This window comes from Azolla caroliniana, unplaced genomic scaffold, assembly GCF_043228905.1.
Source record: "Azolla caroliniana isolate FFs.n. ecotype wild unplaced genomic scaffold, voAzoCaro1.0.p SCAF_7, whole genome shotgun sequence".
Classification (NCBI taxonomy): domain Eukaryota; kingdom Viridiplantae; phylum Streptophyta; class Polypodiopsida; order Salviniales; family Salviniaceae; genus Azolla; species Azolla caroliniana.
This window is the reverse complement of record NW_028230442.1, coordinates 8,765,371-8,837,459: the sequence shown is the minus strand read 5'-3', so window position 1 is coordinate 8,837,459 and position 72,089 is coordinate 8,765,371. Positions and strand designations below refer to the sequence as shown.

General features: G+C 41.4%; 15 non-coding genes across 15 annotated transcripts; all 15 read right to left on the bottom strand.

The window, feature by feature from the left end:
• Positions 1-3,609: 3,609 nt before the first annotated feature.
• Positions 3,610-3,682, bottom strand: TRNAV-UAC (transfer RNA valine (anticodon UAC)). Its single transcript has one exon. It is a non-coding gene; the product is annotated as a tRNA-Val (tRNA).
• Positions 3,683-9,511: 5,829 nt separating this feature from the next.
• TRNAE-UUC (transfer RNA glutamic acid (anticodon UUC)) lies at positions 9,512-9,584 on the bottom strand. The gene has a single exon. It is a non-coding gene; the product is annotated as a tRNA-Glu (tRNA).
• Positions 9,585-29,814: 20,230 nt separating this feature from the next.
• Positions 29,815-29,887, bottom strand: TRNAE-UUC (transfer RNA glutamic acid (anticodon UUC)). The gene has a single exon. It is a non-coding gene; the product is annotated as a tRNA-Glu (tRNA).
• A 2,637-nt stretch (positions 29,888-32,524) lies between these two features.
• On the bottom strand, positions 32,525-32,597 carry TRNAE-UUC (transfer RNA glutamic acid (anticodon UUC)). Its single transcript has one exon. It is a non-coding gene; the product is annotated as a tRNA-Glu (tRNA).
• A 1,301-nt stretch (positions 32,598-33,898) lies between these two features.
• On the bottom strand, positions 33,899-33,971 carry TRNAE-UUC (transfer RNA glutamic acid (anticodon UUC)). The gene has a single exon. It is a non-coding gene; the product is annotated as a tRNA-Glu (tRNA).
• A 542-nt stretch (positions 33,972-34,513) lies between these two features.
• On the bottom strand, positions 34,514-34,586 carry TRNAE-UUC (transfer RNA glutamic acid (anticodon UUC)). The gene has a single exon. It is a non-coding gene; the product is annotated as a tRNA-Glu (tRNA).
• A 1,905-nt stretch (positions 34,587-36,491) lies between these two features.
• TRNAE-UUC (transfer RNA glutamic acid (anticodon UUC)) lies at positions 36,492-36,564 on the bottom strand. Its single transcript has one exon. It is a non-coding gene; the product is annotated as a tRNA-Glu (tRNA).
• Positions 36,565-37,865: 1,301 nt separating this feature from the next.
• Positions 37,866-37,938, bottom strand: TRNAE-UUC (transfer RNA glutamic acid (anticodon UUC)). The gene has a single exon. It is a non-coding gene; the product is annotated as a tRNA-Glu (tRNA).
• A 542-nt stretch (positions 37,939-38,480) lies between these two features.
• Positions 38,481-38,553, bottom strand: TRNAE-UUC (transfer RNA glutamic acid (anticodon UUC)). Its single transcript has one exon. It is a non-coding gene; the product is annotated as a tRNA-Glu (tRNA).
• Positions 38,554-40,458: 1,905 nt separating this feature from the next.
• On the bottom strand, positions 40,459-40,531 carry TRNAE-UUC (transfer RNA glutamic acid (anticodon UUC)). The gene has a single exon. It is a non-coding gene; the product is annotated as a tRNA-Glu (tRNA).
• Positions 40,532-41,122: 591 nt separating this feature from the next.
• Positions 41,123-41,195, bottom strand: TRNAE-UUC (transfer RNA glutamic acid (anticodon UUC)). Its single transcript has one exon. It is a non-coding gene; the product is annotated as a tRNA-Glu (tRNA).
• A 1,291-nt stretch (positions 41,196-42,486) lies between these two features.
• Positions 42,487-42,559, bottom strand: TRNAE-UUC (transfer RNA glutamic acid (anticodon UUC)). Its single transcript has one exon. It is a non-coding gene; the product is annotated as a tRNA-Glu (tRNA).
• A 542-nt stretch (positions 42,560-43,101) lies between these two features.
• TRNAE-UUC (transfer RNA glutamic acid (anticodon UUC)) lies at positions 43,102-43,174 on the bottom strand. The gene has a single exon. It is a non-coding gene; the product is annotated as a tRNA-Glu (tRNA).
• Positions 43,175-44,486: 1,312 nt separating this feature from the next.
• On the bottom strand, positions 44,487-44,559 carry TRNAE-UUC (transfer RNA glutamic acid (anticodon UUC)). Its single transcript has one exon. It is a non-coding gene; the product is annotated as a tRNA-Glu (tRNA).
• An 18,442-nt stretch (positions 44,560-63,001) lies between these two features.
• Positions 63,002-63,074, bottom strand: TRNAE-UUC (transfer RNA glutamic acid (anticodon UUC)). The gene has a single exon. It is a non-coding gene; the product is annotated as a tRNA-Glu (tRNA).
• Between the last annotated feature and the right edge of the window lie 9,015 nt (positions 63,075-72,089).

The window sequence follows — 72,089 nt, the reverse complement described above, 5'->3', positions numbered from 1 at the left end:
AGTCCTTTTACGGGGGAGTTTGTTGGCATAAAAGGCCGACTCCTTCCAAATTGTATCCATCCGAGTGCGAACTCGGTAATAAGTTAGGGCTTAGCATATAAGTGAATACCTAACAGTGTAATGTGTGATGACGAGAAGCATATTGTATCTCTAAGAGAGAACGAAGTAATAAGAAGCTTTCCATTAAAGCTTGATCTACTATCTAAGTCCCAATTCACTGTCGTCCACATACAGCAGGAGGATGAGAAAATCTCCTCCGTCAAACTTCTTCACAAACACGTAGTGATCGGCCTACATTTTTTGGTACCCATTGTCGGTCATGAAGGAGTCGAACTTCCGGTACCATTGTTGGGGAGCTTGCTTCAGTCCGTATAAGCTCTTCTTCAACTGGCATACCAGGTGCTCCTTCCCTTTTCTGAAGAATCCTTCCGGTTGTTGCATGTAGATCCCTTTTTCGAGGTTGCCATGTAGGAATGTCGTCTTCATGTCTAGTTGCTCTACCTCGATGTCCATGCTTGCCACTATGCTCAACACCATTCGAATGGATGTCATCTTCACTACCGGGGCAAAGATCTCATCGAAATCCACTCCTTTGTTCTGCTGGAAGCCCTTCATCAGAATGCGGGCCTTATACCTTGGTGGATCTTCGGAGTTCCCCGGTTTCAACTTGTACACCCACTTGTTCCGAAGTGCCCTCTTTCCTTTCGGCAAATCCGTCAGCTCATATGTATGGTTCTCATGCAAGGAATCCATCTCATCCTGCATGGCACTCAACCACTTGTGGTTGTGGGTGTCTTTAATTGCTTCTTCGAAACTTTCTAGCTCCCCCTCATTGGTCAGCAACACATGCTCTGCATCCGGAAATCTCCGGCGGGCTTTTCTCTCTCTAAGAGGATATCTTCTTCCTTGGTTCTCGGCTACCGGTTCCTCTGTTTGTTATTCATCCGAATCTGTTGAGAATCAAAGTCAACTTCCCATAGAAATAGGTTTCACACTAAGCTCATGGACATACCAGGCTAGTCTTGTAAATAGTAGAAAGGGCCCTTGCCCTAGTTTAGTTGGTATTTAAACCAACCTTTCGTAACTTTGTTAGTGTTGGATGATAATATACAGTCTTCTTGGTTGAGAACTATGTCTTGACTCCAGAACAACTTCTTTTTGACCAAATCCCACACTCGGTATCCAAACTCATCATCACTGTATCCAAGAAATATGAATGGTCAGACTTTGGATCCAATTTCTCTCTCTTGCCCTTTGCTACATGCACGTAGGCGAAACAACCGAACACCTTCAGATGCCGGTAAGACACGTCTTTACCGGTCCATACCTTTTGCGGTAAGTCTCCTTCCAAGGGTGTTGAAGGTGATTTGTTTATCACATAGGTTGTTGTCAGCAGCAACAGCCGAACACCTTTAGATGCCGGTAAGACACGTCTTTACCTATCCATACCTTTTGCGGTGAGTCTACTTCCAAGGGTGTTGAGGGTGATCTGTTTATCACATAGGTTGTTGTCAAGAGTATGCATGTGCTAGCATACTCCGGACTCTCTCAATTACAATACGGTTCATCCTCTTGGCCAATCCCTTTAGCTCCGGTATCTTCGGCACAATAAATTCAAGCCGGATTCCCTTCAACCGGAAGTACTCCTCGAACTACCCCCGGTATTCTTCTTCGTTCTCCACTCAAACCACCTTCAGCTTCCGACCGATTTCCCTTTCAATTCTCGTGTGGAAGTCCTTGAAGATGGACAATACCTGATCCTTCGTCTTCAGTGGTGAGGCCCACAGTTTCCAATTGTGGTCTTCTATGAAAGTCACGAAGTACTGCGATCGAGCATGTGACTTCGTATCCACTTGGCATACATCAGTATGCACAAATTCCAGCGGTGCATTCCGTCTCGACGGTGGTCTTGTCTAGAAAGAGGTTCGGTTTTGCTTGCTGGCCAAGCAATCAGTGCAGTTCTCAGGATGCACGTCTTTCACCTTCGGAATGAGGTTGTCCTCGACAAGCTTCCACATCCCCTTCTGGCTCATATGGCACACATTTGCTTCCCCACAACATAATCGAGCATGCATCACATACAATGTGTTGGTTTTCCATGCCCGAGCCATGATCAGGCTTCGCTTGCAGAACTTCATGACACCATTCTGGATGCTACGCATGTAGCCGTCATCATCCAGCCGACCAGCTGATATCAGGTTCAATCAAACCTCCGGAATGTGTCGAACATCTCTCTCAACACTAGTTTGCACCCGCTCGAAGTTATCAGACACACATCTCCAATGCCGACAATTCGGCATGCTCCTTCATTTCCCATCTTTACAGATCTGAGATCTCCAACCCTGTAGGATGAGAAGCATTTCTGGTCGGGGGTTAGGTGAAACAACGCACCCGAATTGACCACCCATGTCGATTCATCGCCGACAAGGTTTGCTTCATTTTTCTCACTAATGAGTAGCAATTAGGAGAGCTTGAAATATGTTTCCTTTTAAGTGAAATGTGATTTTATCCGCTTGAATAAATAATTGAGAAATGTCGTTACTTTTATTAAACAATATACCTCGTATATTTCATACGAGTGAAATTGACTTCCATCTGCTAATATGTTAAGCTTTATGTTATACAAGACAAATTTTTTATCAAATTAAAAGATTCCTCATTGATTGGGAATAGACTGAATAATTCTAACCCAATATAACATACAAGATTTAATTAGATATTTATGCACTTTAGGTTTTTCAACACGCATTATCCTTTTGAATTTGATATGTATGGATATTTGGAATTGGAGGCAACCATTGTAACCCACTACAGGTAGATTATGTTACCACAAGGTTTTATGTCTTGTATTTGTCAATTATGATACTGTTTTCGTATAAGATGCAATTTGAAATAGACTTCATGTTTCCATTGCCACGACTTGAACCCCGGTCGCTCGGGTGAAAGCTGAGTATCCTTACCAACTACGGAAACACAAGATGAAGGATGTTTCCCTAAAATAAAATAAAATCTCAATTAACCATCAATTGCGGAAACGCAAGATGACACATGATATCAAAGTGTTGGCTTTCTGGTTCTTTGTTTACTAAAGCAGAGCATCAAGTATGTTTCCTTTTAACTAAAATGTGATTTTATCCCCTTGAATGAATAATCGAGAAATGTCGTTACTATAATTAACCAATATACTTTGTACTTTTGATACTAGTGAAATTCAGTTCAATCGGCTAATATGTTAAGCTTTATGTTATACAAGACGATTTTTTTATTAAATTAAAAGATTCATCAATGATTGGGAATAGATTGAATAATTCTAACCCACTATAACATACAAGATTCAATCACATATTGATGGTAAAACCTAGTTTTGAATGCACAAGTCACATGATACGCTTTAGGTTTTGCAACACGTATTACAGTTTCAAATTCAATTGCAATTGGAGGCTAGCTTTAGGTTTAGCAACATGTATTATACTTTCAAATTCAATTGGAATTGGAGGCAACCATTGTAGCGCACTACATGTAGATTATGTTACCACCAGGTTTTATGTCTTGTATTTGTCATTTATTAGATTTTTTCGTATAAGATGCCACCTGAACTAGACTTGATGTTTCCATTGCCGGGACTTGAACCCGGGTCGCTCGGGTGTAAGCCGAGTATCCTAACCAACTAGAGTACAATGGAGTATGGGTTCGAGAAATTTGAAGGATGTTTCTCTAAAATAAAATAAAATCTCAATTAACCATAAACTGCGGAAAGGCAAGATAACACATGATATCCTAGTGTTGCCCTCGTGGTTCTTCATTTACTAAAGTAGGGCATCAAATCTGTTTCCTTTTAAGGGAAATGTGATTTTATCCCCTTGAATGAATTATCAAGAAATGTCGTTACTTTAATTAAGCAATATACCTCGTACTTTTGATACGAGTGAAATTGAGTTCAATCGGCTAATATGTTAAGATTTATGTTATAGAAGATGAATTAAAAGATTCCTAACTGCTTGGGAATACAGTGAATAACTCTAACCCACAAGATTTAATCAGATATTTATGATAAGACCTAATTTTGAATATGTAAGTCACATGATACGCTTTAGGTTTTCAACACGTATTATACTTTCAAATTTGATATTCAAAATTGGAGGGCACCATTGAATCCCCCACCTGAAGATACCACAAGGTTTTATGTCTTGTATTTGTCATTTATTAGATTTTTTCGTATAAGATACCACCTGAACTAGACTTGATGTTTCCATTGCCGAGACTTGAACCCGGGTCGCTCGGGTGAAAGCCGAGTATCCTAACCAGCTAGAGTACAATGGAGTATGGAGTAGAGAGATTTGAAGGATGTTTCTCTAAAATAAAATAAAATCTCAATTAACCATAAATTGCGGAAACGCAAGATAACACATGATATCCTAGTGTTGCCCTCACGGTTCTTCATTTACTAAAGTAGAGCATCAAGTATGTTTCCTTTTAAGGGAAACGTGATTTTATACCCTTGAATGAATTATCCAGAAATGTCGTTACTTTAATTCAACAATATACCTTGCACTTTTGATACGAGTGAAATTGAGTTCAATCGGCTAATATGTTAAGATTTATGTTATACAAGGCGAATTTAAAGATTCCTAACTCTAACCCACAAGATTTAATCAGATATTTATGATAAGACCTAATTTTGAATATGTAAGTCACATGATACGCTTTAGGTTTTCAACACGTATTATACTTTCAAATTTGATATTCAAAATTGGAGGGCACCATTGAATCCCCCAACATGCAGATCATCTCAGCACAAGGTTTTATGTCTTGTATTTGTCAATTATGAGACTTTCTTCGTATAAGATCCAAGTTGAACGAGACTTGATGTTTCCATTGACGATACTTGAACCTGGGTCGCTCGCGTGAAAGCAGAGTATCCTAACCAACTAGACTACAATGGAGTATGGACTTGACAAAGTTTGAGGATATTTCTCTAAAATAAAATAACATCTCAATTAACCATAAATTGTGCAAATGCAAGATGACACATGATATTGTAATGTTGGCTTTGTGGTTCTTCGTTTACTAAAGGAGAGCATAAAGTATGTTTCATTTTTAGTGAAATCTGAAATTATCCCCTTGAATGAATAATCGAGAAATGTCGTTACTATAATTAAACAATGTACCTCGTACTTTTGATACGAGAGAAATTCAGTTGAATCGGCTAAAATGTTAAGCTTTATGTTATAGAAGACGATTTTTTTCTCAAAATTAAAAGATTCGTCAATGATTGGGAATAGACTGAATAATTCTAACCCACTATAACATACAAGATTTAATCACATATTTATGGTAAGACCTAATTTTGAATGCACAAGTCACATGATACGCTTTAGGTTTTGCAACACGTATTATAGTTTAAAATTCAATTGCAATTGGAGGCCAACTTTAGGTTTAACAACATGTATTATACTTTCAAATTCAATTAGAATTGGAGGCCACCATTGTAGCGCATATGAAATCACAAGGTTTTATGTCTTGTATTTGTCATTTATTAGATTTTTTCGTATAAGATACCACCTGAACTAGACTTGATGTTTCCATTGCTGAGACTTGAACCCGGGTCGCTCGGGTGAAAGCCGAGTATCCTAACCAGCTAGAGTACAATGGAGTATGGAGTAGAGAGATTTGAAGGATGTTTCCCTAAAATAAAATAAAATCTCAATTAACCATAAATTGCGGAAACGCAAGATAACACATGATATCCTAGTGTTGCCCTCACCGTTCTTCATTTACTAAAGTAGAGCATTAAGTATGTTTCCTTTTAAGGGAAACGTGATTTTATACCCTTGAATGAATTATCCAGAAATGTCGTTACTTTAATTCGACAATATACCTTGCACTTTTGATACGAGTGAAATTGAGTTCAATCGGCTAATATGTTAAGATTTATGTTATACAAGGCGAATTAAAAGATTCCTAACTGCTTGGGAATACAGTGAATAACTCTAACCCACAAGATTTAATTAGATATTTATCGTAAGACCTAATTTTGAATATGTAAGTCACATGATACGCTTTAGGTTTGTAACACGTATTATACTTTCAAATTCGATACAAATCGATATTCAAAATTGGAGGCCCCCATTGTAACCCACAACATGCAGATTATCTCACCACAAGGTTTTATGTCTTGTATTTGTCAATTATGAGACTTTCTTCGTATAAGATCCAAGTTGAACAAGACTTGATGTTTCCATTGATGGTACTTGAACCCGGGTCGCTCGCGTGGAAGCAGAATATCCTAACCAACTAGACGACAATGGAGTATGGAGTTAGAAAAGTTGAAGGATGTTTCTGTAAAATAAAATAATATCTCAATTAACCATAAATTGCGAGAATGCAAGATGACACATGATATCGTAGTGTTGCGTTCGTTGTTCTTCGTTTACTAAAACAGAGCATCAACTATGTTTCCATGTAAGTGAAATATGATTTGATCCCCTTGAATGAATTATGAAGAAATGTCGTTACTTTAATAAAACAATACACCTCGTACTTTTGATACGAGTGAAATTGAGTTCAATCGGCTAATATGTTAACCTTTATATTATAGAAGACGAATTTTTTATCAAATTAAAAGATTCCTCAATGATTGGGAATAGAGTGAATAATTCTAACCCATTATAACATACAAGATTTAAACAAATATTTATGGTAGGACCTAATTTTGAATATGCATGTCACATGATACGCTCTAAGTTTTTCAACACGTATTATAGTTTCAAATTCGATACGCATAGATATTGCAAATTGGCGGCCACCATTGTAACCCACCACATGTAGATTATGTCACCACAAAGCTTTATGTCTTATATTTGTCAATTATGAGACTTCTTTTGTATAAGATGCAATTTGAAATAGACTTGATTTTTCCATTGCCGGGACTTGAACCTCGGTCGCTCGAGTGAAAGCCGAGTATCCTAACCAACTAGACTACAATGGAGTATGGGTTTGAGAAATTTGAAGGATGTTTCTCTAAAATAAAATAAAATCTCAATTAACTATAAATTGCGGAAACACAAGATAACACATGATATCCTAGTGTTGTCTTCGTGGTTCTTTGTTTACTAAACGAGAGCATCAAGTGTGTTTCCATTTAAGTAAAATATGATTTTATCCCCTTGAATGAATTATGGAGAAATGTTGTTCTTTAATACAACAATTCAGTTCAATCGGCTAATATGTTAAGCTTTATGTTATAGAAGACGATTTTTTTGTCAAATTAAAAGAGTCCTCAATGATTAGGAACAGAGTGAATAATTCTAACCCACTATAACATACAAGATTTAATCAGATATTTATGGTAGGACCTTATTTTGAATGCAGAAGTCACATGATACGCTTTAATTTTTTCAACACGTATTATACTTTCAAATTCAATACGCAAGGATATTTGGAATTGGCGGCCACCATTTTAACCCACTACATTTACATTATCTCACCACAAGGTTTTATGTCATGTATTGGTCAATTACGAGACTTTTTTCGTATAAGATGCATGATGAACTAGACGTTATGTTCCGATTGTCGGGACTTAAACCCAGGTCGCTCAGGTGAAAGTCGAGTATCGTAACCAACTACACTACAATGGAGTATGGAGTAAACAAAATTCAAGGATTTTCATCTAAAATAAAATAAAATCTCAATTAACCATTAATTGTAGGAACGCAAGATGACACATGATATTGTAGTCTTGCCTTCGTGGTTCTTCGTTTCCTAAAGTAGAGTATCAAGTATGTTTCCATTTAAGTAAAATGTGATTTTATCCCCTTGACTGAATAATCAAGAAATGTCGTTACTTTAATTAAAGAATATACCTTGTGCTTTTGATATAAGTGAAATTGAGTTCAATCAGCTAATATGTTCAACATTATGTTATATCAGATGATTTTTTTATCAAATTAAAAGATTCCTCAATGATTGGGAATAGAATGAATAATTCTCTCACACAAGATTTAATAAGATATTTATGGTAAGACCTAATTTTGAATGTGCAAGTCACATTACACGCTTTAGGTTTTTTAACACGTATTATAGTTTCAAATTTGATATGCATGAATATTTAGAATTGGGGGCCACCATTGTAACGAACAACATGTAATTTTTTAATTATAACACTTTTTTCGTATAAGATGCCACTTGAACTAGACTTGATGTTTCCATTGCCGCGACTTGAACCTCGGTCGCTTGGGTGAAACCCGAGTATCCTTACCAACTAGACTACCATGGAGTATGGACTTGACAAAGTTGAGGGATGGTTCTTTAAAAAAAACAAAAATCTCAATTAACCATAAATTACGGAAACGCAAGATCACACATGATATGCTAGTGTTGCCTTCGTGGTTCGTTGTTTCCTACAGCACAACATCAAGTATGTTTCCTTTTAAGTGAATGGTGATTTTATCCCCTTGAATGAATAATCGAGAAATGTCATTACTTTAATTAAACAATAAATCTCGTTTTTTTGATGCGAGTGAAATTGAGTTCAATGGGCTAATATGTCAAGCTTTATGTTATACAAGACGAATTGTTTATCAAATTAAAAGATTCCTCAATGCTTGGGAATAAAGTGAATAATTCTAACCCAAAAGATTTAATCAAATATTTATGGTAACACCTAATTGGAGAAATTTTGCAACACGTATTATACTTTCAAATTCGATACGCATGGATATTTGAAATTGGAGGCCACCATTGTAACCCACAACATTTAGATTATGTCAGCACAAGGTTTTATTTCTTGTATTTGTCAATTATGAGACTTTTTTCGTATAAGATGCAACCTGAACTAGACTTGCTGTTTCCATTGCCGCACCTTGAACCCCGGTCGCTCGGGTGAAAGACGAGTATCCTTACAAACTAGACTACAATGGATTATAGACTTGACAAAGTTGAAGGATGTTTCTCTAAAATAAAATAAAATCTCAATTAACGATTAATTGCGGAAATGCAAGATAACATATGATATCCTAGTGTTGCGATCGTGCTACTTCATTTACGAAAGTAGAGCATCAAGTATGTTTCCTTTTAAGCGAAAGCTGATTTTTTTCCGTTGATTGAATTATCAGGAAATGTCGTTACTTTAATAAAACAATATAGGTCGTACTTTTCATAATAGTGAAATTGAGTTTAATCGGCTAATATCTTAAGCTTTATGTTATAGAAGACGAATTTTTTATCAAATCAAAAGATTCCTCAATGATTGGGAATAGACTAAATAATTCTAACCCACTATAACATACAAGATTTAATCAGCTATTTATGGTAAGACGTAATTTGGAATGCACAAGTGACATGATACACTTTAGGTTTTGCAACACGTATTATACTTTTAAATTCAATTGGAACTGGAGGCCACCATTGTTACGCACTACATGTAGATTATGTCACCACAAGGTTTTATGTCTTGTATTTGTCGATTATTAGATTTCTTCGTGTAAGATGTAACTTGAACTAGACTTAATGTTTCCATTGCCGGGACTTGAACCCGGGTCACTCAGGTGAAAACCGAGCATCCTAACCAACTAGACTACAATGGAGTATGGAGTAGACAAAGGTGAAGGACGTTTCTCGAAAATAAAATAAAATCTCAATTAACCATAGATTGCGGAAACGCAAGATATGGATACGCAATCGGAGTGGTGAGCTGGTTTATGAGCAATCCCGGCAAGGAGCACTGGAACGCGGTCAAATGGATACTCCGGTATTTGAAGGGCACTTCAAATATGCGTCGCCGATTCGGCTCCGGAAAACCTCAACTGGACGGTTTCACCGACTCGGACATGTCGGCTGATGTGGATACCAGCCGGTCTACATCCGGGTATGTAATGACATATGCAGGGGGAGCTGTTTCGTGGTAGTCGAGGCTGCAGAAGACGATTGCATTGTCAACCACAGAGGCGGAGTACATGGCGGCTGTGGAAGCCGGCAAGGAAATTTTATGGATGAAGGACTTCATCGGAGAGCTCGGTATACGGCAAGAGGAATACCGACTCTACTGCGACAGTCAAAGTGCCATCCACGTTGCTAAGAATGCGGCCTACCATTCCCGGACGAAGCATATCCAACGGAGGTATCACTGGATCCGGGAAAGAGTAGATGACCAGGAGTTCGCACTGACGAAGATCCACACGGCCGAGAATGGGTCAGATATGCTGACCAAAGTGCTGATACCCGACAAGCTGGACGCATGCCGGAAGAGGATTAGATTGGTAAGACACCCCATGCCAGAGTGAAGGGGGAGTTTGTTGAGAGACAGGTCCCTCCGGATGGGAAGGGAGAAGAAGAAACCATATGAGGAGTACCCGGCTACGAAGAGCCGGATGGTGCAAGCCTGGTACGAACCGGATGAGGAGTACCCGGCTACGGAGAGCCGGATGGTGTAGGCCCGGTACAAACCGGATGAGGAGTACCCGGCTACGGAGAGCCGGAAAGTGCAGACCCGGTATGAACCGGAGGAAGAGACATATTCGTAAATATGTTTCTGAGAGCCCATCGTGGCTATATTTGTAAATAGCCGAAAAGTCATATTAGTATAAATATGACTTAGGGCAAACTTTTAGTAACTGTTGTTGTTACTTTTCTTGTTGGTGCAAGAAGAAGAGAGAGCACGTAATAGTGTACAGAGAGAGAGAGAGAGAGAGAAAGAGGTCGTTGCCTCTGTTGTAACCGCCGCTTGTGGCGAAGAGCGTGAGTCCGAGGTCGTTGCCTCCGAGAACTCACTGTTTTGTACATTCATACATAGTGACAGTTTGCAGCCTGTGGGCTGCCGTGGTTTTTCCCCTAGTTTGGGGTTTTCCATGTAAACCTCCTGTGTTGTGTGTGTGTATCTTCCTCTCCTTTGGATCGTGTTTTATTTCCCGTTATTCTGTGTATGAAAAGAATCTCGGTTGTGGCCGAGCTTTGTGCATAAGGAGCGTTAAGTTCCCATCATGTTTCAAATTCAAATTCAATTGGAGGCCAGCTTTACGTTTTGCAACACGTGTTATACTTTCAAATTCAATTGGAATAGGAGGCCACCATTGTAGCGCACTACATGTACATTATGTCACCACAAGGTTTTATGTCTTGTATTTGTCAATTATTAGATTTTCTCGTATAAGATGCCAGCTTAACTAGACTTGATGTTTCCATTGCCGGGACTTGAACCCGGGTCGCTCAGGTGAAAGCCGAGTATCCTAACCAACTAGACTATAATGGAGTATGGACTTGACAAAGTTGAAGGATATTTCTCTAAAATAAAATAAAATCTCAATTAACCATAAATTGCGGAAACGCAAGATGACAGATGATATCGTAGTGTTGCCTTCGTGGTTCTTCGTTTACTAAAGGAGAGCATCAACTATGTTTCGTTTTAAGTGAAATGTGTTTTGATTCCCTTGAATGAATAATCGAGAAATGTTGTTACTTTAATTAAGCAATATACCTCGTACTTTTGATACGAGTGAAACTAAGTTCAATCGGCTAATATGTTATGGTTTATGTTATAGATGTTGGCCGTCAAGTACAAAGGGCTGGTTAGAGTCTAGAATGTGAAAGGGGTGTTTAATTAGGAATAGGGAGTTGAAATTAATAAGGATTTAATTAGGTTATTTGTAGAAGCGGAGTATTATATGATTTTGAGAAGCGGACGGACGGACCTAGAATGGGTATGCTGATTCGGATCCGACCGGATAGTTGCCGGTTGCCGGTTGTCATCGTTTTGTAACTCAGTCGGAGACCTATAAAAGGACTTGCCAAGAATGTAATCAAGGATGGATAATTAAAAGATGTGCTGCTATTTGACGTAGTGTTTAGGATCTATTTGCTTACCGTCTTGTGCTTAATATAATTAATCTTACGCGTGTGCTATGATCATTAACAGTGCCAGTTAGTAACCGGTTAAGACCCATTCGATACAACAGTTTATCCATATCTCCCCGTACCACCCTTTGCTGAAGTGTTCCATAGAGACACCCTGTGTTAGTGCTTGTCCAGCCTAAGGAATAACAAAGTTTTTGGCGACCACAATTCCTGTAGTGAGCAGAGAATATCGGGCGATGGATGTCTCGATCGACTAAAGACCAAGTTACCGAACGAGGAAGAAGACTTGCTGAAGCCAACACCCCCACACACACAGACATACCGGACCGTGGAGTGCTGAGAACCAACAAACAGGAGCTCAGGGGAGGCACAGATAGCCCGCACGCCGCTTGCCACAACCTAACACACCAACTACGCACGCACACAAATAGAGACAACATACACACCAAGATGAAGAGAAGACAGAAATAGACGTTATACACAGAAGTTTATTAACACCAAAAATGGAACCCACAAAGCGGAACAATGAGGAACGAAACTCTTTGGGACCCAACGGGTGGGAACCCCCTGTACAAGAAGTGTGCCCTCCCTTTTATAGAACAAGGTGAGGGTCGCGTGGCTATGTGGGAGAGATCCCGTGATACATGGGATCGTCTGTCCCTACTTTATTGCCACTCAGCGTCATAAAGGCGCCCCCCCCATTCTCCTATACAAATTTACAAGAGTGGGTGCACATGGTGCACCTTGTTGATTCCTCTGATATTCCCCAGTTCCTCACTATGGCCCGGAATCTTCACGACACCGTGATCACCCTGACGCGTAGGCGCACGTCTATGCATTCCTACAAACATGGGAAGCGAATCATGTATCCCAAAGGCGGACCAAATCGGAAGCCGAATGGTCAAAAATTGCCGAATTCGGCATGACATTAGAGGGGCCGGAGGCCCGCTAGCACGCAAAGCACCTACCCGGAAGCTTTGCCACATTTGGGGCCTTGAAAACAAAATTCCTCTGACTATTCCATAGGCAAGTGGAACAACGCGAACTAGTCGGACAGTTTTACACAACCCAACAAGAGGAGCAAGAGACAGTGCACCAATTTATCATCTTATTTCAAACACTACACAGCCAGTTAACAAGGACACCTTCGGAGGAGGAGGCCAAAGCAGTGTTTTTGGCTGCTCTATGGAAACCCCTCCAAACGATTTGCTGGGTACTAGATTTCCAAACCAGCACAATGGATCAAGTCATCGATCGGGTGTTGGAAATGGATAAACATAGCTCCCTCATGACGATGGGAGCCCTGCAAAGGGCCCTTCCAAATCAGGAGGATCTCAGGTTTCGCCAAGCGTTGCAATGCACAACGTGTCTAAACCCGGGCCATTCAATTGTAGAGTGCACAATGAGGATGTAGTGTATGATCTACCACTCACGGGCACACACAACGGACCAATGCAAGATTGCTGAATTCGGCATAACATTAGAGGGACCGGCGGCCCGTTGGCACGCAAAGCACCCATCTGGAAGCTTTCCCACATATGGGGCCTTGAAAACAAAATTCCTCCGACTATTCCATAGGCAAGTGGAACAATGCGAACTAGTCAGACAGTTTTACACAACCCACAAGGAGGAGCAGGAGACAGTGCCCCAATTTATCATCTAATTTCAAACACTACATATCCAGTTAACAAGGGTAGCTCCGGAGGAGGAGACGAAAGAGGTGTTTTTGGCTGCTCTACGGGAACCCCTCCGAACGATGTGCGGGGTACTAGATTTCCAAACTAGCACAATGGATCAACTCATCGATCAGGTGCTGGAAATGGATAAACATAGCTCCTTGATGACGATGGGAGCCCTGCAAAGGGCCCTTCCAAATAAGGAGGATCTCAGGTTTCCCCAGGCGTTGCAATGCACAATGTGTCTAAACCCGGGCCATTCAATGGTAGACTACACAATGAGGATGCAGTGTATGATCTACCACTCACAGGCACACACAACGAACCAATGCGAGTACAACCTGCTCAACCGACAAGCGGCCCCGATGCGGATCATTGAACCACGTAGCAGTCACGAGCTGGACAACAAACAGATCAGAAGGAAGGACTGATACCGACCAGAACGTGGGGATTGGTACAATGATAGAAGACGCAACAACTATGGGCGTGATCGCGACGACCGACATAGGCAAGGCTACAATCGAGACCGATATGAACGGGACTACTCTTATAATAGTGACCGGTATGGTTGCGATTACTCTCCAAGCTATAACCAAAGGAGGGAGGACCAACAAGAAATCTACAAAGACCGGCACCGGTAGGGTTACATGAACAACAGATGCTTTATTAAGAAACAGAACTTTCAGAAAGAGGATGGTCAGGAGCCGGCAAAGGAGTACCAATGAGAGCCGGATAGAGGCATAAGTAGTGCCCAACTGGAACAAAGAAGAACAGAAGAACCTAACCGAGCGGTAACCGGATTTCAATAGGGTACCGAACCAAAAGCAGAATCTAGCATTACCAGGAAGGCGTATTGTTACTATTGCCGCCAGGAGGGCCATTACAGCAACCAATGTCCAGTTAAAAGTAATGAAAAACGGCCGACAGTCAATAGGGTGGTAGCAGAAGTAGCGGATATACACCAAGTCACCACCAGATCAAAAGGAAAGACGGCGGAGTGGGAAGCACAGGAGGCCATACGGAAATCGACCACCGAATGGATTGAAAAGGCCAATGAACACAATGTCACCGAAATAAAAGAGCACACGAATGCAGTGGAGGAACTCACCGTAAAGGCACAGTCGGAGAACCCCACGTCGCAAGCACTTCAAGAATGCCAAATCACGTTACCACTGGGCCAGTTACTGCAACTAGTGCCCCGGTTCACTGACGGGTTGAAATCAGCGATGGCTCCGTTAAGTCCTACACCGGCTCCGGCATTCTTTTCAAATCCGGAGGAAGCACCGGCAGTGGTGACACCAGCAATCCTGCAATCACTGCGATTATTAAAGGATGGGACCGCAGGGATCTTGGACCCAGGAATAACCGATCAGGAGTAGGAGCAAGAAAGAACCGCCTTGTACCTATTTATATATATAACAACAAAACTTGTGCCCGCGTGTAAGGGCCGGTTCGTGCACATTATTCTCCGATTCCACCTAGGCACGGTTTTCTCCACGACATCCACCCCCACCTAACCATGCATCCACCGGTGTGCGCCAAAATAGACTCTTGCCGAAGAAGACCGACCTGCGCTTACTCTTCGTCCTCCGGATCTCCATTCGCTCCGAGCCGGTCGTCCTCGCCATCCAAGTCTTCCGGGTCCGGTTCATCCTTGTGCCACTTTTTAAATGCTTTGATCCTTTTTTCGGCCACCGGTACCGCCATCCTCGTCCGGTCGAGTTCCGTGAGATGGTAGGTCCCGTTCGCATTGGCGCTTGCCACCACATAAGGCCTGAACCACCTCCTTGTGAACTTCCGTATTGCCTTGTGCTAGTTGTCGAGGCTGTTGTCATATACAAGAACCCAATCGCCTTCCTCGATTTTCCTTGGCCGTAGTCGATGGGTCCTGTCGAATCATTCTTTGTTCTTCACCCTCGTCGTCCGCAGCTTTTCCGCGGCTCATTCCAAATCCTCCGGTCTTCGCTCGAGCTGTCAGATTTGTGCCTTTAACAGCTCCTTCCGGTTCATCTAGTCCTTCCAGTCTACCGTAGTCCATGAGGAGATTGTTCACTCCATTGACATGACCGGCTTCTGCCCGTACATCAACTCCGCCGGCATGAACCTAGTTACCGTACTGTGCGTAGTTCGGTCGGCCCACAACGGATAGGGTAGGAGTCGCGGCCAATTTCGCACTTGGCCTTCACATGCCCGCACTAATGCTTTGAAGATCGGCCCATGTCCGCGTTCCAGCTTCCCGTTCGCCTCTGGATTGTACGCCGTGGTGACCGAGAGTTTAACCCCTAGTCGGTCAAACAGCTCTTCAGCCTCTTGTGCGTCAAGTTCTCCGCGATCGGCTACGATCTTCCCTACGCACCCGTACCGGCATACCACTTCTTTGATCAGAAATCGGCACACGGCTGCGGTCGTTTTATTTGGCAACGCTCGGCCTTCCACCTGGTTCGTTAGGTCCTCTCGAGCCAGCACTAGATATCGCATCTGCCCTACCCCCATCGGCATCATCACCAAATCCACCATCCACTTGAAGTGGACGGTCGGAGGGTAGATCAGGTGGAGCTCGTCCCGATGTCGAACTACGGAGTGCATCTGATAGCTTTCGCAAGTCATCACGAACCGATGCACGTCCCGGTATAGTCCCGGCCACCAGTACTTCCCCTTCAGCTTCTCGAATATGGCCCACGTCCCGCGGTGTCCAGCCACAGGGACTTTCGTGGTACGCTGCCAACAATTCCTCCTGTTCCTCTTTCTTCGCCATAACCCGGAGCAGGATGTTGTTCCTCTTCTTTGGGTGCTTCTATATGCGCCCATCCCGTAGGAAGAATCGATACGCTTTCTTTCGAATTCCGTTGACCTCTTCCTTCGTCCATGCCGCGTCCGGTGTCATTGTCCTCAGGAACCCACCGATCTGGAGCCACTCCCCGTCGTACTTGCTCTCGTCGAACTCGTTAAGCGCCGGAGTGCTCCCCTCCCTTGTTGTCACGCAACACGTCTCGAAGAAGCCCATGCCGACTTCCTCGTCATCCGAAACCATGTTGTCCTCGTCATCAAATCTCGCCCTCGAAAGCATGTCAACCATGGCGTTGTCTTTTCCGGAAATGTGTCGTATTTCCGGATTTAGGGACTTTATGTATGCTATCCTCCTGAGCATTGCCAGGTCCGGCGTTGCGCATCCAGAAACCATACCGAGAATCGGCAGGCAGTCCGTCTCAATTATCACCTCCGTCCCGATTAGATAGTCTTTGTCGGCTTTGACCACCGAAACGATACCCCAGAGTTCGCGTTTAACCTAGGTGTACCCTCGTTGTCGTTCATTGAGGACTTTCACGCCGAGCCGGATGGTGAACCTCGTGCCATTCTCAACCTCCTGGTTGATCACCCATCCGATTCCGGTTGGACTCGTATCTACAGTCACGTAAATCGGGATGTCTCTACCGTAGACCGCTTTCCAGAGTGCCGGTGCCGCAACAAGTGCTTCTTTCATTTTTTGGACCGACTCCATATGCTCCTCTCTCCACTCGAACTAACTTACGCCCTTTTTTCAGCAGTCCATAGATCGGCTCCGCGACGTGGGTGTAATGCAGGATCCAGATATGGTAGTACGCACCCTCCCAAGAACCTCCGGACTTCCGTGATCGAATTGCAGACGCGCTTCATCGCAGAGATGGCCTCCACCTTGACCGGCGACAGTTTCCAACCGAACGGCCCACATAGGTGTCCAACGATCATGACCTCTGATTGCCCGAAGGCCGACTTTCCCCCGGAGAAGGTGAGCCTCACGCTTTCTAGCCGTTGCAGCACCTTCTCGCACTCATCGACGTGGTTCGCCACAAACTTCCAGCATCCCTCCGGTCCGATCGTCTCTTCTTTATCCTCAATCGGGCATCCTTTGATCGGGATGTCGTCTAAGAATGGCATCGTGATGTTCGGGATACAATACCTTAGCACTTTGTTCATTGTGTTCACCATGTGGGCTACCGAGTTCATCCCCCCTTGCGGAAGGGTACACATCCGTACTAGGCCGAGAGGAGTCGGCATCGTCGTAATGTCCTTGCTCTCCATGGCTAGCTGGAATTGATCGTATCCCGAGTACAGATCACCGACCGAGTAAATTGACCTTCCGGCGAAGGCCTCCGCGAACTCGTCTATGGTCGGTCCGATTCCTGTGTTCCGAATGGTCGGTCTGATTCCTATGTTCCGAATGGTCACCTTTTTTACCGGATTCAGGTTCTAAATGAAGCGTAGCGTACCATTCTTCTTGGGCACGGTAAACCACCGATTAGAATACGGGGCACTCGACGGTTCTAGGATACCCATCTCCCCCTTCTGTTTTAGTAGCTCCATCAGCTTCGGGACGTGAGCTCTGGGTACTGGAATCGGCTTAAGATTCCAGGGCATGTGCGGTTCCATGAAGATCACCATCGGTTCCACAACCATCCGGTCTACGCACCTGATCTCCTCCGGCGAGAATGTGAAGGCCTTCTCGTGCCTCCCGAACATTCTCTAGAATCGGTCCTCCTCTGCTGGTAGTAGAAATCCACCCCCACCGACCTTGAGCTCTCATAGCATTATGTCGGTAAACCTGTGTCCTTTGCCGGACGGATCTTGTAAACTCGAGTCCGACGTGACCCCTTTCATCCGTAACTCGCTGCCCTCCGGCAAGGGTGTTGCGACTGGCCTCACCTTCCGGTCCACAATCTTGTACTTTGTATCCAGTCGGGTCGTCTGATCCGACTCGAGTCCTCTGCCGAAGTCGGCGATGACTTCATACATCTTTTTTGAACATACCGGAATCGTCCGGTCTTCACTAAGGCCCTCTCCGAACACCTCCCTAGCTTCCCCAAGGTGTCGTCGAAAGAGACTGCCTCGATGGCTCCGTTGATTCCCTCTCCAGGGCCAAGGACTCTGCATGCCCTGAGTCACCTTTCTGCCCGCTTCTTCTCCCGGCCAATGACGCCGGCTATCGTACAACCTCCGTTGTCGGAGAACCAAAACTTCCTACCTATGTTACAGGTTCTTCTGCCTACTGTACATGTGTGGGGTTTTCCCGGAGACCCCGGACTATCTCGGGCCCACACCTTGATAGCCCTCTCTAAAATTCCCCTCGGCTCTCGCTGCCGAGGGTCTCACAGTTGCGCTCATGGTTCGGCCTCACCGTCAAAAACTGGACAAAGTGACGCCCGTCCTGGCTCTTGACCCGTGCGTACACCGAACCGTTGTCCAACACCTTCGTCTCCATACGTGCCGCTGTGATGTACGGTTCCTTGAGTATCACCGGATGCGAGGATGTCTCCTACACAAAGAGGTGTTGATCGATTTCAACATCACCAATTTTCACTCGTACATTCGGGCAGGCTCCGTGTAGCTCCTCAGTGCTGCGTGTCGCCGCTCGTATTTTCCACCCGTGCTTGGTGTTGATCGGCCACCTGCCCTTCTTGTAAAAGTCCATGGACATCATGTTGATTTCCGAACCATGGTCTCCCAACGCCACCACCGGTTCCTGGACGTCTCCGATCTTAATGAGGGTCTCAGTAGTGGCTCTAGCCCAATGTAGCCTCGAATAGCGGCTTTCCGCCAACTCGTCGTCCAGGGCCATGTCTTCTAGGTGCGTCGTTCACACCTCCACTGGCTTCTCCAATTCCAACTCTGTCGAAAGCCTTTTTCGCTTCACTAAGTCTACGATGAAGTCGTGGAACTCCTTCTTGGCGATCCCGAGCACTTCCCTCAGCGACAGCTCCACTTTGCTATCAAGGATCCGTTCCTCTAGGACCTTTCGTAGGTCCGTGGCCCTTCCAATCTCCGTGCTCAACCGGTAACCGGCCTTTCGTAGGTCCGAATAGATCCGCAAAGTGCTGAAGCGCTTCAACATGCAGAATGCGAAGCTAGCACTGACACCACTTCTGACGTCGATTGGACTATCGGACTGAGACTCTCCTTTGACAGACAAGGAGAGAGAGCTTAATGGAAAGATACCCTACGAATCGGCAGTAGGAAGTATCATGTACGCAATGGTGACGACCCAACCCGACCTAACCTATGTCGTAGGGGTGGTCAGCCGGTACATGTCAAACCCAGGAAAGAAGCATTGGGAGGCCGTCAAGCACATGCTTAGGTATCTAAAAGGAACCCTCGATGTACAACTGACTTTCAAACTAACAACCTTAGCCGAAGTCGAAGGCTACACTGATTCCAACTATGCCAAGAACACGGACAATCGGAAATCAACATCAGGCTACATCTTCACCTATCATGGAGGTCGAAACTGCAAGAGTGCACGGTTTTGTCTACCACAAAAACCGAGTACATTGGAAGCAATGAAGGAAGCGATCTGGTTGCATCGACTAAATGTCGACTTCGGAACTGCAAACCGAAACGACCGACTAGCGCCGACCATCTATTGCAACTCACAGAGCGCAATACACCTCATCAACAATCCCGTCTATCATGCGAAGACGAAGCACATTGAGGTGTAGTATCATCATATCCGGGAGCTTGTAAACGAAAAGAAACTCGAAGTTCATCATCGAGCTGAACATCATCGATTGCCTGACGAAGCCACTCCCAAATCTACGCTTCAGAGCACTAAGGACGAAAATGGGGCTACCACAGCGACCGAGCAGAAGAAAGCCGAATGAGGAGCAGAAGTTAAGATCTGATCGGAACAATAACGACACATCCTATACATCTGCCGACTCACTTGCATGCCGACCGACTTGTAACATATAAACTTAGATCAATTTTGTAATCTAGGCTTACAGGGGAGATAACCCCAAACACTTGTACATGCAAGAAAGAGTAGTCCTTTTACGGAGGAGTTTGTTGGCATAAAAGGCCGACTCCTTCCAAATTGTATCCGTCCGAGTGCGAACTCGGTAATAAGTTAGGGCTTAGTATATAAGTGAATACCTAACATTGTAATGTGTGATGACAAGAAGAATACTGTATATCTAAGAGAGAACGAAGTAATAAGAAGCTTTCCATTAAAGCTCAATCTACTATCTAAGTCTCGATTCACTGTCGTCCACATACAGTAGGAGGATGAGAAAATCTCCTCCGTCAAACATCTTCAAAAACACGCAGTGATCGGCCTACATTTTTTGGTACCCATTGTCGGTCATGAAGGAGTCGAACTTCCGGTACCATTGCTGGGGAGCTTGCTTCAGTCCGTATAAGCTCTTCTTCAACTGGCATACCAGCTGCTCCTTCCCTTTTCTGAAGAATCCTTCCGGTTGTTGCATGTAGATCCCTTTCTCGAGGTTGCCATGTAGGAATGTCGTCTTCATGTCTAGTTGCTCTACCTCGATGTCCATGCTTGCCACTATGCTCAACACCATTCGAATGGATGTCATCTTCACTACCGGGGAAAAGATCTCATCGAAATCCACTCCTTTCTTCTGCTGGAAGCCCTTCATCAGAATGCGGGCCTTATACCTTGGTGGATCTCCGGAGTTCCCCAGTTTCAACTTGTACACCCACTTGTTCCGAAGTGCCCTCTTTCCTTTCGGCAACTCCGTCAGCTCATATGTATGGTTCTCATGCAAGGAATCCTTCTCATCCTGCATGGCACTCAACCACTTGTGGTTGTGGGTGTCTTTAATTGCTTCTTCGAAACTTTCTAGCTCCCCCTCATTGGTCAGCAACACATGCTCTTCATCCGGAAATCTCCGGCGGGCTTTTCTCTCTCTGACAGGATATCTTCTTCCTTGGTTCTCGGCTACCAGTTCCTCCGTTTCTTATTCATCCGAATCTGTTGAGAATCAAAGTCAACTTCCCATAGAAATAGGTTTCACACTAAGCTCATGGACATACCAGGCTAGTCTTGTAAATAGTAGAAAGGGCCCTTGCCCTAGTTTAGTTGGTATTTAAACCAACCTTTAGTAACTTTGTTACTGTTGGATGATAATATACAGTCTTCTTGGTTAAGAACTATGTCTTGACTCCAGAACTCCTTCTTTTCGACCAAATCCCACACTCGGTATCCAAACTCATCATCACTGTATCCAAAAAATATGCATGGTCGGGACTTCGGATCCAATTTCTCTCGCTTGCCCTTTGCTACATGCACGTAGGCGAGACAACCGAACACCTTTAGATGCCGGTAGGACACGTCTTTACCGGTCCATACCTTTTGCGGTGAGTCTCCTTCCAAGGGTGTTGAGGGTGATCTGTTTATCGCATAGGTTGTTGTCAGCAGCAACAACCGAACACCTTCAGATGCCGGTAAGACACGTCTTTACCTGTCCATACCTTTTGCGGTGAGTCTACTTCCAAGGGTGTTGAGGGTGATCTGTTTATCACATAGGTTGTTGTCCAGAGTATGCATGTGCTAGCATACTCCAGACTCTCTCAATTACAATACGGTTCATCCTCTTGGCCAATCCCTTTACCTCCGGTATCTTCGGCACAATAAATTCAAGCTGGATTCCCTTCAACCGGAAATACTCCTCGAACTGCCCCCGGTATTCTTCTTCATTGTCCACTCAAACCACCTTTAGCTTCCGACCGATTTCCCTTTCAATTCTCGTGTGGAAGTCCTTGAAGATGGACAATACCTGATCCTTCGTCTTTAGCGGTGAGACCCACAGTTTCCGATTGTGGTCTTCTATGAAAGTCACGAAGTACTGCGATCCAGCATGTGACTTCGTATCCACTTGGCATACATCAGTATGCACAAATTCCAGCGGTGCATTCCGTCTCGACGGTAGTCTTGTCTAGAAAGAGGTTCGGTTTTGCTTGCTGGCCAAGCAATCAGTGCACTTCTCAAGATGCACGTCTTTCACCTCCGGAATGAGGTTGTCCTCGACAAGCTTCCACATCCCCTTCTGGCTCATATGGCACACATTTGCTTCCCCACAGCATAATCGAGCATGCATCACATACAATGTGTTGGTTTTCCGTGCCCGAGGCATGATCAGGCTCCGCTTGCAGAACTTCATGACACCATTCTGGATGCTACGCATGTAGCCTTCATCATCCAGCCGACCAGCTGATATCAGGTTCAATCAAACCTCCGGAATGTGTCGAACATCTCTCTCAACACTAGTTTGCACCCGCTCGAAGTCATCAGACACACATCTCCAATGCCGACAATTCGGCATGCTCCTTCATTTCCCATCTTTACAGATCTGAGATCTCCAACCTTGTAGGATGAGAAGCCTTTCTGGTCGGGGGTTAGGTGAAACAACGGGCCCGAATTGACCACCCATGTCGATTCATCGCCGACAAGGTTTGCTTAATTTTTCTCACTAATGAGCAGCAATTAGCAGAGCTTGAAGTATGTTTCCTTTTAAGTGAAATGTGATTTTATCCGCTTGAATAAATAATTGAGAAATGTTGTTACTTTTATTAAACAATATACCTCGTATATTTGATACGAGTGAAATTGACTTCCATCTGCTAATATGTTAAGCTTTATGTTATCCAAGACAAATTTTTTATCAAATTAAAAGATTCCTCACTGATTGGGAATAGACTGAATAATTCTAACCCACTATAACATACAAGATTTAATTAGATATTTATGCACTTTAGGTTTTTCAACACGCATTATCCTTTTCAATTTGATATGTATGAATATTTGGAATTGGAGGCAACCATTGTAACTCACTACATGTAGATTATGTCACCACAAGGTTTTATGTCTTGTATTTGTCAATTATGATACTGTTTTCGTATAAGATGCAACTTGAACTAGACTTGATGTTTCCATTGCCGCGACTTGAACCCCGGTGGCTTGGGTGAAAGCCGAGTATCCTTACCAACTAGACTACAAAAAAGTATGGACTTGACAAAGTTGAAGGATGTTTCCCTAAAATAAAATAAAATCTCAATTAACCATCAATTGCGGAAACGCAAGATGACACATGATATCGTAGTGTTGGCTTCGTGGTTGTTTGTTTACTAAAGGAGAGTGTGAACTCGGTAATAAGTTCGGGCTTAGTATATAAGTGAATACCTAACATTGTAATGTGTGATGACAAGAAGAATATTGTATATCTAAGAGAGAACGAAGTAATAAGAAGCTTTCCATTAAAGCTCAATCTACTATCTAAGTCTCGATTCACTGTCGTCCACATACAGTAGGAGGATGAGAAAATCTCCTCCGTCAAACATCTTCAAAAACACGCAGTGATCGGCCTATATTTTTGGGTACCCATTGTCGGTCATGAAGGAGTCGAACTTCCTGTACCATTGCTAGGGAGCTTGCTTCAGTCCGTATAAGCTCTTCTTCAACTGGCATACCAGGTGCTCCTTCCCTTTTCTGAAGAATCCTTCCTGTTGTTGCATGTAGATCCCTTCTTCGAGGTCGCCATGTAGGAATGTCGTCTTGACGTCTAGTTGCTCTACCTCGATGTCCATGCTTGCCACTATGCTCAACACCATTCGAATGGATGTCATCTTCACTACCGGGGAAAAGATCTCATCGAAATCCACTCCTTTCTTCTGCTGGAAGCCCTTCATCAGAATGCGGGCCTTATACCTTGGTGGATCTCCGGAGTTCCCCGGTTTCAACTTGTACACCCACTTGTTCCAAAGTGCCCTCTTTCCTTTCGGCAACTCCGTCAGCTCATATGTATGTCATGCAAGGAATCCATCTCATCCTACATGGCACTCAACCACTTGTGGTTGGGGGTGTCTTTATTTGCTTCTTCGAAACTTTCTAGCTCCCCCTCATTGGTCAGCAACACATGCTCTGCATCCGGAAATCTCCGGCGGGCTTTTCTCTCTCTAAGAGGATATCTTCTTCCTTGGTTCTCGGCTACCAGTTCCTCCGTTTGTTATTCATCCGAATCTGTTAAAAAACAAAGTCAAGTTCCCATAGAAATAGGTTTCACACTAAGCTCATGGACATACCAGGCTAGTCTTATAAATAGTAGAAAGGGCCTTTGCCCTAGTTTAGTTGGTATTTAAACCAACCTTTCGTAACTTTGTTACTGTTGGATGATAATATACAGTCTTCTTGGTTGAGAACTCTCTCTCTTTTCTCTTTGTTGCATAACACACACAATCTTTCTGCTACATACAATCACTCTCATTTCTTTACATGGTATCAGAGTGCGTGGTAGCTTGATCCAAGCCCAGACCAAAAAAACGCATTCACGAAGAGCTGGCTAATCACTTCACAACATTCGCATAGACCAAGGAAACAGAGAAGAAATCACCATGAATACTCATATGGGAAGTGCTCTTCCTACGGAGAAGCTCGACAGGAAAAACTTCACATCTTGGGAGTACAAGATGTATCAGTACCTTGTCGGATAAGGATATTGGAGCTATATTGAAGGAGCTCGTGAAACGCAACCCAACCCGCCACACGTCGACTACCCAGTATGGGAGCAGGTCGCAAGCCATGTGTTATATGCCTTGCATAATGCGTACATGATCACATGCTTGGCTATATTCGAGAGCCGAAAATGCCGAAAGAAGCGTGGGGAATCTCGAGAAGATCTTTGCGGCCAAAACGGTTGCTTGCAAGCTCCAGCGTCGTTAGTAGTGGAATGACATTCAACAAAGGGACGTGTCAATCGGCAACTACACCTTGAAGATCAAGGAGTTGTGTGATGCCCTTGGGTCGATCAATGTTGGCATTGACGATGAAGAAATGGTGCAAATATGCCTCAAGGGCTTGGCACCTCAATTCAGCACAATAAGGTTCGCCGTCCTCGCAAGAGAGAATCCTCCCACCTTTTTCGATCTCTAGTCAATATTGTTGGTCGAGGAAAATCACACCCAACAAAGAAGCAACGCACCAAAGGGTTAGGTGCTCTACTCCCAATCGAATGATGGAAGAAATTTCGGCTGTGGAAATAGAGCTCGATTGGGACAAGGCCGTCACGGTCAGCAGACCCAAGGGCGTAACTCCCACTAATGGCAAGCGGACAGGAACAATCCAAGAGAGTTTGGCAGAAGGGGGAATCATCATGTCAGACCAAGAAACCGTAATAACACAATCAAATGTGGATACTGTGGAAAACTCGGTCACTACGAAGAGGAGTGCCGAAAGAAGAAGCAAGAGTCGGCTTCAACCAACCGATAGTTCATGAATTACGCATCGAATTTTGACTACAACGATCGTAGCGGAATGCTCACGAATTATGCATCGAATTCCAACTACGACGATCGTAGAAAAATGTTCATGATGAGGCACAAAGCACACTTAATGGCGACACAAGGTGAAATAAGCAGCACACCCTCTGAGAATGTATGGTTTGTTGACTCGGGAGCATCCAACCACATGACGTCTCATGAAGATTGGTTTTGAGAATTACGAAAACCCAAACGTCCCGGATATGTCGAGATAGGTGATGACATGACTCATCCAATATAGCATATTGGGAACGTCCCATTCGGAAATGACAACAAACAAACCTACCTCAAGAACGTAGTGCATGTTACTACTATCACGAAAAACCTAGTCTCGGTCGGCTAGATTGTCTATCAAGGAATGCAAGTACGATTCAACAATGATGGTTGCTTCGGTACACCGGTGGTACGATGGATTACGATGTCAGATACAGGTCAAATACGATAATTCGACTTGAAGAGTACACAGACGCGGATTGGGCAGGTTATAAAGTGGATAGACGGTCAACATCAGAATTCATCTTCTCCCTCGGTAGCAGAGAAATCTTATGGAGTAGCAAGAAGCAACCGACAGTCGCACTGTTGAGCACAGAGGCCGAATACAAGGGCGCGGCAGTCGCCGTGTGCGAAGTCGTATGGCTCAAGTGTATACTTAAGGATCTGGGCATACCCATCAAGGATCCGATTTGTCTATACTGCGACAACATGAGCAGTATCTACCTAGCACGGAACCCCGTATTCCACATGCAGACTTCGGACTAAGCATGTCGAAGTGTAGTACCACTTCATCTGCGAACGCGTTATCGCATTGCTACGCGCGTGCGTGGCGAAGGGCGGGACCGCGGGGGTCTTGGACTAAGGAGTAGAGGAGAAGGAATCGGACATGGAATGGAAGCTTTGCTCAAGAAGAAGAAGAATGAACAAGAGGAAGATGGAGACAAGATGATCAACAAGATATATTAAAACGAAATGAACGATTACAAAATGGTGGCCGCATAGGCCGCACCAAACGACTACTCGAAACCCTAACTGACGAAGATGAAGATAAAGATAAAGAAACCCTAACCCTAACCCTAACGCTCGACCTATGTGGTATACCTCGCACACTCAAAATAGGCAACCCCCACAATGGTGCCTTCCCTCTCCTTTTATAGCACAAGGAGGGAAGACCGTTTACAAAAGTGAGACTAAAATATCCCCTTTCATTCAAAGGGGACATTTGCCTTGATTTGGGGAGGGTGAGATTGATGGCCCCTTAACTCCCACCTCCACACAAACAACTAGGTACCTATGTACCGCATAGTACCTCTCTCTCTCTCTCTCGCGCGTGGATGTGCGCACAAGACCACATCACCTTTATGCCTTAGGGATCCTATGGGGCATTTCTAGCACCATACACTTTACCCTTATTACTATTACAAATACATTATGTACATGTGCAACGTTGCACATCACTCTTTGGCTCTCGTTGCTCGGGTTTCCGCTTGTGGACGAAAATCTTCACGACAACGTGCAAGCTGGAGATATAGCCTTACACCACATCAGAATGAATCTACAGGTAACCTACATTTTCACAAAAGCCCTAGGTATCGACAAGCTGTGGCGATTCACGTCGAACGTTGGCCTATCTATTCTCGACTAGCTGAGCTTGAGGGGGAGTACAAAATAGTGAATAGCACAGTCCCGATCTATTGATTGAAGCCAAACAATCGAAGTGCGAAGTGTTCCGAAGACCGATCCGAAACAATTTTTCGATATCCAGAAGTTGTGTTCGAAGGGCGTGTTGAGAATCGAACTCAACATCCCATAGAAATAGGTTTCACACTAATCTCATGGACATACCAGGCTAGTCTTGTAAATAGTAGAAAGGGCCCTTGAGCTAGTTTAGTTGGTATTTAAACCATCCTTTTGTAACTTTGTTACTGTTGGATGATAATATACAGTCTTCTTGGTTGAGAACTCTCTCTCCTTTCTCTTTGTTGCATAACACACATAGTCCTTCCACTACATGCAATCATTGTCTTTTCTTTACAGAATCTGATTCGGCGTCTTGTCTAGTTCCAGTGTCCTGATCTTCTTCTTCGATCGGTTCAGTCTCTTGTCTGACTCTGGCTAATTCTTCGAGTGTTATCTGGCTTCCGACCGGATCCGTAAGACACCTTCAGATGCCGGTAAGACATGTCTTTACCTGTCCATACCTTTTGCGGTGAGTCTACTTCCAAGGGTGTTGAGGGTGATCTGTTTATCACATAGGTTGTTGTCCGAAGTATGCATGTGCTAGCATACTCTGGACTCTCTCAATTACAATACGGTTCATCCTGTTGGCCAATCCATTTAGCTCCGGTGTCTCCGGCACAATAAATTCAAGCCGGATTCCCTACAATATCTGTTCCTTCGTCTTCAACGGTGAGACCCACAGTTTCCGATTGTGGTCTTCTATGAAAGTCACGAAGTACTGCGATCCAGCATATGACTTCGTATCCACTTGGCATACATCAGTATGCACAAATTCCAGCGGTGCATTCCATCTCAACGGTGGTCTTGTCTAGAAAGAGATTCAGTTTTTCTTGTTGGCCAAGCAATCGGTGCACTTCTCAAGATGCACGTCTTTCACCTCTAGAATGAGGTTGTCCTCGACAAGCTTCCACATCCCCTTTTGGCTTATATGGCACACATTTGCTTCCCCACAGCATAATCGAGAATGCATCACATACAATGTGTTGGTTTTCCGTGCCCGAGCCACGACCAGGCTCCCCTTGAAGAACTTCATGACACCATTCTGGATGCTACGCATGTAGCCTTCATCATCCAGCCGACCAGCTGATATCAGGTTCAATCAAACCTCCGGAATGTGTCTAACATCTCTCTCAACACTAGTTTGCACCCGCTCGAAGTCATCAGACACACATCTCCAATGCCGACAATTCGGCATGCTCCTTCATTTTCCATCTTTACAGATCTGAGATCTCCAACCTTGTAGGATGAGAAGCATTTCTGGTCGGGGGTTAGGTGAAACAACGCACCCGAATTGACCACCCATGTTGATTCATTGCCAACAAGGTTTGTTTCTTTTTAGGTGAAATGTGATTTTATCCGCTTGAATAAATAATTGAGAAATGTCGTTACTTTTATTAAACAATATACCTCGTATATTTGATACGAGTGAAATTGACTTCCATCTGCTAATATGTTAAGCTTTATGTTATACAAGACAATTTTTTTATCAAATTAAAAGATTCCTCACTGATTGGGAATAGACTGAATAATTCTAACCCACTATAACATACAAGATTTAATTAGATATTTCTGCACTTTAGGTTTTTCAACACGCATTATCCTTTTAAATTTGATATGTATGGATATTTGGAATTTGAGGCAACCATTGTAACCCACTACAGGTAGATTATGTCACCACAAGGATTTATGCCTTGTATTTGTCAATTATGATACTAATTTCGTATAAGATCAAAGTTGAACAAGACTTGATGTTTCCATTCCCGCGACTTGAACCCGGGTCGCTCAGGTGAAAGTAGAGTATCCTAACCAACTAGACTACAATGGAGTATGGAATTAACAAAGTTTAAGGATGTTTCTCTAAAATAAAATAAAATCTCAATTAACCATAAATTGTGGAAATGCAGGATGACACATGATATCGTATTGTTGGCCTTGTGGTTCTTCATTTACTAAAGTAGAGCATCAAGTATGTTTCCTTTTAATAGAAATGTGATTTTATCCCCTTCAATGAATAATTGAGAAATGTCGTTACTATAAATAAACAATATACTTTGTACTTTTGATACGAGTGAAATTGAGTTCAATCGGCTAATATGTTGACCTTTATGTTAAACAAGACGATTTTTTTATCAAATTAAAAGATTCCTCAATGATTGGGAATAGATTGAATAATTCTAACCCACTATAACATACAAGATTTAATCACATATTTATGGTAAGAACTCATTTTGAATGCACAAGTCACATGATACGCTTTAGGTTTTGCAACACGTATTATAGTTTCAAATTCAATTACAACTGGAGGCCAGCTTTAGGTTTAGCAACATGTATTATACTTTCAAATTCAATTGGAATTGGAGGCAACCATTGTAGCGCACTACATGTAGATTATGTTACCACAAGGTTTTATGTCTTGTATTTGTCATTTATTAGATTTTTTCGTATAAGATGCCACCTGAACTAGACTTGATGTTTCCATTGCCAGGACTTGAACCCGGGTCGCTCGGGTGAAAGCCGAGTATCCTAACCAACTAGACTACAACGGAGTATTGAGTATGGAGTAGACAGATTCGAAGGATGTTTCTCTAAAGTAAAATAAAATCTTAATTCACCATAAATTGCGGAAACGCAAGATAACACATGATATCCTAGTGTTGCCCTCGTGGTTCTTCATTTACTAAAGTAGAGCATCAAATATGTTTCCTTTTAAGTGAAACGTGATTTTATCCCCTTGAATGAATTATCAAGAAATGTCGTTACTTTAATTAAGCAATATACCTCGTACTTTTGATAAGAGTTAATTTGAGCTCAATCGGTTAATATGTTAAGATTTATGTTATAGAAGACGAATTAAAAGATTCCTAAATGCTTGGGAATACAGTGAATAACGCAAACCCACAAGATTTAATCAGATATTTATGGTAAGACCTAAATTTGAATATGTAAGTCACATGATACGCTTTAGGTTTTCAACACGTATTATACTTTCAAATTCAATATTCGAATTTAGAGGCCACCATTGAAACCCCCAACATGCAGATCATCTCACAACAAGGTTTTATGTCTTGTATTTGTCAATTATGAGACTTTCTTCGTATAAGATCCAAGTTGAACAAGACTTGATGTTTCCATTGACGATACTTGAACCCGGGTCGCTCAGGTGCAAGCAGAGTATCCGAACCAACTAGACTACAATGGAGTATGGACTTGACAAAGTTCGAGGATGTTTCTGTAAAATAAAATAAAATCTGAATTACCCATAAGTTGTGGAAATGCAAGATGACACATGATATCGTAGTGTTGGGTTCGTGGTTCTTCGTTTACTGAAGGAGAGCATCAAGTATGTTTCGTTTTAAGTGAAATCTGATGTTATCCCCTTGAATGAATAATCGAGAAATGTCGTTACTATAATTAAACAATATACCTCGTACTTTTGATACGAGCGAAATTCAGTTGAATCGGCTAAAATGTTAAGCTTTATGTTATAGAACACGATTTTTTCATTAAATTAAAAGATTCCTCAATGATTGGGAATAGACTGAATAATTCTAACCCACTATAACATACAAGATTTAATCACATATTTATGGTAAGACCTAATATTGAATACACAAGTCACATGATACGCTTTAGGTTTTGCAACACGTATTATAGTTTCAAATTCAATTGCAATTGGAGGCCAGCTTTAGGTTTAGCAACATGTATTATACTTTCAAATTCAATTAGAATTGGAGGCCACCATTGTAGCGCAGTACAGGTAGATTATGTTACCACAAGGTTTTATGTCGTGTATTTAACATTTATTAGATTTTTTCGTATAGCATGCCACCTGAAGTAGACTTGATGTTTCCATTGCCAGGACTTGAACCCGGGTCGCTCGGGTGAATGCCGAGTATCCTAACCAACTAGACTACAATGGATTATTGAGTATGGAGTAGACAGATTCGAAGGATGTTTCTCTAAAGTAAAATAAAATCTTAATTAACCATAAATTGCGGAAACGCAAGATAACACATGATATCCTAGTGTTGCCCTCGTGGTTCTTCATTTACTAAAGTAGAGCATCAAGTATGTTTCCTTTTAAGTGAAACGCGATTTTATCCCCTTGAATGAATTATCAAGAAATTTCGTTACTTTAGTAAAATAATATACCTCGTACTTTTGATAAGAGTGAAATTGAGTACAATCGGCTAATATGTTAAGATTTACGTTATAGAAGGCGAATTAAAAGATTCCTAACTGCTTGGGAATACAGTGAATAACTCTAACCCACAAGATTTAATTAGGTATTTATCGTAAGAGCTAATTTTGAACATGGATTATACTTTCAAATTCAATTGGAATTGGAGGCCACCATTGTAGCGCACTTGGATTATACTTTCAAATTCAATTGGAATTGGAGGCCACCATTGTAGCGCACTGCATGTAGATTATGTTACCACAAGGTTTTATGTCTTGTATTTGTCATTTATTAGATTTTTTTGTATAAGATGCCACCTGAACTAGACTTGATGTTTCGATTGCCGGGACTTGAACCCGGGTCGCTCGGGTGAAAGCCGAGTATCCTAACCAACTAGACTACAATGGAGTATTGAGTATGGAGTAGACAGATTCGAAGGATGTTTCTCTAAAGTAAAATAAAATCTTAATTCACCATAAATTGCGGAAACGCAAGATAACACATGATATCCTAGTGTTGCCCTCGTGGTTCTTCATTTACTAAAGTAGAGCATCAAATATGTTTCCTTTTAAGTGAAACGTGATTTTATCCCCTTGAATGAATTATCAAGAAATGTCGTTACTTTAATTAAGCAATATACCTCGTACTTTTGATACGAGTGAAATTGAGTTCAATCGGCTAATATGTTAAGATTTATGTTATAGAAGGCGAATTAAAAGATTCCTAAATGCTTGGGAATACAGTGAATAACGCTAACCCACAAGATTTAATCAGATATTTATGGTAAGACCTAAATCTGAATATGTAAGTCACATGATACGCTTTACGTTTTTCAACACGTATTATACTTACTTTTAGATTCGATACATATCGATATTCGAAATTAGAGGCTTCCATTGTAACCCACAACATGCAGATCATCTGACCACAAGGTTTTATGTTTTCTATTTGTCAATTATGAGACTTTCTTCGTATAAGATCCAAGTTGAACAAGACTTGATGTTTCCATTGCCGGGACTTGAACCCGGGTCGCTCGGGTGAAAGCCGAGTATCCTAACCAAGTAGACTACAATGGAGTATTGAGTATGAAGTAGACAGATTCGAAGGATGTTTCTCTAAAGTAAAATAAAATCTTAATTAACCATAAATTGCGGAAACGCAAGATAACACATGATATCCTAGTGTTGCCCTCGTGGTTCTTCATTTACTAAAGTAGAGCATCAAATATGTTTCCTTTTAAGTGAAACGTGATTTTATCCCCTTGAATGAATTATCAAGAAATGTCGTTGCATTAATTAAGCAATATACCTCGTACTTTTGATAAGAGTTAATTTGAGCTCAATCGGTTAATATGTTAAGATTTATGTTATAGAAGACGAATAAAAAGATTCCTAAATGCTTGGGAATACAGTGAATAACGCAAACCCACAAGATTTAATCAGATATTTATGGTAAGACCTAAATTTGAATATGTAAGTCACATGATACGCTTTAGGTTTTTAACACGTATTATACTTTCAAATTCAATATTCGAATTTAGAGGCCACCATTGAAACCCCCAACATGCAGATCATCTCACAACAAGGTTTTATGTCTTGTATTTGTCAATTATGAGACTTTCTTCGTATAAGATCCAAGTTGAACAAGACTTGATGTTTCCATTGACGATACTTGAACCCGGGTCGCTCAGGTGAAAGCAGAGTATTCGAACCAACTAGACTACAATGGAGTATGGACTTGACAAAGTTCGAGGATGTTTCTCTAAAATAAAATAAAATCTCAATTACCCATAAGTTGTGGAAATCCAAGATGACACATGATATCCTAGTGTTGGGTTCGTGGTTCTTCGTTTAATGAATGAGAGCATCAAGTATGTTTCGTTTTAAGTGAAATCTGATGTTATCCCCTTGAATGAATAATCGAGAAATGTCGTTACTATAATTAAACAATATACTTTGTACTTTTGATACGAGTGAAATTGAGTTCAATCGGCTAATATGTTGACCTTTATGTTAAACAAGACGATTTTTTTATCAAATTAAAAGATTCCTCAATGATTGGGAATAGACTGAATAATTCTAACCCACTATAACATACAAGATTTAATCACATATTTATGGTAAGACCTAATATTGAATGCACAAGTCACATGATACGCTTGAGGTTTTGCAACACGTATTATAGTTTCAAATTCAATTGCAATTGGAGGCCAGCTTTAGGTTTAGCAACATGTATTATACTTTCAAATTCAATTAGAATTGGAGGCCACCATTGTAGCGCAGTACAGGTAGATTATGTTTCCACAAGGTTTTATGTCGTGTATTTGTCATTTATTAGATTTTTTCGTATAACATGCCAGCTGAAGTAGACTTGATGTTTCCATTGCCGGGACTTGAACCCGGGTCGCTCGGGTGAAAGCCGAGTATCCTAACCAACTAGACTACAATGGAGTATTGAGTATGGAGTAGACAGATTCGAAGAATGTTTCTCTAAAGTAAAATAAAATCTTAATTAACCATAAATTGCGGAAACGCAAGATAACACATGATATCCTAGTGTTGCCCTCATGGTTCTTCATTTACTAAAGTAGAGCATCAAGTATGTTTCCTTTGAAGTGAAACGTGATTTTATCCCCTTGAATGAATTATCAAGAAATTTCGTTACTTTAATTAAATAATATACCTCGTACTTTTGATAAGAGTGAAATTGAGTAAAATCGGCTAATATGTTAAGATTTATGTTATAGAAGGCGAATTAAAAGATTCCTAACTGCTTGGGAATACAGTGAATAACTCTAACACACAAGATTTAATTAGGTATTTATCGTAAGAGCTAATTTTGAACATGGATTATACTTTCAAATTCAATTGGAATTGGAGGCCACCATTGTAGCGCACTGCATGTAGATTATGTTACCACAAGGTTTTATGTCTTGTATTTGTCATTTATTAGATTTTTTCGAATAAGATGCCACTTGAACTAGACTTGATGTTTCCATTGCCGGGACTTGAACCCGGGTCGCTCGGGTGAAAGCCGAGTATCCTAACCAACTAGACTACAATGGAGTATTGAGTATGGAGTAGACAGATTCGAAGGATGTTTCTCGAAAGTAAAATAAAATCTTAATTAACCATAAATTGCGGAAACGCAAGATAACACATGATATCCTAGTGTTGCCCTCGTGGTTCTTCATTTACTAAAGTAGAGCATCAAATATGTTTCCTTTTAAGTGAAACGTGATTTTATCCCCTTGAATGAATTATCAAGAAATGTCGTTACTTTAATTAAGCAATATACCTCGTACTTTTGATAAGAGTGAATTTGAGCTCAATCGGTTAATATGTTAAGATTTATGTTATAGAAGACGAATAAAAAGATTCATAAATGCTTGGGAATACAGTGAATAACGCAAACCCACAAGATTTAATCAGATATTTATGGTAAGACCTAAATTTGAATATGTAAGTCACATGATACGCTTTAGGTTTTCAACACGTATTATACTTTCAAATTCAATATTCGAATTTAGAGGCCACCATTGAAACCCCCAACATGCAGATCATCTCACAACAAGGTTTTATGTCTTGTATTTGTCAATTATGAGACTTTCTTCGTATAAGATCCAAGTTGAACAAGACTTGATGTTTCCATTGACGATACTTGAACCCGGGTCGCTCAGGTGAAAGCAGAGTATGCGAACCAACTAGACTACAATGGAGTATGGACTTGACAAAGTTCGAGGATGTTTCTCTAAAATAAAATAAAATCTGAATTAACCATAAGTTGTGGAAATGCAAGATGACACATAATATCGTAGTGTTGGGTTCGTGGTTCTTCGTTTACTGAAGGAGAGCATCAAGTATGTTTCGTTTTAAGTGAAATCTGATGTTATCCCCTTGAATGAATAATCGAGAAATGTCGTTACTATAATTAAACAATATACCTCGTACTTTTGATACGAGCGAAATTCAGTTGAATCAGCTAAAATGTTAAGCTTTATGTTATAGAACCCGATTTTTTTATCAAATTAAAAGATTCCTCAATGATTGGGAATAGACTGAATAATTCTAACCCACTATAACATACAAGATTTAATCACATATTTATGGTAATACCTAATAAGTCACATGATACGCTTTAGGTTTTGCAACACGTATTATAGTTTCAAATTCAATTGCAATTGGAGGCCAGCTTTAGGTTTAGCAACATGTATTATACTTTCAAATTCAATTAGAATTGGAGGCCACCATTGTAGCGCAGTACAGGTAGATTATGTTTCCACAAGGTTTTATGTCGTGTATTTGTCATTTATTAGATTTTTTCGTATAACATGCCACCTGAAGTAGACTTGATGTTTCCATTGCCGGGACTTGAAGCCGGGTCGCTCGGGTGAAAGCCGAGTATCCTAACCAACTAGACTACAATGGAGTATTGAGTATGGAGTAGACAGATTCGAAGGATGTGTCTCTAAAGTAAAATAAAATCTTAATTAACCATAAATTGCGGAAACGCAAGATAACACATGATATCCTAGTGTTGCCCTCGTGGTTCTTCATTTACTAAAGTAGAGCATCAAGTATGTTTCCTTTTAGGTGAAACGTGATTTTATCCCCTTGAATGAATTATCAAGAGATTTCGTTACTTTAATTAAATAATATACCTCGTACTTTTGATAAGAGTGAAATTGAGTACAATCGGCTAATATGTTAAGATTTATGTTATAGAAGGCGAATTAAAAGATTCCTAACTGCTTGGGAATACAGTGAATAACTCTAACCCACAAGATTTAATTAGGTATTTATCGTAAGAGCTAATTTTGAACATGGATTATACTTTCAAATTCAATTGGAATTGGAGGCCACCATTGTAGCGCACTACATGTAGATTATGTTACCACAAGGTTTTATGTCTTGTATTTGTCATTTATTAGATTTTTTCGTATAAGATGCCACCTGAACTAGACTTGATGTTTCCATTGCCGGGACTTGAACCCGGGTCGCTCGGGTGAAAGCCGAGTATCCTAACCAACTAGACTACAATGGAGTATTGAGTATGGAGTAGACAGATTCGAAGGATGTTTCTCTAAAGTAAAATAAAATCTTAATTAACCATAAATTGCGGAAACGCAAGATAACACATGATATCCTAGTGTTGCCCTCGTGGTTCTTCATTTACTAAAGTAGAGCATCAAATATGTTTCCTTTTAAGTGAAACGTGATTTTATCCCCTTGAATGAATTATCAAGAAATGTCGTTACTTTAATTAAGCAATATACCTCGTACATTTGATACGAGTGAAATTGAGTTCAATCGGCTAATATGTTACGATTTATGTTATAGAAGGCGAATTAAAAGATTCCTAAATGCTTGGGAATACAGTGAATAACGCTAACCCACAAGATTTAATCAGATATTTATGGTAAGACCTAAATTTGAATATGTAAGTCACATGATACGCTTTAGGTTTTTAACACGTATTATACTTTCAAATTCAATATTCGAATTTAGAGGCCACCATTGAAACCCCCAACATGCAGATCATCTCACAACAAGGTTTTATGTCTTGTATTTGTCAATTATGAGACTTTCTTCGTATAAGATCCAAGTTGAACAAGACTTGATGTTTCCATTGACGATACTTGAACCCGGGTCGCTCAGGTGAAAGCAGAGTATTCGAACCAACTAGACTACAATGGAGTATGGACTTGACAAAGTTCGAGGATGTTTCTCTAAAATAAAATAAAATCTCAATTACCCATAAGTTGTGGAAATCCAAGATGACACATGATATCCTAGTGTTGGGTTCGTGGTTCTTCGTTTAATGAATGAGAGCATCAAGTATGTTTCGTTTTAAGTGAAATCTGATGTTATCCCCTTGAATGAATAATCGAGAAATGTCGTTACTATAATTAAACAATATACCTCGTACTTTTGATACGAGCGAAATTCAGTTGAATCGGCTAGAATGTTAAGCTTTATGTTATAGAACACGATTTTTTCATCAAATTAAAAGATTCCTCAATGATTGGGAATAGACTGAATAATTCTAACCCACTATAACATACAAGATTTAATCACATATTTATGGTAAGACCTAATATTGAATGCACAAGTCACATGATACGCTTGAGGTTTTGCAACACGTATTATAGTTTCAAATTCAATTGCAATTGGAGGCCAGCTTTAGGTTTAGCAACATGTATTATACTTTCAAATTCAATTAGAATTGGAGGCCACCATTGTAGCGCAGTACAGGTAGATTATGTTTCCACAAGGTTTTATGTCGTGTATTTGTCATTTATTAGATTTTTTCGTATAACATGCCAGCTGAAGTAGACTTGATGTTTCCATTGCCGGGACTTGAACCCGGGTCGCTCGGGTGAAAGCCGAGTATCCTAACCAACTAGACTACAATGGAGTATTGAGTATGGAGTAGACAGATTCGAAGAATGTTTCTCTAAAGTAAAATAAAATCTTAATTAACCATAAATTGCGGAAACGCAAGATAACACATGATATCCTAGTGTTGCCCTCATGGTTCTTCATTTACTAAAGTAGAGCATCAAGTATGTTTCCTTTGAAGTGAAACGTGATTTTATCCCCTTGAATGAATTATCAAGAAATTTCGTTACTTTAATTAAATAATATACCTCGTACTTTTGATAAGAGTGAAATTGAGTAAAATCGGCTAATATGTTAAGATTTATGTTATAGAAGGCGAATTAAAAGATTCCTAACTGCTTGGGAATACAGTGAATAACTCTAACACACAAGATTTAATTAGGTATTTATCGTAAGAGCTAATTTTGAACATGGATTATACTTTCAAATTCAATTGGAATTGGAGGCCACCATTGTAGCGCACTGCATGTAGATTATGTTACCACAAGGTTTTATGTCTTGTATTTGTCATTTATTAGATTTTTTCGAATAAGATGCCACTTGAACTAGACTTGATGTTTCCATTGCCGGGACTTGAACCCGGGTCGCTCGGGTGAAAGCCGAGTATCCTAACCAACTAGACTACAATGGAGTATTGAGTATGGAGTAGACAGATTCGAAGGATGTTTCTCGAAAGTAAAATAAAATCTTAATTAACCATAAATTGCGGAAACGCAAGATAACACATGATATCCTAGTGTTGCCCTCGTGGTTCTTCATTTACTAAAGTAGAGCATCAAATATGTTTCCTTTTAAGTGAAACGTGATTTTATCCCCTTGAATGAATTATCAAGAAATGTCGTTACTTTAATTAAGCAATATACCTCGTACTTTTGATAAGAGTGAATTTGAGCTCAATCGGTTAATATGTTAAGATTTATGTTATAGAAGACGAATAAAAAGATTCATAAATGCTTGGGAATACAGTGAATAACGCAAACCCACAAGATTTAATCAGATATTTATGGTAAGACCTAAATTTGAATATGTAAGTCACATGATACGCTTTAGGTTTTCAACACGTATTATACTTTCAAATTCAATATTCGAATTTAGAGGCCACCATTGAAACCCCCAACATGCAGATCATCTCACAACAAGGTTTTATGTCTTGTATTTGTCAATTATGAGACTTTCTTCGTATAAGATCCAAGTTGAACAAGACTTGATGTTTCCATTGACGATACTTGAACCCGGGTCGCTCAGGTGAAAGCAGAGTATGCGAACCAACTAGACTACAATGGAGTATGGACTTGACAAAGTTCGAGGATGTTTCTCTAAAATAAAATAAAATCTGAATTAACCATAAGTTGTGGAAATGCAAGATGACACATAATATCGTAGTGTTGGGTTCGTGGTTCTTCGTTTACTGAAGGAGAGCATCAAGTATGTTTCGTTTTAAGTGAAATCTGATGTTATCCCCTTGAATGAATAATCGAGAAATGTCGTTACTATAATTAAACAATATACCTCGTACTTTTGATACGAGCGAAATTCAGTTGAATCAGCTAAAATGTTAAGCTTTATGTTATAGAACCCGATTTTTTTATCAAATTAAAAGATTCCTCAATGATTGGGAATAGACTGAATAATTCTAACCCACTATAACATACAAGATTTAATCACATATTTATGGTAATACCTAATAAGTCACATGATACGCTTTAGGTTTTGCAACACGTATTATAGTTTCAAATTCAATTGCAATTGGAGGCCAGCTTTAGGTTTAGCAACATGTATTATACTTTCAAATTCAATTAGAATTGGAGGCCACCATTGTAGCGCAGTACAGGTAGATTATGTTTCCACAAGGTTTTATGTCGTGTATTTGTCATTTATTAGATTTTTTCGTATAACATGCCACCTGAAGTAGACTTGATGTTTCCATTGCCGGGACTTGAAGCCGGGTCGCTCGGGTGAAAGCCGAGTATCCTAACCAACTAGACTACAATGGAGTATTGAGTATGGAGTAGACAGATTCGAAGGATGTGTCTCTAAAGTAAAATAAAATCTTAATTAACCATAAATTGCGGAAACGCAAGATAACACATGATATCCTAGTGTTGCCCTCGTGGTTCTTCATTTACTAAAGTAGAGCATCAAGTATGTTTCCTTTTAGGTGAAACGTGATTTTATCCCCTTGAATGAATTATCAAGAGATTTCGTTACTTTAATTAAATAATATACCTCGTACTTTTGATAAGAGTGAAATTGAGTACAATCGGCTAATATGTTAAGATTTATGTTATAGAAGGCGAATTAAAAGATTCCTAACTGCTTGGGAATACAGTGAATAACTCTAACCCACAAGATTTAATTAGGTATTTATCGTAAGAGCTAATTTTGAACATGGATTATACTTTCAAATTCAATTGGAATTGGAGGCCACCATTGTAGCGCAGTACATGTAGATTATGTTACCACAAGGTTTTATGTCTTGTATTTGTCATTTATTAGATTTTTTTGTATAAGATGCCACCTGAACTAGACTTGATGTTTCCATTGCCGGGACTTGAACCCGGGTCGCTCGGGTGAAAGCCGAGTATCCTAACCAACTAGACTACAATGGAGTATTGAGTATGGAGTAGACAGATTCGAAGGATGTTTCTCTAAAGTAAAATAAAATCTTAATTAACCATAAATTGCGGAAACGCAAGATAACACATGATATCCTAGTGTTGCCCTCGTGGTTCTTCATTTACTAAAGTAGAGCATCAAATATGTTTCCTTTTAAGTGAAACGTGATTTTATCCCCTTAAATGAATTATCAAGAAATGTCGTTACTTTAATTAAGCAATATACCTCGTACTTTTGATACGAGTGAAATTGAGTTCAATCGGCTAATATGTTACGATTTATGTTATAGAAGGCGAATTAAAAGATTCCTAAATGCTTGGGGATACAGTGAATAACGCTAACCCACAAGATTTAATCAGATATTTATGGTAAGACCTAAATTTGAATATGTAAGTCACATGATACGCTTTAGGCTTTTCAACACGTATTATACTTTTAGATTCGATACATATCGATATTCGAAATTAGAGGCTACCATTGTAACCCACAACATGCAGATCATCTGACCACAAGGTTTTATGTTTTCTATTTGTCAATTATGAGACTTTCTTCGTATAAGATCCAAGTTGAAGAAGACTTGATGTTTCCATTGCCGGGACTTGAACCCGGGTCGCTCGGGTGAAAGCCGAGTATCCTAACCAACTAGACTACAATGGAGTATTGAGTATGGAGTAGACAGATTCGAAGGATGTTTCTCTAAAGTAAAATAAAATCTTAATTAACCATAAATTGCGGAAACGCAAGATAACACATGATATCCTAGTGTTGCCCTCGTGGTTCTTCATTTACTAAAGTAGAGCATCAAATCTGTTTCCTTTTAAGTGAAACGTGATTTTATCCCCTTGAATGAATTATCAAGAAATGTCGTTACTTTAATTAAGCAATATACCTCTTACTTTTGATAAGAGTGAATTTGAGCTCAATCGGTTAATATGTTAAGATTTATGTGATAGAAGACGAATTAAAAGATTCCTAAATGCTTGGGAATACAGTGAATAACGCTAACCCACAAGATTTAATCTGATATTTATGGTAAGACCTAAATTTGAATCTGTAAGTCACATGATACGCTTTAGGTTTTCAACACGTATTATACTTTCAAATTCAATATTCGAAATTAGAGGCCACCATTGAAACCCCCAACATGCAGATCATCTCACAACATGGGTTTTATGTCTTGTATTTGTCAATTATGAGACTTTCTTCGTATAAGATCCAAGTTGAACAAGACTTGATGTTTCCATTGACGATACTTGAACCCGGGTCGCTCAGGTGAAAGCAGAGTATGCGAACCAACTAGACTACAATGGAGTATGGACTTGACAAAGTTCGAGGATGTTTCTCTAAAATAAAATAAAATCTGAATTACCCATAAGTTGTGGGAATGCAAGATGACACATGATATCGTAGTGTTGGGTTCGTGGTTCTTCGTTTACTGAAGGAGAGCATCAAGTATGTTTCGTTTTAAGTGAAATCTGATGTTATCCCCTTGAATGAATAATCGAGAAATGTCGTTACTATAATTAAACAATATACCTCGTACTTTTGATACAAGCGAAATTCAGTTGAATCGGCTAAAATGTTAAGCTTTATGTTATAGAACACGATTTTTTTATCAAATTAAAAGATTCCTCAATGATTGGGAATAGACTGAATAATTCTAACCCACTATAACATACAAGATTTAATCACATATTTATGGTAATACCTAATAAGTCACATGATACGCTTTAGGTTTTGCAACACGTATTATAGTTTCAAATTCAATTGCAATTGGAGGCCAGCTTTAGGTTTAGCAACATGTATTATACTTCCAAATTCAATTAGAATTGGAGGCCACCATTGTAGCGCAGTACAGGTAGATTATGTTTCCACAAGGTTTTATGTCGTGTATTTGTCATTTATTAGATTTTTTCGTATAACATGCCACCTGAAGTAGACTTGATGTTTCCATTGCCGGGACTTGAACCCGGGTCGCTCGGGTGAAAGCCGAGTATCCTAACCAACTAGACTACAATGGAGTATTGAGTATGGAGTAGACAGATTCGAAGGATGTTTCTCTAAAGTAAAATAAAATCTTAATTAACCATAAATTGCGGAAATGCAAGATAACACATGATATCCTAGTGTTGCCCTCGTGGTTCTTCATTTACTAAAGTAGAGCATCAAGTATGTTTCCTTTTAAGTGAAACGTGATTTTATCCCCTTGAATGAATTATCAAGAGATTTCGTTACTTTAATTAAATAATATACCTCGTACTTTTGATAAGAGTGAAATTGAGTACAATCGGTTAATATGTTAAGATTTATGTTATAGAAGGCGAATTAAAAGATTCCTAACTGCTTGGGAATACAGTGAATAACTCTAACCCACAAGATTTAATTAGGTATTTATCGTAAGAGCTAATTTTGAACATGGATTATACTTTCAAATTCAATTGGAATTGGAGGCCACCATTGTAGCGCACTACATGTAGATTATGTTACCACAAGGTTTTATGTCTTGTATTTGTCATTTATTAGATTTTTTCGTATAAGATGCCACCTGAACTAGACTTGATGTTTCCATTGCCGGGACTTGAACCCGGGTCGCTCGGGTGAAAGCCGAGTATCCTAACCAACTAGACTACAATGGAGTATTGAGTATGGAGTAGACAGATTCGAAGGATGTTTCTCTAAAGTAAAATAAAATCTTAATTAACCATAAATTGCGGAAACGCAAGATAACACATGATATCCTAGTGTTGCCCTCGTGGTTCTTCATTTACTAAAGTAGAGCATCAAATATGTTTCCTTTTAAGTGAAACGTGATTTTATCCCCTTGAATGAATTATCAAGAAATGTCGTTACTTTAATTAAGCAATATACCTCGTACATTTGATACGAGTGAAATTGAGTTCAATCGGCTAATATGTTACGATTTATGTTATAGAAGGCGAATTAAAAGATTCCTAAATGCTTGGGAATACAGTGAATAACGCTAACCCACAAGATTTAATCAGATATTTATGGTAAGACCTAAATATGAATATGTAAGTCACATGATACGCTTTAGGTTTTTCAACACGTATTATACTTTTAGATTCGATACATATCGATATTCGAAATTAGAGGCTACCATTGTAACCCACAACATGCAGATCATCTGACCACAAGGTTTTATGTTTTCTATTTATCAATTATGAGACTTTCTTCGTATAAGATCCAAGTTGAACAAGACTTGATGTTTCCATTGACGATACTTGAACCTGGGTCGCTCAGGTGAAAGCAGAGTATCCGAACCAACTAGACTACAATGGAGTATGGACTTGACAAAGTTCGAGGATGTTTCTCTAAACTAAAATAAAATCTCAATTACCCATAAGTTGTGGAAATGCAAGATGACACATGATATCGTAGTGTTGGGTTCGTGGTTCTTTGTTTACTGAAGGAGAGCATCAAGTATGTTTTGTTTTAAGTGAAATCTGACGTTATCCCCTTGAATGAATAATCGAGAAATGTCGTTACTATAATTAAACAATATACCTCATACTTTTGATATGAGCGAAATTCAGTTGAATCGGCTAAAATGTTAAGCTTTATGTTATAGAACCCGATTTTTTTATCAAATTAAAAGATTCCTCAATGATTGGGAATAGACTGAATAATTCTAACCCACTATAACATACAAGATTTAATCACATATTTATGGTAAGACCTAATATTGAATGCACAAGTCACATGATACGCTTTAGGTTTTGCAACACTTATTATAGTTTCAAATTCAATTGCAATTGGAGGCCAGCTTTAGGTTTAGCAACATGTATTATACTTTCAAATTCAATTAGAATTGGAGGCCACCATTGTAGCGCAGTACAGGTAGATTATGTTACCACAAGGTTTTATGTCGTGTATTTGTCATTTATTATATTTTTTCGTATAAGATGCCACCTGAAGTAGACTTGATGTTTCCATTGCCGGGACTTGAACCCGGGTCGCTCGGGTGAAAGCCGAGTATCCTAACCAACTAGACTACAATGGAGTATGGAGTAGACAGATTTGAAGGATATTTCCCTAAAATAAAATAAAATCTCAATTAACCATAAATTGCGGAAACGCATGATAACACATGATATCCTAGTGTTGCCCTCGTGGTTCTTCATTTACTAAAGTAGAGCATCAAGTATGTTTCCTTTTAAGGGAAACGTGATTTTATACCCTTGAATAAATTATCAAGAAATTTCGTTACTTTAATTAAACAATATACCTCGTACTTTTGATAAGAGTGAAATTGAGTACAATCGGTTAATATGTTAAGATTTATGTTATAGAAGGCGAATTAAAAGATTCCTAACTGCTTGGGAATACAGTGAATAACTCTAACCCACAAGATTTAATTAGGTATTTATCGTAAGAGCTAATTTTGAACATGTATTATACTTTCAAATTCAATTGGAATTGGAGGCCACCATTGTAGCGCACTACATGTAGATTATGTTACCACAAGGTTTTATGTCTTGTATTTGTCATTTATTAGATTTTTTCGTATAAGATGCCACCTGAACTAGACTTGATGTTTCCATTGCCGGGACTTGAACCCGGGTCGCTCGGGTGAAAGCCGAGTATCCTAACCAACGAAACTACAATGGAGTATTGAGTATGGAGTAGACAGATTTGAAGGATGTTTCTCTAAAGTAAAATAAAATCTTAATTAATCATAAATTGCGGAAACGCAAGATAACACATGATATCCTAGTGTTGCCCTCGTGGTTCTTTATTTACTAAAGTAGAGCATCAAATATGTTTCCTTTTAAGTGAAACGTGATTTTATCCCCTTGAATGAATTATCAAGAAATGTCGTTACTTTAATTAAGCAATATACCTCGTACTTTTGATACGAGTGAAATTGAGTTCAATCGGCTAATATGTTACGATTTATGTTATAGAAGGCGAATTAAAAGATTCCTAAATGCTTGGGAATACAGTGAATAACGCTAACCCACAAGATTTAATCAGATATTTATGGTAAGACCTAAATTTGAATATGTAAGTCACATGATACACTTTAGGCTTTTCAACACGTATTATACTTTTAGATTCGATACATATCGATATTCGAAATTAGAGGCTACCATTGTAACCCACAACATGCAGATCATCTGACCACAAGGTTTTATGTTTTCTATTTGTCAATTATGAGACTTTCTTCGTATAAGATCCAAGTTGAACAAGACTTGATGTTTCCATTGACGCTACTTGAACCCAGGTCGCTCGTGTGAAAACAGAGTATCCTAACCAGCTAGATGATAATGGATTATGGAGTTATAAAAGTTGAAGGATACTTTCGTAAAATAAACTAAAATCTCAATTAACCATAAATTGCGAGAATGCAAGATGACACATGATATCGTAGTGTTGCCTTTGTCGTTCTTCGTTTACTAAAACAGAGCATCAACTATGTTTCCATGTAAGTGAAATATGATTTGATCCCCTTGAATGAATTATGAAGAAATGTCGTTACTTTAATAAAACAATACTCCTCGTAGTTTTGATATGAGTGAAATTGAGTTCAATCGGCTAATATGTTAACCTTTATATTATAGAAGACGAATTTTTTATCAAATTAAAAGATTCCTCAATGATTGGAAATAGAGTGAATAATTCTAACCCACTATAACATACAAGATTTAATCAAATATTATCGTAGGACCTAATTTTGAATGTGCATGTGACATGATACGCTCTAAGTTTTTCAACACGTATTATACTTTCCAATTCGATACGCATGGATATTGCAAATTGGCGGACACCATAGTAACCCACCACATGTAGATTATGTCACCACAAAGCTTTATGTCTTGTATTTGTCAATGATGAGACTTTTTTAGATTAAGATGCAATTTGAACTAGACTTGATGTTTCCATTATCGGCATTAAGCCTGGGTCGCTCAGGTGAAAGCCGAGTAATTTAACCAACTAGACTACAATGGAGTATGGAGTTCACAAAGTTGAAGGAGTTTTCTCTAAAATAAAATAAAATCTCAATTAACCATAAATTACGGAAACACAAGATGACACATGATATGCTAGGGTTACTTTCGTGGTTCATCGTTTCCTACAACAGAGCATCAAGTATTTCTCCGAACCAACTAGACTACAATGGAGTATGGACTTGACAATGTTCGAGGATGTTTCTCTAAAATAAAATAAAATCTCAATTACCCATAAATTGTGGAAATGCAACATGACACATGATATCGTAGTGTTGGGTTCGTGGTTCTTCGTTTATTGAAGGAGAGCATCAAGTATGTTTCGTTTAAAGTGAATGGTGATTTTATCCCCTTGAATGAATAATCGAGAAATGTCATTACTTTAATTAAACAATATTCCTCGTACTTTTGATGCGAGTGAAATTGAGTTCAATGGGCTAATATGTTAAGCTTTATGTTATAGAAGACGAATTGTTTATCAAATTAAAAGATTCCTCAATGCTTGGGAATAGAGTGAATAGTTCTACCCCACAAGATTTAATCAGATATTTATGGTAACACCTAATTTTGAATGTGTAAGTCACATGATAAGCTTTAGGTTTTCAACACGTATCATACTTTCAAATTCGATACGCATGGATATTTGAAATGGGAGGCCACCATTGCAACCCACTCTATGAAGATTATGTCACCACAACGTTTTATGTCTTTTATTTGTCAATTATGAGACCTTTTTCGTATAAGATGCAAGTTGAAATAGACTTGATGTTTCCATTGCCAGGACTTGAACCCGGGTCGCTGGAGTGAAAGCCCAGTATCCTAACCAACTAGACTACAATGGAGAATAGGTTTGAGAAATTTGAAGGATGTTTCTCTAAAATAAAATAAAATCTCAATTAACTATAAATTGTGGAAACACAAGATAACACATGATATCCTAGTGTTGGCTTCGTGGTTCTTTGTTTACTAAACGAGAGCATCAAGTATGTTTCCATTTAAGTGAAATATGATTTTGTCATCTTGAATGAGTTATGGAGAAATGTTGTTCACAATACACCTCTTACTTTTGATACGAGTAAAATATAGCTCAATCGGCTAATATGTTAAGCTTTATGTTATAGAAGACGATTTTTTTGTCAAATTAAAAGAGTCCTCAATGATTAGGAACAGAGTGAATAATTCTAACCCACTATAACATACAAGATTTAATCAGATATTTATGGTAGGACCTTATTTTGAATGCAGAAGTCACATGATATGCTTTAAGTTTTTCAACACGTATTATACTTTCAAATTCAATACGCATGGATATTTGGAATTGGCGGCAACCATTTTAACCCACAACATTTACATTATCTCACCACAAGGTTTTATGTCATGTATTGGTCAATTACGAGACTTTTTTCGTATAAGATGCAAGATGAACTAGAGTTCATGTTTCGATTATCAGGACTTAAACCCAGGTCGCTCAGGTGAAAGCCGAGTATCCTAACCAACTACACTACAATGGAGAATGGAGTAGACAAAATTCAAGGATTTTCATCTAAAATAAAATAAAATCTCAATTAACCATTAATTGCAGAAACGCAAGATGGCACATGATATCGTAGTCTTGCCTTTGTGGTTCTCCGTTTCCTAAAGTAGAGTATCAAGTATGTTTCCATTTAAGTAAAATGTGATTTTATCCCCTTGACTGAATAATCAAGAAATGTCGTTACTTTAATAAAACAATATACCTCGTACTTTTCATATGAGTGAAATTGAGTTCAATCGGCTCATATCTTAACCTTTATGTTATAGAAGACGAATTTTTTATCAAATTAAAAGATTGCTCAATGCTTGGGAATAAAGTGAATAATTCTAACCCACAAGATTTAATCAGATATTTATGGTAAGACGTAATTTGGAATGCACAAGTCACATGATACGCTTTAGGTTTTGCAACACGTATTATACTTTTAAATTCAATTGGAATTGGAGGCCACCATTGTAACACACTACATGTAGATTATGTCACCAAAAGGTTTTATGTCTTGTACTTGTCGACTATTAGATTTTTTCGTATAAGATGTAACTTGAACTAGACTTGATGTTTCCATTGCCGGGACTTGAACCCGGGTCGCTCGGGTGAAAACCGAGCATCCTAACCAACTATACTAGAATGGAGTATAGAACTCACAAAGTTGAAGGATGTTTCTCTAAAATAAAATAAAATCTCTATTAACAATAAACGCAAGGTGACACATGATATCCTACTGTTGCCTTCATGGTTCTTCATTTACTAAAACATAGCATCAAGTATGTTTCCTTTTAAGTGAAAGGTGATTTTATCCCCTTGAAGGAATTATCGAGAAATGTCATTACTTTAATTAAACAATATACCTCGTACTTTTCATATGAGTGAAATTGAGTTCAATCGGCTAATATGTTAAGCTTTATGTTATAGAAGACGAATTGTTTATCAAATTAAAAGATTCCTCAATGCTTGGGAATAAAGTGAATAATTCTAACCCAAAAGATTTAATCAGATATTTATGGTAACACCTAATTGGAGAAGTTCTCCAACACATATTATACTTTCAAATTCGATACGCATGGATATTTGAAATTGGAGGCCATGATTGTGACCCACAACATTTAGATTATGTCAGCAGAAGGTTTTATAGCACAAGGTTTTATGTCTCGTATTTATCAATTATGAGACTTTATTCGTATAAGATGCAACCTGAACTAGACTTGATGTTTCCATTGCCGCGCCTTGAACCCCGGTAGATCAGGTGATAGCCAAGTATCCTTACCAACTAGACTACAATGGAGTATTGACTTGACAGAGTTGAAGGATGTTTCTCTAAAATAAAATAAAATCTCAATTAACCATAAATAGCGGAAACGCAAGATAACACATGATATCCTACTGTTTCCCTCGTGGTTCTTCATTCTCTAAAGTAAAGCATCAAGTATATTTCCTTTAATGTGAAATATGATTTTATACCCTTGAATGAATTATGGAGAAATGTTGTTCTTTAATAAAACAATACACCTCGTACTTTTGATATGAGTTAAATTAAATTTAATCGACTAATATGTTAAGCTTTATGTTATAAAAGATGAATTTCTTGTGTAATTAAAAGATTCGTCAATGATTAGGAATAGAGTGAATAATTCTAACCCACGATAACATACAAGATTTATTCAGATATTTATGCTAGGACCTAATTTTGAATGCGAAATTCACATGATACGCTTTATGTTTTCAACACGAATTATACTTTCAAATTCAATACGCATGGATATTTGATATTCGAGGCCACCATTGTAACCCACAACATGTAGATTATCTCACCACAAGGTTTTATGTCTTGTATTTATCAATTATGAGACTTTCTTTGTATAAGATCAAAGTTGAACTAAACTTGATGTTTCCATTGACGGTACTTGAAGCCGGTTCGCTCGGGTGAAAGCAGAGTATCCTAAGTAACTAGACTACAATGGAGTATGGAGTTAACAAAGTTGAAGGATGTTTCTCTAAACTAAAATAAAATCTTAATTAAACATAAATTGCGGAAACGCAAGATGACACATGATATCTTACTGTTGCCTTTGTGGTTCTTCGTTTACTAAACGAGAGCATCAAGTATATTTCCATGTAAGTGAAATATAATTTTATCCCCTTGAATGCATTATGGAGAAATGCCGTTACTTTAATAAACCATTACACTTCGTACTTTTGATACGAGTGAAATTGAGTTCAATCGGTTAATATGTTAAGCTTTATGTTATAGAAGAATTTTTTTTATTAAATTGAAATCTTCCTCAATGATTGGGAATAGACTGAATAATTCTAACCCACTATAACATACAAGATTTAATAACATATTTATGGTAGGACCTAATTTTGAATGCGCAAGTGACATGATACGCTTAAAGTTTTTCAACACGTATAATACTTTCAAATTTCGATACGCATGGATATTTCGAATTGGCGGGCACCATTGTAACCTACTACATGTAGATTATGTCACCACACGGCTTTATGTATTGTATTTGTCAATTATGAGACTTTTTTCGAATAAGATGCAAGTTGAACTAGACTTGATGTTTCCATTGTGGTATTAAACCCGGATCGCTCATGTGAAAGCAGAGTATCCTTACCAACTAGACTACAATGGAGTTTGGAGTAGACAAAGTTGAAGGATTTTTCTCTAAAATAAAATAAAATCTCAATTAACCATAAATTACGGAAACGCAAGATGACACATGATCTGCTAGTGTTGCCTTCGTGGTTCTCCGTTTACTAAAGGAGAGCATCAACTATGTTTCGTTTTAAGTGAAATGTGATTTTATTCCCTTGAATGAATAATCAAGAAATGTCATTAATTTAATTAAACAATAAACCTCGTACTTTTGATGCGAGTGAAATTGAGTTCAATGGGCTAATATGTTAAGCTTTATGTTATAGAAGACGAATTGTTTATCAAATTAAAAGATTGCTCAATGCTTGGGAATAAAGTGAATAATTCTAACCCACAAGAATTAATCAGATATTTATGGTAACACCTAATTTGAGAAGTTTTGCAACACGTATTATACTTTCAAATTCGATACGCATTGATATTGGAAATTGGAGGCCACGATTGTGACCCACAACATTTAGATTATGTCAGCACAAGGTTTTATAGCACAAGGTTTTATGTCTCGTATTTATCAATTATGAGACTTTATTCGTATAAGATGCAACCTGAACTAGACTTGATGTTTCCATTGCCGCGCCTTGAACCCCGGTAGATCGGGTGATAGCCAAGTATCCTTACCAACTAGACTACAATGGAGTATGGACTTGACAGAGTTGAAGGATGTTTCTCTAAAATAAAATAAAATCTCAATTAACCATAAATTGCGGAAACGCAAGATGACAAATGATATCCTAGTGTTGCCTTCGTGGTTCTTCGTTTACTAAAGGAGAGCATCATGTATGTTTCATTTTAAGTGAAAGGTGATTTTATCCCCTTGAATGAATAATCGAGAAATGTCATTACTTTAATTAAACAATAAACCTCGTACTTTTGATGCGAGGCAAATTTAGTTCAATGGGCTAATATTGTGGCGGTCACATGGACCACACCCAAATTAGGGCACTCAAATTAGGCCCCTACCACCACATGGACCACACCCAAACGAGGCCCCTACCAAGCCCCATAATTAGAAGAGCTAATTGGAGCGGGAGAGCACCCTCCACGTTAAGAGTAGTCTATAAAATGTAACTTAGAACGTAATGGAATGGGAGCTATTCTTGAGAGCATTTCACATCTTGGTGGAGAAGACGGGAAAAAGCAACCCCAACTCACGACCCCAACAACACACGTCACGATGCAACACGACAACAACGGCGGCAACGTCAACTCAATGTATCCAGAATTCCTCCAACAACAAATTCAAGACCAACAGCCCACATCGCCAATCAACCAACTGGTTCAAGCCCTGTCCAACATTATTTTACAAGCTAACCATACTAACCAAGCCATGTTGTCATTTCTTTCAGCACGATCCGAGCCAAAACAGAATCTCCCGGACCCTCGAGTTTGCCCAAAACCATTCTCCGGCTTACCATTGGAAGACGTCCTCTCTTGGCTGGGTCATTTCGAAATGGTGGCCAGTTACCACCAGTGGCCATAGCCCCAAAAGGCAATGGAAATGAAGACACTCCTCGAGAATATCGCAGCAACATGGCTCGTACAACAACCCAAAGAGACACGCAATGACTGGGATCTGTTACGGGCAACCATGATTCGGATTTTTGCTCATCAAGACTCCCACCAGATGGCCCTACAACAACTCGAGTCAATTGCCCAACAGCCACGCGAACCCATCACCCAGGTCATGGTTCAGTTTGTGCAGATCCTACGTGGGGCTGATGCCAACATGTCAGAAGACATGAAGTTGTTTTTCTTCTGGCCGCGTATCGGACATGACCTCCGCCGCCGTGTACGCGATCAAGGCCTGACGACACTACACGAACCCATCCTCACCGCCCAACGCATCGAAGCTGCAGACGCGCACGAGATGCACAGACCAGGTAATCCCAGTCATGATCATACAAACACTATGGCAGCCGCCACTCCCATAGACATCGACTCCAAAACGCGCAATTACGCCCAAGCGTGCATTGCCCGAACGAGATAGCCAAGGACGCCCCAAATGTTTCTACTGCAACAACTATGGCCACATTCGGCGTCACTGCCAAAAGTGGCAAAATCACCAACAGAAGCAGAATGTCCAATTAGCCGACGTTGCCTCCCTCTCTGAGCTCCTGGAAAACTAATGTGCGGCGTGCCGCCCCTGCACATCCACGCCTCCACGTCATCAACTTCTCCCATTTCTCCCACGATCGAGCCGCCCCCGCACATCCACACCTCCACGTCATCAACTTCTCCCGTTTATACCACGATCAAGCCGACCCCGTGCCTACATAAGTCAGTCACTTACCAAACCCGAACAAAATTACTCGACAACCGAAAAAGAGTTGCTCGCCATCGTCTAGGCATTCCATCGTTTCCACCCATACCTACACGGATCAAATACATCAGTCGAAACCGACCATCAGCCATTGCTCTCACTCATAAAGAAGGTTCATCCACCCGGTCGCTTACTCCATTGGGCTTTGGTGCTACAGGATTACACATTCACGTTGCGCTATCGTCGTGGTCCCCAGAACATCGTCGCCGATGGATTATCCCGCATATCCTTTTAGGCGAACCAGATCGCCTCTGACACAATCAATTTTCCCATATCCTCGTCCCAAATAGCCAACATGCAACAACACGACAAAAAAATCCAAGACATCTGCCACCGCCTACGAGCCGAGCCCACATCATCCCTCACCAAGCAATTCATGATCCAGGATAATGTCCTGCTTTTTCCTACATCAAAGCATGCAACTTATGTCAGGCCATCAAATCACCTCAAGTGGCTCAAGGCTTCTTACATCCAATACAAGTTCAAGCTCCATTTGAAATTGTCAGATGGGACATTATGGGCCCCTTTCCCGAGTCACAAGAAGGGAACAAATTCATCCTCGTCATAACCGAGTACTTGACGCGTTGGGCTAAGACGACCGCTATTCCAAAGGCCAAGGCTATGACCATCGCCTCCAAACTATTGGAGAAAATCATCTTCCCCCATGGTTGCCTACTCCAAATCTTGTATGATCGAGGACCCCAGTTCAACAGTGAGCTCCTATGCCTAGTTTCTACACAATTAGGAATCCAACAATTATTCACGTCACCCTACCATCCGCAGACGAATGGATTGACGGAGCACCTCAATCGAACCTTAAAACAACAAATCTCGGCCTACATCGATCCGCTGCACTCGACCTGGGACCAGATCTTGCCCTTCGTTACGCATGCCTACAACACAACTGTGCAAGCCTCCACCCGCATTAGCCCATTTCGGGCCTTTACGGAAGGGACCCGCGCTTACCCCCAGAAGTGGCAGTCCCGCAACCAATCACATGACTCCACTCTGACGGAGCGTCCTGGTGGTCCCACTTGCAACAACCCCCTCCTCCGCAAAACCATCACGAGCAACCTGCTCCAAGCACAGCTACGCCAAACACGACAACACGATGCCGGCCGCTGTCGTAGTGTATTTCGTACACTACGTGAAAAAGTAAAAATAATATAACCGATTTAATTACATATAAATAAAAATAAAAATAAAATAAGAATATCAAGATATTTATCACGTGCATAGGGCAAGATTCGAACCTTGTACCACCACATAGCCAAACCTCAACTTTACCATTATGCTACCTTATCTTTAGTGTTCTATAAATAGATTTAATAACTATAAATGCTTTATTTGCGCCTACCTTTATTAAAAGGTAAATCATGTATTTTTAGAGTGCGTGAATATTTTATAGATAAACGCAAGCAACTAAAAAGTGACTCATGCACATCTAGCGTGCATGAGCACTATATTTAGCAAATAAAAGCAAGGATTAGAAAAGCATCACATGCACATTTAGTGTGCATGAACATATTAGAAAAAGCATGTAGCTATGCTTAGTCTCTCCCATCACTATATAAGGATGGGGAGCACATTGTATTTTTTGTTGATTATTTTTCTATAATGATCAATCAATCTAAAGTATTCGTGGGATTCACGAATTTGCTAAAATAATTCTCTCTTACTACCTAAATATTGACTAAATATACTAAACTCGTGGGATTCACGAGATTCTTATCTTATAACTCTTTATACCTATTCTTTACTAGCCTTATTTGTATTTTTCTTTCTCCTAGTCCAAAACCCCAGTGGTTCCCACCCGACTCACGCAAACGATCCGGAGCCGAAAGGCACGACACAAGTTGGTGAACCCGACGTGAAGGCGGGTGGCAAGGAGATGGAGAATCAACAAGAGGCAATGAGCATAACGATGATGATGATGTTCGAGCGGATGCTACAAGAACAACGACTGATGTCGGAGATCACGGGGGCAGTAAAGCGGCTCGTACAACGAAACGGACAATTCAACGGAAACGATGTGTCACGCTATCTACGTGACTACAAGGCGGAGATGATACGATGTGGGATACCGGAAGGATTGCAAGTGACATCCTTCAATCGGGTGGCCACGGATGAGCTACAAGAGAGAATCCACAAGATACGGCAACAAAATTCGACATGGGGGTCATTCGAAGAAGCTTTACGAGAGGCATATGATTACAAGAGATCGAAGGGAAAAGATCGGCGAGAATTCGACGAATGGGTGGCATCGGAGAAGACCCACCAAAGTGCAACACAAGCATTCCTAGAGTTCGAGCATCGTTTTTCTCGACTCTCGGAGCAGGAACAAAGATTGGTGGGGGAGGACAAAGTCCTAATGTTCGTAAAATCGATCGATCGAAAAGAAAGGATGGACATTGGGATCGAACTCGAAGATGATGACGGTGCGAACGGCCTTACCGAGGATTGGGCCAAAGTCGAAAGGGTATGCCGAAGACATGATGAAAGGAAGCTGAGAATCTCGTCAACAACGACATGGCCCATGAAGGATGGTCGATTGAGGAAAAACGATGAAGCCAATATGAAGGCCGAAATACAACATGATGGTGCGATGGAAGAGGGTGTAAAACAAGCTACCCTCTTGTCTTGCGAAAGAACAACGACGAAGGATAAGGCTGATAACCCAAGTGTAGAAGAAGATTTCAGAATACAAGTGATTGAAACATCGGGTGAAAAAGGGGTAAGCATAATTGATGCAGTGAAAGAGAGCAAAGAGGACTTGATTGAGGAGGTCGCCACGAAAGATGACATCGAATCGAAGGTGGCTATGGACGAATCAACGACGGATGGCCATATCGAGACTTCCCCACCACTGATTCTAGAGACTCCGGCGGTTGCGTTCGAAAGGCAACGTGAGACCGAAGAGACGGAAGGTGGCGGTGAGAAAACAAAGGTCGAAGTCGATGCATACAACAGAGAGATAGCCGAGAATATGGCTATGGGTGAAACAATGGAGGATGATAATACCGAGGATTCCTACCCACTAATTCTAGAGACTTCGGCAGTTGTGTCCGAGAACCAACGTGAGACCGGAGAGACGGAAGGTGGCAGCAAGAAAGGTAAAGTCGGAAGCCGGTTCGGATGGAAGGTGATCCGGACGGGATTCCGATCCGAAAGAAAGCCGAACCGGGTAAAAGAGGATTCGACCAAAAGTCGACCCGAAAGAAAGCCGAACCGGGTAAAAGAGGATTCGACTGAAAGACGATACAAACGAAAGCCGAACCGGGCAAATGAGGATTCAGCCGAAAGACGACCCGAAAGAAAGCCGACCCGAAAAGGGGTCGACTCGGTCAAAACCGATCGACTGAGTCTGACTTGGCCGAACGCGAATATGGATGGAAGCCGACCTAGCCGAAAGCCGATCGGACGAGACCGATCCGGAAAGAAGCTAATCCGACTCAACCGAAGGTTGGACCGGTCGAGGCTGGTGAAAACGAGGAAAAGAAAGCCAACCGAAACCAAAACCGATAGATCGAAACCGGGCCGGAAGGAGACCGACTCAATCGAAACCGAACAACCGATTCCGATTCGGCCGAATACGAATCCGATCGAAAGCCGATCAAACCGAAAGTCGATCGGACGAGTGCGATCCGGAAAAAAGTCAAGGTTGATGAAGACAAGAAAGAGGCCAGTAAAAGACACTACCACGAATGACAAGGGCCAAGAATATGACGAGAGAGAACAAAGAATATGGTGGATCGGATGGCGACAATGGTTCGGGTGGAAAGAATGGGTCTACTCAAAATGGAGAGACAAAGTTGACATAGCGGGACAAACGGAGGATGAAGGGGAGACAACGAGCATCGGCAACTTCGGCACATACCGGAGGATGTGCGGGTTCGGAGGGGGCGAGTGTCGTAGTGTATTTCGTACACTACGTGAAAAAGTAAAAATAATATAACCGATTTAATTACATATAAATAAAAATAAAAATAAAATAAGAATATCAAGATATTTATCACGTGCATAGGGCAAGATTCGAACCTTGTACCTCCACGTAGCCAAACCTCAACTTTACCATTATGCTACCTTATCTTTAGTGTTCTATAAATAGATTTAATAACTATAAATGCTTTATTTGCGCCTACCTTTATTAAAAGGTAAATCATGTATTTTTAGAGTGCGTGAATATTTTATAGATAAACGCAAGCAACTAAAAAGTGACTCATGCACATCTAGCGTGCATGAGCACTATATTTAGCAAATAAAAGCAAGGATTAGAAAAGCATCACATGCACATTTAGTGTGCATGAACATATTAGAAAAAGCATATAGCTATGCTTAGTCTCTCCCATCACTATATAAGGATGGGGAGCACATTGTATTTTTTGTTGATTATTTTTCTATAATGATCAATCAATCTAAAATATTCGTGGGATTCACGAATTTGCTAAAATAATTCTCTCTTACTACCTAAATATTGACTAAATATACTAAACTCGTGGGATTCACGAGATTCTTATCTTATAACTCTTTATACCTATTCTTTACTAGCCTTATTTGTATTTTTCTTTCTCCTAGTCCAAAACCCCAGTGGTTCCCACCCGACTCATGCAAACGATCCGGAGCCGAAAGGCACGACACCGCGCCGACCATCAATACCACGTCGGCGACAAAGTTCTCGTCTATTTCCCCATCCGTCATCCAGCCTCAGCAAGTCGCTCATGCACCGATGGATCGGTCCCTTCCAAGTTCAAAAGCAAATACGCAACACTACATATCTGCTCCACCGCACCTCCAACAACCGCTCTACCTTTGCCCACCAGTCTCGCATGAAACCCTTCCATCAGCTACCATTGCCCCCGCCTACGCTAATGCCCACGCCCACAACCACGCCCTTGTCATCCCCCCACCTAGAACCATCGTCCAGGCCCCGTCACGATCCGACCGCACAATAACGTTTTTTTAGAAGGGGGAACTGTGGCGGTCACATCGACCACACCCAAATTAGGCCCCTACCAAGCCCCATAATTAGAAGAGCTAATTGGAGAGGGAGAACACCCTCCAAGCTAAGAGTAGTCTATAAAATGTAACTTAGACCATAATGGAATGGGAGCTATTCTTAAAAGCATTTCACAATATGTTAAGCTTTATGTTATAGAAAACGAATTGTTTATCAAATTAAAAGATTCCTCAATGCTTGGGAATAAAGTGAATAATTCTAACCCAAAAGTTTAAATCAGATATTTATAGTAACACCTAATTTAAGAAGTTTTGCAACACGTCTTATACTTTAAAATTCGATACGCATGGATATTTGAAATTGGAGGCCACCATTGTAACCCACAACATTTAGATTATGTTAGCACAAGGTTTTATTTCTTGTATATGTCAATTATGAGACTTTTTTCGTATAAGATGCAACCTGAACTAAACTTGATGTTTCCATTGCCTCGCCTTGAATCCCGGTCACTCGTGTGAAAACCAAATATCCTTACCAACTAGACTACAATAGAGTAAGGACTTGATAAAGTTAAAGGATGTTTCTCTAAAACAAAATAAAATCTCAATTAACCATAAATTGCGGAAACGCAAGATGACACATGATATCCTAGCGTTGCCTTCGTGGTTCCTCGTTTACTAAAGGAGAGCATCAAGGATGTTTCCTTTTAAGTGAAATGTGATTTTATCCCCTTGAATGAATAATCGAGAAATGTTTATTACTTTAATTAAACAATATACCTCGTTCTTTTGATACGAGTAAAATTGAGTTCAATCGGCTAATATGTTAAGCTTTATGTAATAGAAGACGAATTTTTTATCAAATTAAAAGATTCCTCAATGATTGGGAATAGACTGAATAATTCTAACCCACTATAACATACAAGATTTAATCAGATATTTATGGTAACACCTAATTTTGAATGCACAAGTCACATGATACGCTTTAGGTTTTCCAACACGTATTATACTTTCAAATTCAATTGGAATTAGAGGCCACAATTGTAACGCACTACATGTAGATTATCTCACCACAAGGTTTTATGTCATGTATTTGTCGATTATTAGACTTTTTCAAATAAAATGCAACCTGAACTAGACTTGATGTTTCCATTACCAGGACTTGAACCCAGGTTGCTCGGGTGAAAGCCGAGTATCCTAACCAACTAGACTACAACGGAGTATAGAGTAGACAAAATTCAAAGATTTTTCTCTCAAATAAAATAAAATCTCAATTAACCATAAATTGCGGAAACGCAAGTTGACACATCATATCCTAGTGTTGCCTTTGTGGTTCTTCGTTTACTAAAGCAGATCATCAAGTATGTTTTCTTTTAAGAGAAAGGTTATTTTATCCGCTTGATTGAATTATCAAGAAATGTTGTTACTTTAATTGAACAATATACCTCATACTTTTGATACTAGTGAAATTGAGTTCAATCGGCTAATATGTTAAGAAGACGATTTTTTTATCAAATTAAAAGATTCCTCAATGATTTATAATAGAGTGAATAATTCTAACCAACAATATTTAATCAGATATTTATGGTAAGACATGATTTTGAATGCACAAGTCACATGAGACGCTAACATGTATTATACTTTCGAATTCGATACGCATGGATATTTGAAATTGCAGGCTACCATTGTAACCCTCAACATTTAGATTATGTCAGCACAAGGTTTTATGTCTTGTATTTGTCAATTATGAGACTTTTTTGGTATAAGATGCAAGTTGAACTGGACTTGATGTTTCCATTGGTGAGACTTGAACCCAAGTATCCTAACCAACTAGACTACAACGGAGTATAGAGTAGACAAAATTCAAAGATTTTTCTCTCAAATAAAATAAAATCTCAATTAACCATAAATTGCGGAAACGCAAGTTGACACATGATATCCTAGTGTTGCCTTCGTGGTTCTTCATTTAATAAAGGAGAGCATGAAATATGTTTCCTTTTAAGTGAAATGTGATTTCATCCCGTTCAATGAATAATCCAGAAATGTCGTTACATTAATTAAACAATATACCTCGTCCTTTTGATGTGAGTGAAATTGAGTTGAATCGGCTAATATATTAAGCTTTATGTTATAGAAGACGAATTTTTTATTAAATTTAAAGATTCCTCACTCATTGGAAATAGACTGAATAAGTCTAACCCACTATAACATATAAGATTTAATCAGATATTTATGGTAAGACCTAATTTATGTCACCACAAGTTTTATGTCTTGTATTGGTCAATTATGATATTGTTTTCGTATAAGATGCAACTTGAAATAGACTTGATGTAGGAACTAATTTTGAATGCGCAAGTCACATGATACGCTTGAAGTTTCTCAACACGTATTATACTTTAAAATTCGATATGGATGGATATTTCGAATTGGCGACCACCATTGTAACCCACAACATGTACATTACGTCACCACAAGGCATTATGTCTTGTATTTTTCAATTATGTCTTGTAGAAGATGCAAGTTGAACTAGACTTGATGTTTCCATTGTCGGGACTTAAACCCGGGTCGCTCTAGTGAATGCCGAGTATCCTTACCAACTAAACTACAATGAAGTATGGAGTTAACAATGTTGAATGATGTTTCTCTAAAATATAATAAAATCTCAATTAACCATAAATTTCAGAAACGCAAGATAACACATGATATCCTAGTGTTGACTTCGTGGTTGTTCATTTCCTAATGTGCAGCATCAAGTAGGTTTCCTTTTAAGTGAAATATGATTTTATTCCCTTGATTGAATAATCAAGAAATGTCGTTACTTTAATTATACAATATACCTTGTACTTTTGATAAGAGTGAAATTGAGTTCAATCGGCTAATATGTTAAGCTTTATGTTATAGAAGACGAATTTTTTATGAAATTAAAAGATTCCTCAATGATTTGGAATAAAATGAATAATTCTAACCCACAATATTTCATCAAATCAACTAGACTACAATGGAGTATGGAGGAGACAAAATCGAAGGATTTTTGTCTTACATAAAATAAAATCTCCATGAACCATTAATTGCAGAAACGCAAGATGACACATGATATCCTAGTCTTGCCTTCGTGGTTCTTCGTTTCCTAAAGCAGAGCATCAAGTAGGTTTCCTTTTAAGTGAAATGTGATTTTATCCCCTTGAATGGATAATCAAGAAATGTCCTTACTTTAATCAAACAATATACCTTGTACTTTTGATAAGAGTGAAGTTTAGTTCAATCGATTAATATGTTAAGCTTTATGTTATAGAAGACGAATTTTTTATCAAATTAAAAGATTCCTCAATGATTGGGAATAAAATGAATAATTCTAACCCACAATATTTCATCAAATATTTATGGTAAGACCTAATTTTGAATGCGCAAGTCACATGATACGCTTTAGGTTTTTCAACACGTATTATACTTTCAAATTCGATACGCATGGATATTTAGAATTGGCGGCCACCATTGTAACCCACTACATGTAATTTATGTCACCACAAGGTTTTATGTCTTGTATTTTTGAATTATGAGACTTTTTTCTTATAAGATGCAAGTTGAACTAGACTTGATGTTTCCATTGTCGGAACTTGAACCCAGGTCGCTCAAGTGAAAGTCGAGTATCCTAACCAACTAGACTACAATGGATACGCATAGATATTTAGAATTGGTAGCCACCATTGTAACCCACTATATGTAATTTATGTCACCACAAGGTTTTATGTCTTGTATTTTTGAATTATGAGACTTTTTTCTTATAAAATGCAAGTTGAACTAGACTTGATGTTTCCATTGTCGGAACTTTAACCCGAGTCGCTCAGGTGAAAGTCGAGTATCCTAACCAACTAGACTACAATGGAGTATGGAGTTAACAAAGTTGAAGGATGTTTCTCTAAAATAAAATAAAATTTCAATGAACCATAAATTGCGGAAACACAAGATCACACATGATATCCTAGTGTTGCGTTCGTGGTTCTTCGTTTACTAAAGCAAAGCATCAAGTATGTTTCCTTTTAAGTGAAGTGTGATTTTATCCCCTTGACTGAATAATCGAGAAATGTTGTTACTTTAATTAAACAATATACCTCGTACTTTTTATACGAGTGAAATTGAGTTCAATCGGCTAATATGTTAAGCTTTATGTTATAGAAGACGAATTTTTTATCAAATTAAAAGAATCCTCAATGATTGGGAATAGACTAAATAATTCTAACCCACTATAACATACAAGATTTAATCAGATATTTATGGTAAGACCTAATTTTAAATGCGCAAGTCACATGATACGATTTAGCTTTTTCAACACGTATTATACTTTTAAATTCGATGCGTATGGATATTTGGAATTGGAGGCCACCATTGTAACCCACTACATGTAGATTATGTCACCACAAGGTTTTATGTCATGTATTTGTCAATTATAAGACTTTTTTCGTATAAGATGCAACCTGAACTAGACTTGATGTTTCCATTGCAGAGACTTGAACCCGATCATTCGGATGAAAGTCGAGTATCGTAACCAACTAGACTACAATGGAGTATAGAGTTCACAAAGTTGAAGGATGTTTCTCTAAAATAAAATAAAATCTCTATTAACAATAAATTGCGGAAACGCAAGATGACACATGATATCCTAGTGTTGCTTTCGTGGTTCTTCGTTTACTAAAGCATAGCATCAAGTATGTTTCCTTTTAAGTGAAAGGTGATTTTATCCCCTTGAATGGATAATCCCCTTGAAGGAATTATCGAGAAATGTCGTTACTTTAATTAAACAATATACCTCGTACTTTTTATACTAGTGAAATTGAGTTCAATCGGCTAATATGTTAAGCTTTATGCTATAGAAGATGATATTTTTATCAAATTAAAAGATTCCTCACTCATTGGGAATAGACTGAATAATTCTAACCAACAAGATTTAATCATATATTTATGGTAAGACATAATTTTGAATGCGCAAGTCACATGAGACACTTTAGATTTTTCAACATGACTTGATGTTTCCATTGCCGAGACTTGAACTCGGGTCGCTCGGGTGAAAACCGAGTATCCTAACCAACTAGACTACAATGGAGTATGGACTTGACAAAGTTGAAGGATATTTCTCTAAAATAAAATAAAATCTCAATTAACCATAAATTGCGGAAACGCAAGATGACAAGTAATGTTGTAGTGTTGCCTTCGTGGTTCTTCGTTTACTAAAGGAGGGCATCAAGTATGTTTCCTTTTAAGTGAAATGTGTTTTGACTCCCTTGAATGAATAATCAAGAAATGTTGTTCCTTTAATTAAACAATATACCTCGTACTTTTGATACGAGTGAAATTGAGTTCAATCGGCTAATATGTTAAGCTTTATGTTATAGATGTTGGTCGTCAAGGACAAAGGGCTGGTTAGAGTCTAGAATGTGAAAGGGGTGTTTAATTAGGAATAGGGAGTAGAAATTAATAAGGATTTTATAAGGTTATTTTGAGAAGCAGAGTATTATATGCTTTTGAGTAGCGGACGGACAGACCTAGAATCGGTATGCTGATTCGGATCTGGCCGGATCGTTGCCAATTGCCGGTTGTCATCGGTTTGTAACTTAGTCGGAGACCTATAAAAGGACTTGCCAAGAATGTAATCAAGGACAGATAATTAACAGATGTGCTGCTATTTGATGTAGTGTTTAGGATCTATTTGGTTACCGTCCTGTGCTTAATATAATTAATCTTACGCTTGTGCTACAACGGTTTATCCATATCTCCCCGTACCACCCTTTGTTGACGTGTTCCATAGAGACACCCTGGGTTAGTGCTTGTCCAGCCTAAGGAATAACAAAGTTTTTGGCGACCACGATTCCTGTAGTGAGCAGAGAATATCGGGCAATGGATGTCTCGATCGACTAAAGACCAAGTCACCGAACGAGGAAGAAGACTTGCTGAAAGATAGCAAAGTCGGGAAGCCTTCTAGCATGCGGCTGAGGAGATCCGACAGGATGGGTCTTTTCCCATAGTGTTTCGGAGGGTCGCGGAAGAAGCACTTCGGTTCCAAAAACAACAATTTTCCAAAAACAACAGTAGTCTGACGAGCCTGCAAGAGGCAGAAGCGCAACTACGGACGCTTGCCGGAGGCAATGGAGACTTGGAAAACTGCACGCCAACACCACCCGCGGAGGAAGTAGAAAACCACGCACCAACACCAACCGCGGAGACAGCAGAAAACCGCGCACCGACACCATTCGTGGAGACAACGGAAAACTGTGCGCCAACACCAACCGCGGAGGAAGCGGAAAACCACGCATCAACACCACCCGCAAAGCAAGAACTAAACCACACATCTCTGGTACAACCTCTCGAATACTACACCATGCCGTACCCGTATCCGAACTACCATTGTCATGATAATCCACGCCTTCATGTCGAATCCGAGCGGGACCATCGGGGTCATGGACCACGAAGGGAGTTGTCAGGAACCCGAATCCTCCGGAGCTTGCCGCGTTGCCCACCGGTTCAATCCCAGATACTCTCCAAACGCGACCGGTAATCGCACAAGAAGTGAGAGAGTGTACCCTCGTCCTTACCACCCCTTTTGCCCATATGTACAAGGGGCCCAAACGAGGCTCGGGACATAGCCTGGTTAACCGCGCCTGCGCACATGCACACACACCCATACCCACCCGGTTACAATCAGCACCTCTGCACTGGCGACCACGCACGCACCCTATCTCGTATCCTATGCTAGGAGGAAACACACACACACACACATACACACGCGACGCTCGCTGCGACGCCAGTTCCACACGGAGAGGAAGAAGGAGCTCTCAAGCTCGTTCGCGTGACGGGACCCTCATGCAGGGCACACCTCTTCTAGAACGACCGCCTCCTAAGCCAAGCCGCCTTCAGGGAGCGCACGGGCTCGCTGATCTGAGTTGGGGCTTGCGCACCAAGGAGGGGAAGCTGCCAACGAACTTCCTAGCGCGCAGGCTCTTAACAAGGGACAAAACCCAACACCCACACACACACACACATACCGGACCGTGGAGTGCTAAGAACCAACAAACAGGAGCTTAGGGGAGGCGCAGATAGCCCGCAAGCCGCCTGCCACAACCTAACACACCAACTACGCACGCACACAAATGACATCGAAACCCTAATAGAAAAATAGAGACAACACACACACCAAGATGAAGAGAAGACAGAAATAGACGTTATACACAGCAGTTTATTAACACCAAAAATGGAACCCACAAAGGGGAACAATGAGGAACGAAACTCTTTGGGACCCAACGGGTGGGAACCCCCTGTACAAGTAGCACGCCCTCCCTTTTATAGAACAAGGTGAGGGTCACGTGGCTATGTGGGATAAATCCCGTGATACATGGGATCGTCCGTCCCAACTTTATTGCCACTCAACGTCATAAAGGCTTCCCCCCATTCCTACAAGTTTACAAGAGTGGGTGCACATGGTGCACATTGCCGATTCCTCTGATATTCCCTGATTTCACACTATGGCCCGGAATCTTCACAACATCTGCCCCCACTGACCCGCACGTCCACTAGTACGTGCCAAGTTCGGAGAAGGGTGAGAGATTCTGGCCGGTGAGGAACCAGTCTTCCATAATCCGCATTCCGGATGCCGTTGGCCTCGCCGGTCCGAACCGTCGGCTCCGGTTCCTTCTCCTCTTTCGCCTCTCCGTAGGCTAGTTCGACTCGTCCATAGGTCTTTCACCGCGATCCCGTAGAGCGCGTGCTTCCCATTGGCCCTTCCTTCGACCGTATGCATCGTTCCGGTTCTCGTTCCGCGCTGATCTCCACCACCACAGTCCCCTCACCACCACAGTCCTTCTCCATGGTCTTACGTCGCCTCGCCGGCTTGCACTACCAAGGTCTTCGGAACTAGTGTGGAGGGTCCCTCTCCGGCCTTTTACGCGAGATCACTTGGCCCGGAAACCCCTCTCCGCGCCTATATTCCCACTCTGGCACCTCCGTGTGCCGCGCATCCCCCTTCTCGTGCTCACCACCGCCCGTGCCGAACTCTAGTTACTCCCCGTGCACGCGTCGTCGGCCTTCGCCCGGCCAGATCATGCATCACTGCTTCTCTACGTACCGGTGTCCTCCACGTCCGAGGAACACTCCGTAGTAGCCCGCTTGGCCACTTTCGTCTTGCATTGCTGCTACCAGTTTGGAGCCTTCCACTTGTTGTCGTCCCCTCGCCCCCACCAGCTTGTTATCTCGGGTTTGGCACGCTACGCCAGTCGTTGCCACTCCGACCGAGCTACCGAGATATCCGAAGCGGGTGTGGAGGATGCTCCTCCGAACCTTGATATTGCCTCTTGTCTTCAATCGTGCAGCTTGTAGCGCACCCTCGTCCACATTCCCGGCATCAATGTGTGCCGTCTTGTGTTGTCCTTGTTCGACACCGCCCGTGCCGAACATCGTCCCGTACTCGTGCTTCAAACCGGCCCTCAATGGCCACATGCACGTCTCTCAATCTGCTCCCGGGTGTGCCTTTCCGGCTTGGCACACCGCTCCTTGCTTGCCCTTACCGGCTCCTTCCGAAACCATAACCGACTGATAAGGGTTCGCCCTTCTTTAATTCGAGTCTTGTCAGCTCCCGTCTCACCGACTCCCAATCCGCTCTTTCGTGTTGCCGGGTCTTGTTCACCTGCCGCCACCATCCTTCTCACTCGGTCTCACGTTGCCACGTCGGCTTGAATTGCCGGTGTCTCTGATTTGGTGTGAGGATCGTCGTAGGATCTCCCTTCTGCACTTCCCACATCGTCGGTTCCCATTTCCTTGTTCGGTGCCGCCTGCACCGAACATCGTCCCTTAGTTGTGCTTTGATTCGGCCCTTGATGGCCACTTACACAATCCTTCTTCAGCTCTAGATGTGCCTTTCCGGCCCGGCACACTGCTTCATGCTTACCTTGCCGGCCCTTTGGAAACCGTAACCGGCCGGTAATGGTTTCGCACCCCAACTACCCCATCTTGCCGGCTTTCGTTGTTCCGTTTCCCACCGCCACCATCTTTCTCCTTGGTCTTACGTCGCCTCGCCGGCTTGCACTGCCAAGGTCTCCGGAACCGATGTGGGGACCCCATAGGACCAAGTCTCCGTTTCTGCCACCGTAATCCGGGTTTGTCTTTTGTTTGAATCGCTCCCGACTCTCCTCGTGTCTTCCGCATAGCCGGGTCCCGTGTCCCGCGGCCACCGTCCGTCTCCTTGGTCTTATGTCGCCTCGCCGGCTCGCACTGCCAAGGTCTCCGGAACCGGTGTGAGGACCCCATAGGACCGTCTTTCACCGCCGTTGTGACCTTGCGGGAAGGTCTGTTTCAATTTGTGGCCACCTCGCCGGCCTCATACCTCTTTGTTGTTCTTGCCTTCTTCCCCTCGCCGCCACTATCCTCCTCCTTGGTCTTACGTCACCTCGCCGGCTTGCACTCCCAAGGTCTCCCTGAACCGGTGTGGAGGATCCCTCTCTGGCCTCCTCATTTGATTCTTGACCCTGTCTTGGGTTGTCCCTTTCCGCATGTCGAGACGGCGGCTTGCTCTACACCCTCTCCCGTGGTACCAATGTACCGACCAATTTCCCTTTCCAGATCGGTTATCCGGAAACACGTCCTCCCGGTTATCGTCCGGGTCTATTTGCATCAACCGTACCAGTTTCCCGCCCACCACCATCCATCTCTCTAGGTCTCACGTTGCCACATTGGCCAAACTGCCAGAGTCTCTGGATCGGTGTGAGGAACCCATAGGATCGGTTTCCTTTATCCTCACCCACATGTGCTTCTCTTGAACTCATCGTCCTCCTCGTCCTTGCATTCGCGCCTCCATCTCCCATCTCTCTAGGTTTCACGCTGGCTCTTGCTACCGATTGCCGGATGAGATGTGGGATTTTCCGGTTATTAGACAGCCAGAAGACAATTTGTTCGGGGATACCGACTCCCTAGCACCATCGGTGGGAAGCATCTGCTTGGTGATCAATCAAGCCCCGCATGGGCTTGATTCTCCATTGTCCGGAGTGTCGGACTGCGGTGTCCGAAACCGTCGGTCTTCCTCCGTTCTCTCGATCACCAGCATGCTGATCTACGGCCTTTGCCCGGCCAGTTTTTCTCCCCATGTAAGAGAGGGCGATTTGTTTCGTACCCTCTCTCGTACTGGCACCGTCGTGCCCCGCTTGGCCTACGACTCGACCACATCCATCCCATCCGCACACCACCTTGTCGCTGTGATGTCGTGTCGTCGCACGCCACCTTCGTTCCGCTTCGGGCTGACCACGCTCTATAAGCTGCTCGGAGCTCCTCCTCCGGTCCCCATTGTAACGGTCGAACCTTCAACGAAACTCGTGGGACTCCGTCCCCATTGTAACGGTCGACTTCTTCGACCTCGCCCATCTCGATGCGCCGCTTCTCAACTCCCCTTCTCGAGAGGGTCCCGTCACGTGAACGAGCTTGAGAGCTCCTCGACTGGCCCTAGGATGCAGGCTCCCTCTTCCTCTCCGTGTGGAACTGGCGTCACAGCGAGCGTCGCGTGTGTATGTGTGTGCCTGTTTCCGGCTAGCGTAGGATACAAGAGAGGGTGTGTGTGTAGTCGCCGGTGCAGAGGTGCAGGTCATAACCGGGTGTGTATATGTGTGTGTGTGTGTGTGCTCGGGCGCAGTTAACCGGGCCGTGTCCCGAGCCTCTTTTGGGCCCCTTGTACATACGGGCGAAAGGGGCGACAAGGACAAGGGCGTGCTCACACTTCCTGTGCGGTTACCGGTCGCATCCGGAGAGTATCCGGGATCGAACCGGCCGGCAACGTGTCAAGCTCCGGAGGATTTGGGTTCCCGGCAACTCCTCCCTTCGTGGTCCATGACCCTGGTGGTCCCGCCTGGATCCGACATGCAAGCGCGTATTATCACAACATCTTTGGTGAACCCGACATGAAGGGCGGCAAAGGAGGATGGAGTTGGAGACCGAGTGGCACACCTCTTCTAGAACGACCGCCTCCTAAGCCAAGCCGCCTTCAGGGAGCGCACGGGCTCGCTGAACCGAGTTGGGGCTTGCACGCCAAGGAGGGGAAGCTGCCAACGAACTTCCTAGCGCGCAGGCTCTTAACAAGGGACAGAACCCAACACCCACACACACACAGACATACCGGACCATGGAGTGCTAAGAACCAACAAATAGGAGCTCAGGGGAGGCGCAGACAGCCCGCACGCCGCCTGCCACAACCAAACACACCACCTACGCACGCACACAGATGGCACCGAAACCCTAATAGAAAAATAGAGACAACACACACACCAAGATGAAGAGAAGACAGAAATAGATGTTATACACAGAAGTTTATTCACACCAAAAATGGAACCCACAAAGGGGAACAATGAGGAACGAAACTCTTTTGGACCCAACGGGTGGGAACCCCTTGTACAAGAAGCACGCCCTCCCTTTTATAGAACAAAGTGAGGGTCGCGTGGCTATGTGGGATAAATCTCATGATACATGGGATCGTCCGTCCCGATTTTATTGCCACTCAGCGTCATAAAGGCGCCCCCCCCCCATTCCCCTATACAAATTTACAAGAGTGGGTGCACATGGTGCACCTTGTTGATTCCTCTGATATTCCCCAGTTCCTCACTATGGCCCGGAATCTTCATGACACCGTGATGACCCTGACGCGTAGGGGCACATCTATGCATTCCTACAAACATGGGAAGCGAATCATGTATCGCAAATGCGGACCAAATTGGAAGCCGAACGGTCAAAAATTGCCGAATTCGGCATGACATTAGAGGGGCCGGCGGCCCGCTAGCACGCAAAGCACCTACCCGGAAGCTTTGCCACATTTGGGGCCTTCCATAGGCAAGTGGAACAGCGCGAACTAGTCGGACAGTTTTACAGAACCCACCAAGAGGAGCAAGAGACAGTGCACCAATTTATCATCTTATTTCAAACACTACACAGCCAGTTAACAAGGGCACCTTCGGAGGAGGAGGCCAAAGCGGTGTTTCTGGCCGCTCTATGGGAACCCCTCCAAACGATGTGTTGGGTACTACATTTCCAAACCAGCACAATGGATCAAGTCATCGATCGAGTGCTGGAAATGGATAAACATAGCTCCCTGATGACGATGGGAGCCCTGCAAAGGGCCCTTCCAAATCAGGAGGATCTCAGGTTTCGCCAAGCGTTGCAATGCACAACGTGTCTAAACCCGAGCCATTCAATGGTAGAGTGCACAATGAGGATGTAGTGTATGATCTGCCACTCACGAACACACACAACGGACCAATGAGAGATTGCCGAATTCGGCATATCATTAGAGGGACCGGCGGCCCGCTGTCACGCAAAGCACCCACCCGGAAGCTTTCCCACATTTGGGGCCTTGAAAACAAAATTCCTCCGACTATTCCATAGGCAAGTGGAACAACGCGAACTAGTCAGACAGTTTTACACAACCCACAAGGAGGAGCAGGAGACAGTGCCCCAATTTATCATCTGATTTCAAACACTACACATCCAGTTAACAAGGGTAGCTCTGGAGGAGGAGGCGAAAGAGGTGTTTCTGGCCGCTCTACAAGAACCCCTCCGAACGATGTGCGGGGTACTAGATTTCCAAACCAGCACAATGGATCAAGTCATCGATCAGGTGCTGGAAATGGATAAACATAGCTCCCTGATGACGATGGGAACCCTGCAGACGGCCCTTCCAAATCAGGAGGATCTCAGGTTTCCCCAGGCGTTGCAATGCACAACGTGTCTAAACCCGGGCCATTCAATGGTAGACTATGACAGGAACTACACGCTCCCTATGCGCAATGCTCGGCCACAACCGAACTTAGAATCAAACACAGAAAAAATGGGGAATGAATACATGACACAAAGGAGAGAAGAGTACACACGATGTTTACGTGGAAAACCCAAACTACAGGAAAAACCATGGCAGCCCACAGACTGCGAACCATCACTATATCACAATGATTACAACAGTGAGCTCACGGAGGCAATGACCTCGTGCTCACGATCTTCACCACAGGCGGCGGTTACAACAGAGGCAACGACCTCTTCCTCTCTCTCTCTTTCTCTGTACACTGTTACGCGCTCTCTGATCTTGCGCCAACAAGAATGACAACAACTCTCTCTCATAAAGTTTGCCCTAAGTCATATTTATACTAATATGACATTTCGGCTATTTACAAATATAGCCCCGATGGACTCTTAGAAACATATTTACAAATATGTCCCTTCATCCGGTGAGCACTCTTCACCAAGCCTGCATCATCCGGCGCTTGCCGGGTACTCGTCATCCGGTTCTCACCGGGTTATCCGTAGCCGGGTACTCCTCATCCGGAGGGACCTGTTTCCTAACAAACTCCCCCTTCACTGCGGCATGGGGTGTCTTACTAGTCCGACCCACTTCCGACATGCATCCAGCTTGTCAGGTGTCAGTACTTTGGTCAGCATATCTGACCCGTTCTCGGCCGTGTGGATCTTCGTCAGCGCAAACTCCTGGTCATCTACTCTTTCCAGGATCCAGTGATACCTACGTTGGATATGCTTCGTCCGGGAATGGTAGGCCGCATTCTTAGCAAGGTGGATGGCACTTTGACTGTCGCAATAGAGCCGATATTCATCTTGCCGGATACTGAGCTCTCCGATGAAGTCCTTCATCGATAATATTTCCTTGCCGGCTTCCACAGCCGCCATGTACTCCGCCTCCGTGGTTGACAACGCAACCGTCTTCTGCAGCATTGATTGCCACGAAACAACTCCCAATGCATATGTCATTACATACCCGGATGTAGACTGGCTGGTATCCACATCAGCTGACATGTCCGAATCGGTAAAACCGTCAAGTTGAGGTTTACCGGAGCCAAATCGGAGACACATATTTGAAGTGGCCTTCAGGTACCAGAGTATCCACTTGACCGCGTTCCAGTGCTCCTTGCCGGGATTGCTCATGAACCAGCTCACCACTCTGACTGCGTATCCAATATCTGGTCGAATACACACCATTGCGTACATTAAGCTCCCAACAGCAGAGGCATATGGAACCTTCATCATATCCGCCTTCTCTTCTTTCATCTTCGGGCTTTGCTTACCTGATAACCTGCAGTTTGCCGGAAGTGTT